Here is a 72,089-nt window from a genome sequence, read left to right as displayed (position 1 = left end):
TTGAGCTTTTGGAAAGAGAATTCATTTGGAATGGTAGTCAGGGGCTATGTGCATTTACAAAGCCCCCCGTGGTGCCAGAACAGTGGAGGGGGGGGGGCCCCCACATGTGACCTCATTTTGGAAACTACACCTCTCACAGAATTTAACCCCTTAAGGACAATGGACGTACTCCTACGCCCCCGTTTCCGAGTCCTTAAGGACCGAGGACGTAGGAATACGTCCTGTCCATTCCCGGCCCCCGCCGCTAGCCGGAGGGGAGCCGGTGCCCGATGCCTGCTGAAATCGTTCAGCAGGCATCGCGGCATATCGCCCAGGGGGGTCATTATGCCCCCCCATGTCGGTGATGGCCGCAGATCGCTGGACAATTCAGTCCAGTGATCTGCGGCGATTCCGGGTCAATCGGGTCTCCAGTGACCCGGTGACCCGGAATTACTGGCTGATTGGGGCCGTCAGAGACGGCCCCGAACAGCCAGAGCCTGCAGGGGTGAGGTGGCACTGGTGCCACCTCACTATCGCCCTGATTCGTCGGCCGGATTCCCGGCCGACCAATCAGGGCGCCTGCTGCGGGTGTCACTCCCGCACCCGCTCCGCCCCTCTTCCGGAGGATGTGAGCGGGTGCGGGACGTGCACCCCTGGTGCTGGGGACCCCGATCCCCGGCGTTAATGTTGGGATCGGGGCCCCAGGAGCGACGACGGTGGCGGCGGCGGGACTGACCTGCAGCGTCGATCAAGCAGCAGCAGGAGGTGAGTGACAGCCTCCTGCTGTTGCTTAGCAACAGCTCCCAGCATGCAAAAAGGGCATGCTGGGAGCTGTAGTTATGCAACAGGAGGTGGCAGACCACCACAACTCCCAGCATTCCCTTATGGGCATGCTGGGACTTATGGTTTTGCAACAGCTGGAGGCACATTCTTTCTATGGAAAAGTGTACCTTCAGCTGTTGTGTAACTACAACTCCCAGCTTGCACAAACAGCTAAAGTGCATGCTGGGAGTTGTAGTGGTGCATCTGCTGGTTGCATAACTACAACTCCCAGCATGCCCGTTGGCTGTCGGTGACTGCTGAGAGTTGTAGTTTTGCAACAGCTGAAGGCACACTGAGTTAAGTAGCAAACCAGTGTGTCTCCAGCTGTTGCATAACTACAATCCCCAGCATCCCCAGCCAAAGTAGTATGCCTCCCGCTGTTGCATAACTACAACACCCAGCATGCCCTTCCGCTGTCAGTACATGCTGGGGGTTGTAGCTTTTGCAACAGCTGAAGTTTTTTGCCAAACTCGGTGTTTCACAACCAGTGTGCCTCCAGCTGTTGCAAAACTACAACTCCCAGCATGCACTGATAGACCGTACATTCTGGGAGTTGTAGTTTTCCAACAGCTGGATGTCCCCCCCCCCCCCCCCAATGTGAACGTACAGGGTACACTCACATGGGCGGAGGATTACAGTAAGTATCCGGCTGCAAGTTTGAGCTGCGGAAAATTTTCTGCTGCAGCTCAAACTGCCAGCGAGAAACTACTGTGAACCCCCCGCCCATGCGACTGTACCCTAAAAACACTACACCAACACAAAATAAAATAAAAAGTAAAAAACACTATATACACATACCCCTACACAGCCCCCCTCCCCAATAAAAATGAAAAATGTCTGGTACGCCACCGTTTCCAAAACGGAGCCTCCAGCTGTTACAAAACTACAACTCCCAGCATGCACTTATAGACCCTACATGCTGGGAGTTGTAGTTTTGCAACAGCTGGATGTCCCGTCCCCCCCCCCCCCCCCAATGTGAACGTACAGGGTACACTCACATGGGCGGAGGATTACAGTAAGTATCCGGCTGCAAGTTTGAGCTGCGGCAAATTTTCTGCCGCTGCTCAAACTGCCAGCGAGAAACTACTGTGAACCCCCGCCCGTGCGACTGTACCCTAAAAACACTACACTACACTACACTACCACAAAATAAAATAAAAAGTAAAAAACACTACATATACACATACCCCTACACAGCCCCCCTCCCCAATAAAAATGAAAATGTCTGGTACGCCACTGTTTCCAAAACGGAGCCTCCAGCTGTTGCAAAACAACTACTCCCAGTATTACCAGACCGCCACTGACTGTCCAGGCATGCTGGGACTTTTACAACAGCTGGAGGCACCCTGTTTGGAAATCACTGGCGTAGAATACCCCTATGTCCACCCCTATGCAAGTCCCTAATTTAGGCCTCAAATGCGCATGGCGCTCTCACTTTGGAGCCCTGTCGTATTTCAAGGCAACAGTTTAGGGTCACATATGGGGTATCGCCGTACTCGGGAGAAATTGTGTTACAAATTATGGGGGTATTTTCTGCTATTACCCTTTTTAAAAATGTAAAATTTTTGGGAAACCAAGCATTTTAGCAAAAGTTGTGAATCACCTGTGGGGTATTAAGGTTCACATTACCCCTTGTTACGTTCCCCGAGGGGTCTAGTTTCCAAAATAGTATGCCATGTGTTTTTTTTTTTTTTTTGCTGTCCTGGCACCATAGGGGCTTCCTAAATGCGGCATGCCCCCAGAGCAAAATTTGCTTACAAAAAGCCAAATGTGACTCCTTCTCTTCTGAGACCTGTAGTGCGCCAGCAGAGCACTTTTCACCCCCATATGGGGTGTTTTCTGAATCGGGAGAAATTGGGCTTCAAATTTTGGGGGGTATTTTCTGCTATTACCCTTTTTAAAAATGTAAAAATTTTGGGAAACCAAGCATTTTAGGTAAAATTTTTTTTTATTTTTTTACATATGCAAAAGTCGTGAAACACCTGTAGGGTATTAAGGTTCACTTTACCCCTTTTTACGTTCCCCAAGGGGTCTAGTTTCCAAAATGGTATGCCATGTGGTTTTTTTTTGCGGTTCTGGCACCATAGGGGCTTCCTAAATGCGGCATGCCCCCAGAGCAAAATTTGCTTACAAAAAGCCAAATGTGACTCCTTCTCTTCTGAGACCTGTAGTGCGCCAGCAGAGCACTTTTAACCCCCATATGGGGTGTTTTCTGAATCGGGAGAAATTGGGCTTCAAATTTTGGGGGGTATTTTCTGCTATTACCCTTTTTAAAAATGTAAAAAATTTTGGAAACCAAGCATTTTAGGTAAAAAAAACAAATTTTTTTACATATGCAAAAGTCGTGAAACACCTGTGGGGTATTAAGGTTCACTTTACCCCTTTTTACGTTCCCCGAGGGGTCTAGTTTCCAAAATGGTATGCCATGTGTTTTTTTTTTGCGGTTCTGGCACCATAGGGGCTTCCTAAATGCGGCATGCCCCCAGAGCAAAATTTGCTTTTAAAAAGCTAAATGTGACTCCTTCTCTTCTGAGACCTGTAGTGCGCCAGCAGAGCACTTTTCACACCCATATGGGGTGTTTTCTGAATCAGGAGAAATTGGGCTTCAAATTTTGGGGGGTATTTTCTGCTATTATCCTTTTTAAAAATGTAACATTTTTGGGAAACCAAGCATTTTAGGTAAAACATTTTTTTTTTTACATATGCAAAAGTCGTGAATCACCTGTGGGGTATTAAGGTTCACTTTACCCCTTGTTACGTTCCCCGAGGGGTCTAGTTTCCAAAATGGTATGCCATGTGTTTTTTTTTTTGCTGTCCTGGCACCATAGGGGCTTCCTAAAGGTGACATGCCCCCCAAAAACCATTTGTCGCTCCTTCCCTTCTGAGCCCTCTACTGCGCCCGCCGAACAATTAACATAGACATATGAGGTATGTACTTACTCAAGAGAAATTGGGTTTAAAATACAAGCAAAAATTTTCTCCTTTCTACCAATTGCAAAAATTCAAAAATTGGGTCTACAAGAACATGAGAGTGTAAAAAATGAAGATTGTGAATTTTCTCCTTCACTTTTCCTTTTAAACACCTAAAGGGTTAATACACTTATTGAATGTCATTTTGAATACTTTGGGGGGTGTAGTTTTTATAATGGGGTCATTTATGGGGTATTTCTAATATGAAGACCCTTCAAATCCACTTCAAACCTGAACTGGTCCATGAAAAATAGCGAGTTTGAAAATTCTGTGAAAAATTTCCAAATTGCTGCTGAACTTTGAAGCCCTCTGGTGTCTTCCAAAAGTAAAAACTCATAAATTTTATGATGCAAACATAAAGTAGACATATTGTATATGTGAACCCAAAAATGTTTTATTTTGAATATCCATTTTCCTTACAAGCAGAGAGCTTCAAAGTTGGAAAAATGCAAAATTTTCATTTTTTTCATCAAAATTTTGGGATTTTTCACCAAGAAAGGATGCAAGTTACAATAAAATTTTACCACTAACTTAAAGTAGAATATGTCACGAAAACACAATCTCAGAATCAGAATGATAACTAAAAGCATTCCAGAGTTATTAATGTTTAAAGTGACAGTGGTCAGAATTGCAAAAAACGCTCTGGTCCTTAAGGTGTAAAATGGCCTGGTCCTTAAGGGATTAATAAGGGATACAGTGAGTATTTACACCCCACAGATCTTTGGAACAGTGGGCTGTGCAAATGAAAAATTTTATTTTTCATTTTTACGGACCACTGTTCCAAAAATCTGTCAGACACCTGTGGGGCATAAATTCTCAATGTACCCCTTATTACATTACGTGAGGGGTGTAGTTTCCAAAATGGGGCCACATGTGTCGGGGGTCTATTGTTCTGGCACTATGGGGGCTTTGTAAACACATGTGGCCTTCAATTCCGGACAAATTTTCTCTACAAAATCCCAATGGCGCTCCTTCTCTTCTGAGCATTGAAGTTTGCCCGCAGAGCACTTTAAATTCACATATGGGGTACGTTCTTACTCAGAAGAGATGGGGTTACAAATATGGGGGGGCTTTTTGCCTTGTGAAAATGAAAAATTTAGGGTAACACCAGCATTTTAGTGAAAAAATATAATTTTTGTTCATTTTCCCATCCAACTTTAATGAAAATTCGTCAAACACCTGTGGGGTGTTCAGGCTCACTATACCCCTTGTCACGTTCCGTGAGGGGTGTAGTTTACAAAATGGGGTCACATGTGGGTATTTAATTTTTTTTTGCATTTGTCAGAACCGCTGTAAAATCAGCCACCCCTGTGCAAATCACCAATTTAGGCCTCAAATGTACATGGTGCGCTCTCATTCCTGAGCCTTGTTGTGCGTCCGCAGAGCATTTTACGCCCACATCTGGGGTATTACTGTACTCAGGAGAAATTGCGTTACAAATTTTGGGGGTCTTTTTTTCCTTTTACCGCTTGTAAAAATAAAAAGTATGGGGCAACACCAGCATGTTAGTGTAAATTTTTTTTTTTTTACACTAACAGGCTGGTGTAGCCCCCAACTTTTCCTTTTCACAAGCGGTAAAAGGAAAAAAAGACCCCCAAAATTTGTAGTGCAATTTCTCACGAGTACGACGATACCCCATATATGGCCCTAAACTGTTTCCTTGAAATATGACAGGGCTCCGAAGTGAGAGAGCGCCATGCGCATTTGAGGACTAAATTAGGGATTGCATAGGGGTGGACATGGGGGTATTCTACACCAGTGATTCCCAAACAGGGTGCCTCCAGCTGTTGCTAAACTCCCAGCATGCCTGGACAGTCAGTGGCTGTCCAGAAATACTGGGAGTTGTTGTTTTGCAACAGCTGGAGGCTCCGTTTTGGAAACCCTGCTGTACAAAACGTTTTTAATTTTTATTGGGGGGGACAGTGTAAGGGGGTGTATATGTAGTGTTTTACCCTTTATTATTTGTTAGTGTAGTGTAGTGTTTTTAGGGTACATTCGTGTTGCGGTGAGTTTCCCGCTAGGAGTTTGCGCTGCGGCGAAAAATTTGACGCAGCCCAAACTTGAAGCAGGAAATTTACTGTAAACCTGTCTGTGTGAATGTACCCTGTACAGACCGTGCATGCTGGGAGTTGTACTTTTGCAACAGCTGGAGGCACACTGGTTGGTAAACCTTCAGTTAGGTTCTGCTACCTAACTCCGTATTTTCCAACCAGTGTGCCTCCAGCTGTTGCAAAACTACAACTCCCAGCATGTACTAATCACCGAAGGGCATGCTGGGAGATGTAGTTATGCAACAGCTGGAGGTACCCAACTACAACTCCCAGCATGCCGAGACAGCTGTTTGCCTTCTGGGCATGCTGGGATTTGCAGTTTTGCAGCATCTGGAGAGCTACAGTTTTTAGACCAGTACACAGTGATCTCCAAACTGTGGACCTCCAGATGTTGCAAAACTACAACTCCCAGCATGCCCAGACAACAAACAGCTATGTGGGCATGCTAGGAGTTGTAATTTTGCAAGATCTGGAGGGATATAGTTTAGAGACCACTGTATAGTGGTCTCAAACTGCAGCCCTCCAGCTGTTGCAAAACTACATATTCCAGCATGCCCAAACAGCTGTCTGGGCATGCTGGGAGTTGTAGTTTTGCAACATCTGGAGGGCTACAGTTTAGAGACCACAGTCTCAGACTGTAGCCCTCCAGATCAACTTACCGGCTTCCTTAGGATCCAGGGAGCCGTCCTCTTCTGACTCACGTCGCGCCGCCCGCCGATCACCGTCGCCGCAGCCTCCGAATCGGTAAGTGGACGTCGGCGCCCGGTCCCCTTCGGTTCCCTGTTCTGCCCCGCCTATTGTGGGTGGGCAGGACGGGGAAAACGAAAGTTAACCCCCCCGCCCCCGTTCTGCTATTGGTCGTCGCCTCTGACAATCAATAGGAGACCAATAGCAGGGATAGGAGGGGTGGCACCCCTGCCACCTCACTCCTATGCCTACAGGGGGATCGTGGGTGTCTTAGACAACCGCAATCCCCCTTATATTCCTGGGTCACCATAGACCCGTATGACCCGGAATCGGCGCAAATCGCAAGTGTGAATTCACTTGCGATTTACTCCGATCGCCGATTGGGGGGGGGGGGTCTGATGACCCCCCCTGGGTATTTGCGCGGGGTGCCTGCTGATTGATTTCAGCAGTCACGCCGGCCCGGTCCCCGCCCGGTGTGCGGCGGGGACCGAAATTCCCACGGGCGTATGGATACGCCCTGGGTCCTTAAGTACCAGGACGTCAAGGCGTATCCATACGCCCTAGGTCCTTAAGTGGTAAATTAACATTTTAAATGAATTAGAAGCCTAACAATTTAACTTGAAATCTTGAAAATTATGAAAATGTGAAAAGTACATATTTTTATAATGTGCTATGCAAGGTTTGCAGATATTTGAAGGTGGTAGAACATAGTTACCCCCCAAAATGACCCCATTTTAGAAAATAGACCCCCATCAAGGTATTCGCTAGGGGGTACAGTGAGTATTTTAACATCATGGTTTTTTTGGCAGGAATTATTACATAGTCAGTGTTAAAAATTCGAAATTTGCATTTTTTCCACACATGCATCATTTGTGGGGCATATTTTTGTACATCACTTCTGATATTGCAAGAAATGCACCCTATATTTTATTAAGCTACTCGGCCTGTGTTTGGAAATACCTCCGGTTAGGCCATATTTGGTTCCTTGGCCGCGTGGTAGGACCCAGAAGGAGAGGAACGCCATTTGGCTTTCAGGGCATCATTTTAGGCCGAATGAATTATAGGCCGCACTTTTAGATGCCAGAATCCCACAGGACCCCCACAAGTGACCCCATTTTGGAAACTACACCCCCTAAATTATTCACCTAGATCAAAAGTGAGTACTTTGAGTCCTTTTTGTGTGGCTGGAATGGATACAAAGTCAATGGAAACATTTAAATTTTCTTGTGGGACATATTTTTTGTATATTGCGTCTGAAAAGTAGAAAATGTGCCCCACATTTTATTACGCTGTTCGTCCCATGTTTGATAAAACCCCCACTTAGACCATATTTGGTTGTGTGGCTACTTGGTGGGACCCAAAAGGAGAGGAGCACCATTTGGCTTTCAGGATATCATTATACAAATTATAGGCCGCACTTCACCTTGCTAAACATTCTAGCTGTCAGAACAATACTGCACCCCCAGAAGTGACCCCATTTTTTAAAATACGTCCCCAAAAGTATTCACCTAGGGCAAAAGTGAGTACATTGAGCCCTTATTGTGTGGCTAGAATTATTTCAAAACTTATTTTAGCTTTTTTTCCCACAAATTCTTTATTTGTGGGACATCATTTTGGTAAGTCGCTTTTGAAATGGAGGAAATGCACCCCATATTTTATAACCCTATTCGTCCTGGGCTGGGCAGTACCCCTAGTTAGGCCATATCTGGTTGCCTGACCACATGGTAGGACCAAGAAGGAGAGGAGCCCTTTTTGGCTTTCAGGGCATCATTATATGAATAGTCCCCATTCATACTGCATTTCTGCAGTATAGGTGTCCGTTGTCATGTCAAAAAAGGGATGCCAATGTATACTGTAGCAGTCTCATTCAGAAACGAATCGAGCTGCTACAGTATACGTCAGCATCACTCTTTTTGACGTGATGCTGACGTAAACGCAGCATGAACTAGACGCAGTGTAGCAGTCACACAGGCGAGATCACTGCTGCGGCTGGGTAGCTCAGTGTGTCTGCTCATGACTGCCGGCGGGAAATCCGCCGTTATGAGTGGACACACAAAGCTACCAAGCCGCAGCAAGGAGCTCATTATTGTGACTGCTGGCAGGCATCCACAGCATGTAATATGCTGCAGATGTGTGCCGTGTGATCCTACATATTATGCATTTTTATTTATCATTATATTTTTTTAATAAATGTATTTTATAAAAAATGTTTACACTTATTTTTACACTTTTATTTATTTAATATTTTTTTCAAAATTTTTTTTTTAACCTTTGGAATACTTAGTATTCCATAGCATTGCAGATATATGCTGCCTGCTAGTTTTACACTAGCAGGCAGCACATCAGGCTGTGTCTCTGGCAATAACCGGGGCAGACCTGGGGTTCCTTGTAAAGACCCCCGGCTGCCCAGGTAACCAGCAGCACCCCGCGATCGTTGTGGGGTGCTACAGGATAGAGACAGAGGGAGCCCCCTCCCTCTGTCAAAACTTCCTACAGCTCGTGGTCGCTTCCGACTGTGGCTGTAAGGGTTAAACTGCTGGGACCGTAGTTTTCTTCGTTGCCGGCAGTGAGGCAGGGCCCGCCGGGGATCACACACAGCACCCCGCAATTGCGCTGCGGGGTGCTGCAGGGATGACAGAGGGAGCTCCCTCCCTCTGTCATAACACTTACAGCCAGCGGTCACTTCCAACCGCGGCTGTAAGGGTTAAACTGCTGGGACCGAAGTTTACTTTGGTCCCTGCTGCGATCTGCGAGCCATGGATGTGTATACTCGTCCTGGTACGGGAACATGCATCCCCCCCCCCGGACATGTATACAAGTCCATGGTCGTTAAGGGGCTAAAACCCCTTGTCCTACCTCTAATAGTGCCTTCTTCATTGCTCACTTTCATACAGTCTCCTAGAGAGAAAGGGGGAGTGGCCCAGCTGCAGATGTCAGCTCATGACTGAAACAATCACATTTCAGAAGACAGGAACTCCGGTGGATGTGGATTCGCTGAACCTGTGTGGCAGATGACTCAAACCGTACCAGGGAGCGGAGTCTAATGTGCCGTCTGAGGTGCCGCTGGTTTTCACCAGAACCCGCCGCAAAGCGGGATGGACTTGCTGCGGCAGGCGGCACCCAGGTCGCTACCCCTAGCACGGCTCGACCACACAGATGGCTAAGGAGATGCGAGGCACAGGAGGGATAAGGCAGCTCATAATCAGGATAGCAGAAGGTCAAGGCAGGCGGCACAGTAGCGTAGTCAGGACTTAGCAGGAGGTCAATAGGCGGGTGGCAGAGGAGCAAGGTCAAGTCACAGAGCAAAGGATCAGATACACGGCAAGGCAACTCTCAGGAATGCTTTCTCTCAGGCACAAGGCAACAAAGATTGAGCCACAGGTGAATTACACTAATGAGCACACTGGCCCTTTAAATCTTAAAGCTCAAACACGCGCGCCGGAGCAGAGAGGCAGAGGCAGGGGCAGGAGAAGCACCAGGTGAGTGAAGGACTGGGGCTCGCATGTGGGCATGTCCCGCGATATGAGTCCCAGCCCCGCCAACAGCAGCAGGTAATGGGACCATGTGCTCACGGCCAGCGTGTGCAGCCGGAGCGCATAACGTAACAATGCCATTCCCAGGTGGCTCCGGGGCTCTCCGCGGATCGTCGCCAGGCTCCCAGGAATGAGAGCGGTGTTTATAATCAAGGGGGAGCAGGGGGGGTGCTGTGTCCGTCAATGTCAGGCTCAGCAGCCTGCTTGTAAACATGGTGGGAGCAAGGGGTGCGCTGCGGCCGGCGATGTCAGGCTCTGCAACCTGCTGGTAATCACGGGGGAGTGGGGGTGCGCTGCGGCCGGCCATCCTGCTTGTAATCCGGGGGAGGTTGGTGTGTGCAGACGTTGCTGTGGTACAGGCACAGTGCTCGCTCCTGCCTGGACAGGCAGGGAGCTGCGCTGAGCTCGTAAGTGTCCTGGCTACAGTCAGATTTCAGACTCGTGCCATGAGTCCGAAATAATTGCAAAGTCTTGCGGCCAGGACTGCTGGAGAGACCCCGAGTGGTGAGTTTTTTTTACAATCAAAATAAACATAAAAATAATGACATTTTTTAATTACATCCTATTAGAAAGCTATTCATTAGGCGTTTATCTTCAACACAAAATGTTTTTTGGTGATAGGAACCCTTTAATATCTCAATTGTGCAAACATACCTGAGAGCGTTAATTATCTCTCTTATAGTGGGTAAATCAGTAGTTTAAAAATTTTTTTTACTATGCTTGGACGAATAACTGAAAGTGTGTGAAATGTCATTATCATTTTATTTTTAAACGTCATGTGATTTTAACCATGAAAAGGCTTATTTCTGGCTACTCTGCCATAAATCCAAGATTGGAGGAGTGCTGCAGAAAGACTTCTTCCTCCTGGGATGGCCTACTACATAGTAACCTGAAAAATAAGTTAGCAACCCACACATGACTAGCCACAGTAAAAATAAAAAATAAATGAAATAATGCTGAGACTTATAGTCCTATAGTTGGTGCTCAGCTTTCAAAGGTTTGACTCTCAACTTTATGATAATCTAATACCACAAATGGTAGAAAAGCGACACGTAATCTAAATTTTTTTTTTAAATCTTAAAGATTTTCTATGTACCGTATTTATTGGGGTATACCACGCACCGGCCTATAACACGCACCCTCATTTTACCAAGGATATTTGGGTAAAAAAAGTTTTTTACCCAAATATCCTTGGTAAAATGAGGGTGCGTGTGTGCGCATGCGTATACCCCGATACACCCCCATGAAAGGCAGGGGGATAGGGGCCGACGCTGCCCGCTTCCCTCCCCCTGCCTTTCCTGGGGTCTAGAGCCCTGCTGCCACCGCTTCTCTCCCGCCGGCTATCTGCGCCGCTGCCCGTTCTCTCCCCCTGACTATCGGTGCCTCTGCCAAACAGGCCCCCTCTCTGCCTGGGGCACCGCGGGCTACTCAAAAGCACCCCGCGTGCCGTGGGTTGCCGACCCCTGTGCTAGGGCATCGTTGTCAAAATAATAAAATACAAAAATGGTAGGAGTCGGGAAACAGCTGTAGGCACACAAACTAACAGAGATACACTAAGACACAAACACAGTCAAATCAATGTCAGTCTAGCCGTGGTCGGTACCAGGAAATACAGAGTACAGGAACGCAGAGCAAGAGAAGAATCAAGGGAAAAGCCAAAGATCAATAAACAAAGATCAGCGAAGGTATACCCTTTCACAGACCATGAACTGCTCCTAGCTTATATATGCAGGTGATTAGGCATACACCCTACTGATAGGTAGCAGAGCTGAGAACCACACCCAGATGACACAGGTGAGCTCCAAGCAGCTCCAGCCCAACTAGAGTCATTAACTCTTCGTGTTCTGCCAGAGCCAGATGTTACACATATCTCTCCGGCATTCACATATACACACATGACTGCTATACCCACATATGCCAGCTGTGCTACACCAAGATACACACATCTCTGCTGCACCCACATGCACACAGCATTGTTATACCTACACACAGCTCTTCTGCACCAATATATATTTAAAGACACAAAGAGAGCACGATCACAGTAGAGATAGGGAGCCTAGATCGTTTCAAAAACTGCAGTTTGTATTCCACCTTCAAGTTCAACAATTTGGCTGCATAGCCATTACCAAGCATTGAGCCTTGATATGTGTTACGCCTAGCGCTCCGGGTCCCCGCTCCTCCCCGGAGCGCTCACGGCGTCTTTCTCCCTGCAGCTTCCCGGTCAGTCCCGCTGACCGGGAGCGCTGCTCTGTCATGGCCGTTGGGGATGCGATTCGCACAGCGGGACGCGCCCGCTCGCGAATCGCATCCCAGGTCACTTACCCGTTCCCGTCTCCTGCGGTCATGTGCTGGCGCGCGCGGCTCCGCTCTCTAGGGCGCGCGCGCGCCAGCTCCCTGAGACTTAAAGGGCCAGTGCACCAATGATTGGTGCCTGGCCCAATTAGCGTAATTGGTTCCCACCTGTTCCCTGGCTATATCTAGTCTCCTCCCTTGCACTCCCTTGCCGGATCTTGTTGCCATCGTGCCTTGTGAAAGCGTTTTGTGTGTTTAAAAGCCAGTGTACCAGAACTCCTGCTATCTCCCCTGACTACGAATCTTGCCGCCTGCCCCCGACCTTCTGCTACGTCCGACTTTGCTTCTGCCTACTCCCTTGTACCTCGCCTTTCTTCAGCAGCCAGAGAGGTGAGCCGTTGCTAGTGGATACGACCTGGTCACTACCGCCGCAGCAAGACCATCCCGCTTTGCGGCGGGCTCTGGTGAAAACCTGTAGTGGCTTAGAACCGGTCCACTAGCGCGGTCCTCGCCATCCCTCTCTGGCACAGAGGATCCACTACCTGCCAGCCGGCATCGTGACAGTAGATCCGGCCATGGATCCCGCTGAGGTTCCCCTGCCAGTTGCCTCAGATATCACCACGGTGGTCGCCCAGCAAGCCCGACAGATCGCCCATCTAACCCACCAGCTGTCGGAAGTGTCCACCATTGTGCACCAGCAACAGTCACAGCTACAGCAAGTTCAGTCTCAGCTACAGCAGCAACAACCATCTCCTCCGCCAGCTCCTGCACCCCTTCCGCAGCGAGTGGCCACTCCTAGCCTCCGCCTGTCTTTGCCGGACAAATTTAATGGGGACTCTAAGTTTTGCCGTGGCTTCCTTTCGCAATGTTCTCTGCACTTGGAGATGATGTCGGACCAGTTTCCTACTGAAAGGTCTAAGGTGGCTTTCGTAGTCAGCCTTCTGTCTGGAAAAGCCCTGTCATGGGCCACACCGCTCTGGGACCGCAATGACCCCGTCACTGCCTCTGTACACTCCTTCTTCTCGGAAATTCGAAGTGTCTTTGAGGAACCTGCCCGAGCCTCTTCTGCTGAGACTGCCCTGCTGAACCTGGTCCAGGGTAATTCCTCCGTTGGCGAGTACGCCATACAATTCCGTACTCTTGCTTCTGAACTATCCTGGAATAATGAGGCTCTCTGCGCGACCTTTAAAAAAGGCCTATCCAGCAACATTAAAGATGTTCTGGCCGCACGAGAGACTCCTGCTAGCCTGCATGAACTCATTCATCTAGCCACTCGCATTGACATGCGTTTTTCTGAGAGGCATCAAGAGCTCCGCCAGGAAAAAGACTTAGATCTCTGGACACCTCTCCCACAGTCTCCACTGCAATCTGCGCCTAGGCCTCCCGCCGAGGAGGCCATGCAAGTGGATCGGTCTCGCCTGACCTTGGAAGAGAGGAATCGCCGTAAGGAGGAGAATCTTTGTCTGTACTGTGCCAGTACTGAACATTTTTTGGTGGATTGCCCAATCCGTCCTCCACGCCTGGGAAACGCACGCTCGCACTCAGCTCTCGTGGGTGTGGCGTCTCTTGATGCTAAGTCGGCTTCTCCACGTCTCACGGTGCCTGTTCGGATTTCTACTTCAGCCAGCTCTCCCCTCTCAGCCGTGGCCTGCCTGGACTCTGGAGCTTCTGGGAATTTTATTCGGGAGTCCTTAGTGAATAAATTCCGCATTCCGGTGACCCGTCTTGTCAAGCCACTCCACATTTCCGCGGTCAACGGAGCCAGGTTGGATTGCACCGTGCGTTACCGCACGGAGCCCCTCCTAATGTGCATCGGACCTCATCACGAGGAAATTAAATTTTTTGTCCTTCCTAATTGCACTTCCGAAATTCTCCTTGGACTACCCTGGCTTCAACACCATTCCCCAACCCTGGATTGGTCCACTGGGGAGATCAAGAGTTGGGGTCCCTCTTGTTCCAAGGACTGCCTTCAACCGGTTCCCAGTAATCCCTGCCGTGATCCTGTGGTTCCTCCTGTATCCGCTCCCCCTAAGGTCATTAAGGACTCTGCCTGCCACAGGAAATGCCTCTCCCCCCCTCCCAGTCCCATCAGGCAAACCTCTGTGTCCCCTCATGGCCCTCGTCCTGGTGTCACACTGCCCCGTGCCAGGTCTCGCCCTCTGCCCTCCCTCCCCATTCCTACTCCTGCTGTACTGCCTGCCATTGAGGAAACCATCCATTCCTTCCCGGTGTCCTCATCCCAGGGGAGGCAGTCACCGGACAAAAAAAAGGGGAGACCTAAGGGGGGGGGGTACTGTTACGCCTAGCGCTCCGGGTCCCCGCTCCTCCCCGGAGCGCTCACGGCGTCTTTCTCCCTGCAGCTTCCCGGTCAGTCCCGCTGACCGGGAGCGCTGCTCTGTCATGGCCGTTGGGGATGCGATTCGCACAGCGGGACGCGCCCGCTCGCGAATCGCATCCCAGGTCACTTACCCGTTCCCGTCTCCTGCGGTCATGTGCTGGCGCGCGCGGCTCCGCTCTCTAGGGCGCGCGCGCGCCAGCTCCCTGAGACTTAAAGGGCCAGTGCACCAATGATTGGTGCCTGGCCCAATTAGCGTAATTGGTTCCCACCTGTTCCCTGGCTATATCTAGTCTCCTCCCTTGCACTCCCTTGCCGGATCTTGTTGCCATCGTGCCTTGTGAAAGCGTTTTGTGTGTTTAAAAGCCAGTGTACCAGAACTCCTGCTATCTCCCCTGACTACGAATCTTGCCGCCTGCCCCCGACCTTCTGCTACGTCCGACTTTGCTTCTGCCTACTCCCTTGTACCTCGCCTTTCTTCAGCAGCCAGAGAGGTGAGCCGTTGCTAGTGGATACGACCTGGTCACTACCGCCGCAGCAAGACCATCCCGCTTTGCGGCGGGCTCTGGTGAAAACCTGTAGTGGCTTAGAACCGGTCCACTAGCGCGGTCCTCGCCATCCCTCTCTGGCACAGAGGATCCACTACCTGCCAGCCGGCATCGTGACAATATGGATCTCCTATATCTGCTGTGATTGGGCTCTCTCTGTTTCTGGAAGTTTGGTCTAAGCTGACACAACACTGATGTTCGCATATGGGAGTAGTATATAATCAAAATATTCCTCCTAGCTGCCTTGCTCCTATGCCCGATCATCTGAGGATGGCGGTCCGTGGATACAGTATGCGTGCAGAGGGGCTCCGAGCTTGCCTCTCCGTGGGAAATAAAATGGAGGTCTTCTTGGCGCCTTGGAGGGTTGGATGTTTGAATCCCATGTCTTCCCAGCTGGAGACAGCCAGAAAGAATGGCCGCACAGCTGTCTCAGCATCAGTCACAGAGCTTTATGAGTGATTTGCCAGATCACTAAAGACAGAGGCAGCTCTACCAATAGGCAGATTAGTTGGCCGACTAAGGCCTAGCGGCCACCTTACCTGCTGCCCCTAAGATAGTTAAATAAGTGGCCATTGCCACTCATTATTGTCGCTTGTTGACACCAGCGCTTATGGTGCAAGCCACGCAATGATTTTAGTTCATCGTGCACTGCGTGCATGAGAAGTCCTGTGTCGCTCCTAATAGACAGACACAGGCTCGAGAGGAGGAGAAGAGGAGTGGTTGCACTTCCAGAGCTGCACCAGAAAAAGAGGAGCGTGGGGGTGGTAAGGTAAGAGGGCAACACAGAGCCAAGGGGCAGGAAGAAGTGGAAGCAGGAGACAGAGGGCATATTAAAGGAAACAAGGATAGCAGAAAAGGAGGAGTCAGATGAATGGGATAGGAGAAGAGGAGATGTTTAAAGGGGGAAAGGAGGGGTATTTAAGTTAGGGCAGGGAGGGTTCATAAGGGAGGAGAGGAGGACAAGTATTTAAGGGGAAACAGAAGGAGAAGAAAGCTTAATATAAAGGGGTACAGGAGGAAAAGAGGGGTACAGGAGGAAAAGAGTAGAACAAGGCACAAATGTCCACTAGTATTTCAATTTCGTGCAAAAAGAATGACCCACTCTGTGACTTGCCACCAGTCATACCTGCATACAGGCAGCTGCCCACATTGTACACGTCTAGGTTGATAAGCGACTGCAGCAAACCCAGGAGTACAGAGAAAGTATTTGCTAATGTCCCTTTTATGCTGTGGCTGGCACAATGCTGTGGGTATGCTGGTATGCAATAGTGTGTTTTTTTTTTATAACATTTTTATAGTATTATTTAGTCACAGTGCTAGTTATATGTTGTCCTGGTGTGGATGTATTATGTTATGTTTATTATATACACTAACTGTGTGTGCCCCTGGTGATTGTCAATGTATACACTATATGCATCACCATTCATAGAGGGGAGGGGGGCACAACACTTTACCTTGTCATGGATGCTGCCAACCCACACTACACCATGATACCTATTAGTCATTGAGGGCTTCATGTTTAAGTTTTGCATAAGGCCTCACAAAGTCTAGAGCTGCCTCAGAGTAGAGAAATGTCAGCCCAACACAAACCACAATTACTGCAAACTATAAAGTGCAGACACATTTTAGTATGATGTTTTCATGCTTAGAAGTGCTTCTGTGCAGTCTGAAATGACATGTCAAACTGTTTCTCCAATGTTCTTCTTCTTTTTTTATGTTTCTACCACCTCTATATTTTTATTTAACACCCCGCAATTTCACCTGAAGCTACTACCAGCACCATTGATTGTTTCAGCCCCCCAGGGGCAATATTGCTTACTTTGAGAAATACAAATCCATCAGCATACAGCACTAAGGGTAAATATGATAAATGACGACGAATGTTATAAAGCAACATCATAAATTCTGTAATGATTTTGTCATGATAGGATGCTCTTAGCTAAAAGTGTGACAGAAACATATAAGCCACATAGAAACTCTGCAGCAAAAATTGATGGTCACATTGCCCCGTATCAGACATTTGTGGTAGATTGTATATTAATGTTTCTTGACACTTTTGGTGTGTGCAGTAACAGACAGATGGGTAAACGTCCCGCACAGTGTTCCAAATATAAGATTTATAGAATAGATCATTACCGCCTGAACCAATTATCACTTGCTTCATCCTTCACACACATGACATTGTCCAGTATTGTCAGAAAGCTTCCATACTTCACATGATGGAGCCGCTGCCTAAATGTACAATCCCTTATACCTAAAATATAAGTGTCTCTCTGATCCTGGGGGATCAGCTTCTGAACATTTAAATTTTGGCTCCTCATCCATCAGATTGGCTTCATGGGCTATGATTGGAGATTTTCCTAGTCCTAATGACGGAAAATATGGATTTTATTAAAGACAGGAGACGAACATTATTGCATTGCACTCTTTCTTTTTACTGAATAGCAGCAAGCAAATAGTTAAAATACATAACAAAGAAAAAACTTGAAAGGTACGATCTCACATGCTACATGTCATAACTGCCAATCAGAGTAGGAGACAGGTGGTATATAAGGTGATGTTGCCATAATTACTTCCTCTTTCTTTTCTGCTAAACCGAGGATAAGTACATGATTTTTTTCTCTCCTCATATTTCATTATATTCATTATTTAATTATTTAACTGTCTTATTATTTCATTATTTCCATTATTTTCTCCTATTCCCTATTATTATTAATTTGAATACATTATTCTTTATTTTATTTCAGTTCATATTTTAATTTATTTTATTCTGTTAATTGATTATTCCATATACAGTTTCCTGTTTCCCCCCCCCATATATCTCCTTCATTATCACGTCATTACTATACTACTGATATATACTTTTCATCTTAACTTCTATTTATTTCATTGTTGCTGCGCATCTATTTTTCAGCCGAGCGGCAGGTCACGTGACTCCTCCACTCACGCTACTTGCGTTACATACTTCTCATTATCATCTATTCGTTTCATTGTTGCTGCGCATCTGTATTTCAGCCGAGCGGCAGTCATGTGACTCCCTCTGCTCGCGCTTCTTGTTACGCAGCAGTTATTTATATTTACCCGCGCTCAGTCCTGTCACCTCACATCGGCATTCCTGTCAGCCGGCGTTCAGTGTATAACAGCACTCCGTCCGTCGCCTCTCCTTCTCAGTGTGGGACTCCTGTCATAAAGACCATCTATTGTGTATTCCCCTTAGCACTTTCCTAGGTAACTTGTGATATTCTAATAAAATTTTCCTTATTATCAATGAAATGGGCACTGTCATATACAAAAACTTTTGAAATGTTGTAAAGCATGCAAAACCAATAGGTTTTGCAATTGCTCTCATTAGAAAATGTTCAGTATTTCATACTGAAAAAGCCAGTCAAACAACTGTTGTCGTCCCCTCCCCCCCTGCCTGCTTGGACACATACTAGTCCTGCTGTGTCCATGCATCATCACCTACGTCATGGACACACTTCCTTGACTGACAGCTGTGAGCGCAGGGCTCTCAGCTGAGGAAAAATCCTCCCACTGTCAGCTTGTGTCTCGCTACTGGAAAACTTGAAAGGTACGATCTAACATGCTACATGTCATAACTGCCAATCAGAGTAGGAGACAGGTGGTACATAAGGTGATGTTGCCATAGTTACTTCCTCTTTCTTCGTGATAAAGTCCCGCAAATATGATGAGGAAGATTTTTAAAATTAAAGTTCTTCTAGAGACGTTGAGTCATGAAGATGAAAAACTGTATGAACTGAAGAAATCATTTAAAGGAGTCATGGAGTGTCCACAAAAGATTTATTCAAACCAGGTGAATGAACAGGAACTCAGGAACGATGAAGAATGTCATGTAGACATCAATAAGGAATTTTATTTTTTTTAAAGGAATTAAAAAATATATATATATATATAAAATAGGATCATAATAATTAAAATCAATAGGGATATATGGGAGGGATAATGTTCGTCTCCTGTCTTTAATAAAATCCATATTTTCCGTCATTAGGACTAGGAAAATCTCCAATTTTATTGAAAGAGGGAGACTCACATTATTGCAAATTCAAAACTTATTACCAATTAATAAAATAATGACATAATATAGAAATAAAATATTTAGAGTATTAACATAGAAACATGAGGATCAGGTCTAAAATAAAAAGTTTTGAAAGTGTATTCAGAGGACCAGTCTGCAGCTTTAAGAATATCAGATAAAGAGCAACCAGCTTGAAGCTATTTATTGGACATAGCTCCTCTATTAGAATGAGCATTGAAGATAGAAACATCGATGCCTGCTAAAGCCATGGCTTGTTTGATCCATCTAGCCAGAGTGGGAGATGAAACGGGTAAATGAGGTTTACAATATGAAATTAGTAGTTTAGATGAAGATTGACTAAGAGAGAAGGTTCGTTGTTCATAAGATTGAGGGCAACGGGCTACACACAATTTTTCATTGTGTGGGAAAGAAGGATAGAAAACGGAAGATAAATTAGTTTTAGTACGTCAAAAAATAGGGAATTTTACTCCATTGGGAAGATGTCAAGAGCTTTAACATCAGAGACTCTCTTAATGGAGATTAAACATAAAAGAGAAACAAGTTTAAATGATAGTAATTTAAGAGATAAAGAATCATTATCCTCCCATGAGGAGAAAAGATTCAGAAGGATATTAACATCCCATATAGAATGGTATTTGGAAAGTGGAGGACGTTTAAGTCGAATACCTCTTAAGATTTTGGAGATGAGGGGATTTTTTTTCCAATAGGAATATTATCAATGGGAGAATGATAGAATGAAATGGCTGAACGGTAAAGGTTTATAGTTCTGTACGCTTTACCTTAATCAAAGGATGAAGAAAGGAAATTAAAAATATGAATTATAGATGCATTAAAGGGATCCAGATCCCGTTGAGAGTACCAATGAACCCATAATCTCCAGGCCGATCTATAAGCTGTTTTGGTACCTGGAGCTCAAGCATTTGACAAGATGTCTCTAGTTGACTGAGAAAATTCTGCGCTAAAGTCTGCTGACCCGAAATCTTCCAAGCCACTAAAGACAGGAGGTTCGATTGGATCAGAGGACGAGGGTTCCAGGAGAATTCGGGAGTGAGAAGGAAGGAGTCTCGGCTAATTGTTTTGATTGTGTGCCACCTAGACGGTTAATGTATTGAACTGCCGATATGTTGTCCATCCGAAGAAGGACGCAGCAGGGAGAATGATGTTGCATGAAACTCTTTAGGGCTAGGAATCCCGCTAGGAGTTCCACATAATTTATGTGGAGATTGGATTCCAAAGGAGACCATTTTCCTCCTCGCATCCGATTCTATGAAAAAATCTGCTTTGGAATGGAAAATAGTTTTTCCGTTTCAAGATTGAATATGATGAAGCTACCAAAGTAGTTCTTCTTTGGCTTCTGGGGATAGTTGGATCTCGTCGGAGTAGGTTAATCCTTCTCTTCGGTGTTTGATTTTTAATCTCTGTAGAGCTCTGTAATGTATTGGGGCAGGAAAGATGGCCTGAATTGAGGCTGAAAGAAGGCCAATAATTCTGGCAATGGTTCTCAGAGAAATGTATTCTTTCCTGAGGACAGAGCGAATTTCTTTTCGTATAAGCTTTAGTTTTTTGGAAGGAAGACACAGAATGGCTGATTCAGTGTTCACCATGAACCCCAAGAATTTCATTTCTCTGGAGGAAGATAGGATAGTTTTTTCATGTTTATGAGAAATCCTAAATCTTGTAGAAGAGAAATTATTCAATGAGTATGGAGATGAATAAGGGAATGAAGGGAAGAAGCCATGATGAGGATGTGGTCTAGATAAATTATCAGACATACACCCCTGGCACGTAATGCAGCTATGACTGGTTTCATTAGCTTCGTGAAGCACCACGGTGCTGAAGAAAGGCCAAACGGAAGGCATGTGAATTGCCAAAGTTGATGTCGCCAAAGGAATTGGAGAAAGGGTTTGGAAGAATGGTGAATGGGAACGATTACATATGCGTCCTTCAAATCTATTTTCACTAACTGTTGTGGTTCTAAAGGTGATAATCCTGTCTGCAGCTCCACTTATTGTGGACAATCCTGCATGCTACACCAATTGTGATTTTAGAATTAGAGTAAAACAAACATGCCCCTCCCCCGACCATGTGCTCTCTTTGTTGGAGTCAAAATGGCACCAACTATATGAAAACGGAAGCAGGAAGTTCAGGCTAAATGTATAGGTCCTAAATATGTTTGTAAAACACCCAGAAACACTGATTAAGTTTTGTACAACTATGAAATAATTGTACAAGGTATTTTGGCAGAAATGTCTTGTACCGGCAGTGTATACCACCAAATTAACTATCACTCGGTAACCAGCAAAGTTAATAACATTTAATAAAAACATTAATTAGCTAAACCAAATAAGACATACATACAAGCATTAATACAATAGTACATACTCTATGTTTAGCAAACTAGCAGGAATCTACGCAAGTGATACGTGAATATTTAGTGTAGAAATGATACAACCAATATACTTATCCATCCCAGGCTAAGGAGCAGGATGCTCCTCTCTCAACAAAAGTCCCAAGCAAAAGAGGACCGAAGGCCATGTGGTTTCCTGTGATATCCCCTAATGCCCCACCCCTTTGGCCTACTCTCCTCACATAACCTGGAAAAACAGGTTCTTTAGCCCCGCCCACTGTGGCTGTGGCTAAACCAAGCTAAAACCGTGGGGGCAGGGAAATGTATACTGCATGGAAACAATGGATGTAAAAACACATAATTTCAGTGTCCATAACATTCCACCTCTTGCTTTTACATCATAATTGACGAATGTTAGGTGATTCCCTAAATTCCATGTCTGCTAGTTTACCAAACATACAACATGTATATCTCCATAAAACAAAGAAATACAAAGTAATTATATTCCCCCAGTTTCCCCATCCACCCAAATAATCCGGTGTTTGGTGTTCCATGGAGTTTTGATCGCTGTCAGTCTACATTGATGATGGTTAATGTCGCCCTCATTGTTCACTATGTAGCTGCAGCAAGGATCTAGAGCTAGGAGATTGTAAGAGCTACAGCCCTTATTTGTAGCTTCTCTTCAGACAGTTTCTTTAAAGCGTCCTCTGTGGTGTCCAAAAGCCTTTTCCAAAATGCTGGAGGGAATTCTTTGGTTCTGGGTTCTCCTGTCTCGCGATGTTATCCAAACCCAGTCTTGACGACTTGATCCTTGTCATCTTCCAACCACGGGATGCTGGGGAATAGGTAGCCTTCTTCACTCCATTAGAAGCGCTGGTCATCTGGCCATCTGTTTGTGGTGAGCTTCGATTCTTCTGATAGGAGGTCGATGGGTTGAGCGGGGTTACACTGCCACTAATCTGCTGAATGGAAAACAAACATGTTTAGAGTCACTTTCCAACAATACAATTTTAGTATTTCCAGGCCCATCAGAGATTATCTTCTGCCTGTGCTGATCAGTGAACCTTGGAACAACCCAACACTAGACACAGTTGAACTCCACTCTGCATATCCACACTCACTTTCCCAGCATTATTCCGACCATTGCTAACTAATATTTGAGTGTGAGTGTTACCTCAGTCCCTCTAGGCATATTGCCTTCTAGTGGAAGGACTAGCTATTGCTAAACCTCCCCCACCTCTTGAAAAAAATAAATCAAAGTGGTTAGTTAGTTTCTTCCCAATTAGTTTTCCCCACAAATTTGGGGAGGCTCCTGTAAATGTCAACCCTAAACTAACAAATGAATTGTCATTTTTACAAGTAAGCCTATGGTATGGCCCTAGTGGGCAGAAAGAAAGTTTAGTCAGTATCTTATGTACCTCCATTTTTCCCCAAAAGACAAAACAAGTGAACACTATTTACATGCAAAAGGAAGGTGGCCCTTGTTCACTCTTTAGTCTCCCTTCCCCCGTTTGACCAACAGGGGGCATGGGATCCTCCACCTGTATATACGGTTTCTGTAAGAATATTGCTACCTGTGCACACAACTCCTTGAACACGTATTTTGTAATGTCATCTTTCATAGGATTAAACAGATGAGGTTTATATGGGAAGCTGAGAGATTTCTCTGGAAACTGTTGTTTAGAGGAAGAATGTAGATTTCCCTTCCCAGTCAGTCTGGATTTACCTGGTTCCCTCTGCTTCATGTTTCCAGTGGAATAACAACTTGTGGAGATATGGCCACTATGACCACATGTAGTACATTTAGCTGAAGAGTGTTTCGTTTTGTTACCACGTGCCTTACAATATCTAGCGATATGGCCTGAAACACCACATGCAAAACAAGACTTTACCCTTTTAGCCGTATTTACTATCTGGGTCTCATTTTTCATAGCTGATCTATACCGCTTCACTGCCAGAGACACACTTCTAACAACACTTAAACTTCTCCAATTTGCTTTGTATTTGCCCTTATTGTTATTCAATTTCTGTTTATTACACAATTGAGAACCAACACTGGGAACTTCTACAATCTCACTCTCTAGCGCCCCCTTATTTGCACTTGAAACACAGACCTTTTCAGAGGGCAAATCTGCTGTGAAATGTGGCTGTGAATTGTGGGAAGAGGCCACACCAGACACCATTTTGGGGAACTCGCTTTTACCAATCTCATTCCTCAACTCCTGGATTTCAGCATAAGACTGAGACAATTTTTCATCAGTATCTATACATTGGCTCTCCCATTCCAGTAACTCTGTTTCCAACATGCAAATCTGCTTATCTTTATCACAAATCACCTGTGTTTTTGTCTGCAACTCTTTCTCAAGTTCCTCATTTCTCTGCACCTCACATTTTAGGGCATGTAACAGAGTCCAGCCCACTTCAGCCGCAGCTCGGCTCTCATTTTTGGGATAAACCCCTAAATCAAGCTTCAGAGCCATACCTCCTATCTCATCCCCCATCTCTGGGTAAACCGGTGCACCATAGCGTACAAGCTCTTCTGCTACAACACTCCATTTTCCCATAGTGGTAGCCCAATGTGGTACAGCCCCAAATTTGGGCCTTCTATCCTCAATCAATGAGCAAAACTTCCTTCTAATGAAGCTCATTCTCTCAGTCAGATATACTTGGAATGTGATCAGACAAAGGAACCTCAAGTACAATATCAGAGGGCAGGACAATCACCAACACATACACAAACAGGCTACACTGGGGTATCTCATACAAACACTTGTGAATACACCCTCCCACACTAGATAATACAGTGGAGAGTTACAGCTCGCACAACTAAAGGTACAGTCACAATATAAAAACACATGTACAACAGGAGACTTTCAATATGCTTTACAGTCTGTGTCTAATAACTATCATGTATGCAATACAAACAACCATTACCTAGAAAAGCAATGCTATTAATTACCAGTGACAAATCACTAAATAACTATCATGTATGCAATAAAAGTTACCCTTAAATAAGGAACACAAAGCAACAGTCTATGAGAATCCTGTATAACTAGTACAGTGCTACACGTGATAACCACATCTAAACAGATTAACCTATTGTATCATACAACAAAATCTGTAAGGGCTTCCTCCTGTCTAAAGGCAATAATCCTTAGGTCACAGTTTAAGAATAAGTCTCTTGTAGACTCACTCAATTACACTGGGAACATATACTAATGTAATCAAAAAGATACACCAAATTAGAAAAGTAATTAAACTATTATTGTCAACTTGGTTATTAACTGCCAATACTCAATTTCCGGCAAAATCCTGCCGACTACGCCATTTGTTGTGGTTCTAAAGGTGATAATCCTGTCTGCAGCTCCACTTATTGTGGACAATCCTGCATGCTACACCAATTGTGATTTTAGAATTAGAGTAAAACAAACATGCCCCTCCCCCGACCATGTGCTCTCTTTGTTGGAGTCAAAATGGCACCAACTATATGAAAACGGAAGCAGGAAGTTCAGGCTAAATTTATAGGTCCTAAATATGTTTGTAAAACACCCAGAAACACTGATTAAGTTTTGTACAACTATGAAATAATTGTACAAGGTATTTTGGCAGAAATGTCTTGTACCGGCAGTGTATACCACCAAATTAACTATCACTCGGTAACCAGCAAAGTTAATACCATTTAATAAAAACATTAATTAGCTAAACCAAATAAGACATACATACAAGCATTAATACAATAGTACATACTCTATGTTTAGCAAACTAGCAGGAATCTACGCAAGTGATACGTGAATATTTAGTGTAGAAATGATACAACCAATATACTTATCCATCCCAGGCTAAGGAGCAGGATGCTCCTCTCTCAACAAAAGTCCCAAGCAAAAGAGGACCGAAGGCCATGTGGTTTCCTGTGATATCCCCTAATGCCCCACCCCTTTGGCCTACTCTCCTCACATAACCTGGAAAAACAGGTTCTTTAGCCCCGCCCACTGTGGCTGTGGCTAAACCAAGCTAAAACCGTGGGGGCAGGGAAATGTATACTGCATGGAAACAATGGATGTAAAAACACATAATTTCAGTGTCCATAACAACTAACCAATCCTTTTTTAAGAGTAAGTCTTTTTGAAGATGAATACCTTCCATCTTGAAGTGACGAAAAAGGACAAAGTCGTTCAAAAGTCTCAGGTTGATGACTGGTCCGTAACCGCCATCTTTTTTCTTCACTATGAACATGTTGCTTAGGAAACATTGATTTTGTGATGGAATGGGAATTATAGCATTTTTGTTCAGAAGTTCTTGTGTTTCTGTATCCACTAACTTTTGGCCTATTAGGGAGAATTGTATTGGATGTGGAAGATGATGTTGTGAAGGAAGTGAGATAAAGTCTATCTTGAATCAAATTATGGTATTCAGAATTAACATGTCTGAAGTCAATAGTTTCCAATTTTGGATAAAATATTGAAGTCTCCCGCCTAATGGTATGGGAGAATAAGATGGGGGAAAAAGGACTTACCTGAAGAGGGACGTGTTCTACCAAATCCGCTACGTCCTCTTGTTCTCCAAGGCCTACCTCTGTAAGGGAAGAAAGGGGTAGGTTGGGTGGAAGGGATGGGGAAGGTGGTTGGTCTAGTATAGGATTGAAGGTGGCCTCTCTGGTGTACAGTAAATCAAGATCCACGCGACCCCTTCCTCTCCCGGCCTTCCCAAAAACCTTTTGGGAAAAAACTTTCTTAATCGAAGTTTGAGCTTTATTAAGGGACAAGAAGAGTCCCGCATACTTCAATATGTCCTTAATAATATCCTCACCAAAAAGGAGGCCATCAGTTGGGGATGTGGACTCATTGGTGGCTAGGCGGGGGAGTTGTGCATCTAGTCACATAAGTATAGTGCCACATCTCTCAGTGCATAATGCAGCATTAGCGTTACCGAAAAGGCACATTGTACGTTGCGCCCATCCTTTCAGGACCTCTACATCAACAGGGTTGCCTGTAGAAGAGGATTCTTCTGCTAAGTCAAGAATTTTTGTAATAGGACCCAATAGATCTAAAAATGCATCCTGACATGTTTTAAAAGATCGGTCCAGACCCTTTTTTGGGTTCTTACCCATCTTATTCAAATACCTGGTAAGGATAGGGTCAATATCTGGGGTCACAGCAGCGTTTAAAGGTAATGATGGGCGTGGGCATTCTGCCCTTAATTTATTTCTTGTGGTTCTGTCAATGGATTTTCTGATCCAATATGATACAAATTTAAGGACCTGTAGTTGGTTTAGCCATTCCCCTGATCTGGGGTGTTTGATAAAAGATGGATTGAAAAAAGGGGTACCACTTCCATCTAATATAACTTCGTCAGAAGTAACTGTATTGGGTTAATTATTATCATCTTCATCAGATGTATTTAGACAAATTTCCTGAATTCCTGAATTTCTCTGAATCCTCAGAGTCAAAAGATGAAGACTCACTAGAGGAGGTTTCCTGGAAGGAGTCAGGTTTGACCATCTTAGAGGCTTTTTTGACCTGTTTCTTAATTTCCTCACGGGTGGAGGGTCCGTGGTGTACCATATTGACACCAGTCATATTACCACTATCATGGGAGTGATTATCAGAAAAACTGACCTGCTCTTTTTTCGTGTTTTTTATATTTTTTTAGAGCCGTGGTCGGTAGGACTTAAGTGCCTCTTTTTTGTCGTATACTTACGACCTTCAGAAGATTGGACATTGTCGTCTATAGACCAGAAAGTATCAGATTGTAATCTTTTGTGTTTGAGGGTTAGAATTGGACATGGCAGTAGCCATTTTTTGGGTAATGGAATCTTGTATGTTAATAGTAGCGGATTGAACCTCAGATTGTACTGACCGTGAGACAGATTTATTGACCATCAGTTGTAATTGGTCATTAGTAATAAATTCTAAGTCTTTGTCAGATGATTTTAAAAATGGATGTAGAATGAGTAAAATAAATTAGGAATTATTGGTAAATATTTCATTTCACTGTGTATGTATGGAATTGAGGGAGTGAAATGGGAGATAAATGTAAATTAGATCATATAAGTATAAATGTAACATTCAAATTAAATATTTTATTAAATGAATAGATAAGGAATTTATCCAGATATGGAAGCTGAAGGATATATAGAAGAGTTGATGACTATCAATAAAGTAGGTCTGCAACACTGAGGAGAGATTGAAATAAAACAGTAATGTAAGGTGAATGGTAAGTTTAAAGTGTACCCGTCAGATCCAACAAAAAAAAAAACATTTTTTTAAATAAATCACTCAGTACCTTATCCTGACCATGTAGGTTCTATAGGAAAAACAAAAAGAGCAGAGCTCCTCATAGGGCAATATCGTCTTGTACAGGTGGTATAGTAAGGGTGAGCGTCAGTGTCCAATAATGAAACCTTGCTCACCTTGTTCTGTTGTGTATGATGACACAACAGCAATATGTGCATGAATCAAGAGTTCCAATGTGCATGAATCAAAAGTCTCCCGATTGGTGGATCGCGCTATACCTACCTGGTATTTTCTTCCATTACTTCTGCTTATCCTGACCATTTACATCTAATTTTTATGTGTCTAGCACCTTTATTTTTTTTTATTACACTTTTTAGCTCACTAGTCTGAATTCCTCTCAAAGGGAGGGGGCGTGACCTCACTGTGCAGGTTTCTGCCCCCTCCCTCAGTATGCTGTCTGCTCACATCTCCCCTGGCATTAGCAAAATTACAACTTCCAGCTTGTCCTCACTGAAAGTAGTGGGACACAAGCTGACAATAAAGGGAACACTAAGATAACACATCCTAGATCTGAATGAATGAACTAATCGTATGAAATACTTTCGTCTTTACATAGTTGAATGTGCTGACAACAAAATCACACAAAAATTATCAATGGAAATCAAATTTATCAACCCATGGAGGTCGGGATATGGAGTCAAACTCAAAATTAAAGTGGAAAACCACACTACAGGCTGATCCAACTTTGATGTAATGGCCTTAAAACAAGTAAAAATGAGGCTCAGTGGTGTGTGTGGCCTCCACGTGCCCGTATTACCTCCCTACAACACCTGGGCATGCTCCTGATGAGTTGGCAGACATCCTAGACCTGGACTAAAGCATCTGCCAACTCCTGAACAGTCTGTGGTGCAATGTGGCATTGGTGGATGGAACTAGGCATGATGTCCCAGATGTGCTCAATTGGATTCAGGTCTGGGGAACAGACGGGCAAGTCCATAGCATTAATGCCTTCCTCTTGCAGGAACTGCTGACACACTCCAGCCACATGAGGTCTAGCATTGTCTTGCATTAGGAGGAACCCAGGGCCAATCGCACCAGCATATGGTCTCACAAGGGGTCTTAGTATCTCATCTTGGTACTTAATGTACCTCTGGCAAGCACATGGAGGGCTGTGCAGCCCCCCAAAGAAATGCCACCGCACCATTACTGACCCACCGCCAAACCGGTCATGCTGGAGGATGTTGCAGGTAGTAGAACGTTCTCCACGGCATCTCCAGACTCTGTCACATCTGTAACATGTGCTCAGTGTGAACCTGCTTTCATCTGTGAAGAGCACAGGCCGCCAGTGGCGAATTTGCCAATCTTGGTGTTTTCTGGCAAATGCCAAATATCCAGCACGGTGTTGGGCTGTAAGCACAACCCCCACCTTTGGACGTCAGGACCTCATACCACTCTCATGGAGTCTGTTTCTGACCGTTTGAGTAGACATATGCACATTTGTGGCCTGCTGGAGGTCATTTTGATAGACTCTGGCAGTGCTCCTCCTGCACAAAGATGGAGGTAGCGATCCTGCTGCTGGATTGTTGCCCTCCTATGGCCTCCTCCACGTCTCCTGATGTACTGTTCTGTCTCCTGGTAGTGCCTCCATGCTCTGGACACTACGCTGACAGACACAGCAAACCTTCTTGCCACAGCTCGCATTGATGTGCCATCCTGGATGAGCGGCACTACCTGAGCCACCTGTGTGAGTTGTAGACACTGTCTCATGCTACCACTAGAGTGAAAACACCGCCAGCATTCAAAAGTTACCAAAACATCAGCCAGGAAGCATAGTAATTGAGAAGTGAAATAAGATAAATAATAAACATAAAAACATAACGTTAATGATCCCCTACGGCGCACGGCGTAAGTGTAAAAAAAAATTAAAAAGTCATAAATTTCTGCTTTTTGTCACATCAAACTGATAAATTCTTTTATAAAAAGTGATTAAAAATTCACATATATATGCAAATCTGGTACCAAAACAAACTACACATCATGGCGCAAAAAATGAGCCCTCACAAATCCCTGAATACAGGAAAATAAGAAAGTTAGAGGTGGTCAAAATAGGGCAATTTTAAACATACTGATTTTGTTAAAAAAGGTTTGATATTTTTTAAAAGCAGTACCATAATAGAAAATTTGCAAAGTTTTTGTTTTCGTTTAAAGATTTTCGTTTAAATTTCCTTACACAAAAAATTATTTTTTGGGTTTATCATACATTTTTGGGTAAAATTAGTGATGTCATTACAAAGTACAAATGGTCACACAAAAAACAAGCCCTCATATGGGTCTGGGAATGGAAATATAAAAGAGTTATGAATTTTAGAAGGCGAGGAGGAAAAAACAAAAACACAAAAATAAAATTGGCTGCATCCTTAAAGGGGTACTCCATCCCCAGACATCTTATCCCCTATCCAAAGGATAGGGGATAAGATGTCAGATTGCCGCGTTCCCGCCACGAGCAGTGTATATTACTTGTATTAAAAGGCATTAAGCAAATCATATACCGAGCTGGTATGAAATATACAGCAGCAGGTAGAGCTGACATAAAAGAAGATGTAATCTTATCAGCTATTTATCTGTCAATTTCATAGAGAAATGGCTGCAAGGAGCTTTTTCATTAAGATCTGCTGCAGCCTTTCTTCTATGTGCCCTGAATGAAAAAAACCTCTTTGACTTCTCATCATAAGCTGTGGTTTAGTGTGAGGTAAGGACTGCATATCTCAGCATCTCAACATGCCACAGCGATAAATAGACAGATAGATAGATAGATAGATAATGGATAGATATGAGATAAATAGATAGATAGATAGATAGATAGATAGATATGAGATAGATAGATAGATATGAGATATATATATATATATATATATATATATGAGATAGATAGATATGAGATAGAGAGATATGAGATAGATGATAGATAGATAGATGATAGATAGAAATGAGATAGATAGATATGAGATAGATAGATAGATATGAGATAGATAGATATGAGATAGATATGAGATAGATATGAGATAGATAGATAGATATGAGATAGATAGATATGAGAGATAGATAGATAGATATGAGATAGATAGATAGATAGATAGATATGAGATAGATAGATAGATATGAGATAGATAGATAGAGATAGAAATTAGATAGATAGATATGAGATAGATAGACAGATAGATAGATATGAGATAGATAGATAGAGATATAAATTAGATAGATAGATGTGAGATAGATAGACAGACATATAGACAGACAGACAGAGAGACAGACAGACATAAAGATAGATAGATATGTGGTGTCCCAGTACCGCATTTCATTCGGTACTTATTTATCTATGGGTCCCCGTAGCCAGAGTCCCTAGGACTTAGTAATATCTGTTAGTCAGTCCTCCCCTAGTCGCCTCTATTATTGTGTATAGATTTCTAATTTATCCATACAATAACGTAAATAGTATTATTTCTGTATATAAATGGTTAATTACTTGTTTCCATGGTGTCGCAGGGCCTTCGGGTCATGTCATGCGTTCCAAACCTCATTCTGGATGCGTTCCAGGCCTCACTTTGGTATCTCTAGCCTCATTTTGGGTTTTGCAATGTATATAGATCCTGTGATGTAAGCAATCCCGTAATACCATGTAAAGTGAGTGGCAGACGTTTGGACCAATCAAAATCGCCACGCTCCCTGCCCATATAAGGGAGAGGGGGCCATCTTATCGCTCTCTTTCTCCTGGCTCTTGATGAGAGAAGACCTGTATAGCAGTAATCGCAGTGAGTTAGGCCTGAGCCTTGCGTCAACGGCTGAATGATCTGAATTATAGAGTGTGTCATCCCCTAAGCACTCTGCAGTATCACCGGACCCAATATTTCCCCTAAATCTGGACGGATCTGCACATCACTCCCTAAATTCAGAGACTATAAGTTTCATGCAAGGTCCGCAACTTCTGCCAGTCGCTAAGCAACCTAAGAACTGTTATATGAGACTGTTACTACGCATTGGATATTGCAAGCACTGCAGTAAAGTTATTCAAGTTCAAGTTAAATTTACTTGTGGACCTTCAGTCATATCATTGCACCTATCGCTTCTGGGAAGGGCGGCGATAGGCCGGAACATAAATTCAGCATACCAGTCCTCACCCTGGCGTCACGAGTGACTGGGTTAATATTAACCCCTCATATACCAACATCATACAATCCCTACCATACACCCCCCAAGGGCTACCACAGATAGATAGATAGATAGATAGATAGATATTTAAATAACAGTGGAGATGGTTAGATGGTTTATACCAGGCAACAGATTTTAAATTCGCTTTGCAAATGCTGATGTATAGTTCAGTTCCATGCACACTGAAGTAAGAATATACAAATCCACAAACTGACAACCAAATTCTTTATGCCAGACATAGCTGAATTGTATTTTGGATTGTTTAAAGGGGTAATTCAGGAGTAGAAAACCGATAGAGAGCTGATGTCTCCCAGAAACAGCACCACACCTGCCCCCAGGTATTGCAATTCAGTTCCATTAAAGTGAATAGAGCCGAGTTGTAATTCCACAGAAACCCTGAGGACAGGTGTGATGTTGTTTTTACAAGAAATTAGCTCTTTTTCTATTTCTGGATAGCCTCTTTAATCCTATATGTTCATGCAAGGATAGTTAAATGGGGTAACTAGTAGATTTCCACAATACCCTGATCTTTTGGTATTTTTTTGGTATACACTTACATGATTCACTGTGCAGGACCATAAACAATATATTTTAATAGTTTGGACTATCTAGCATGCAGTGATTGAAAATATGTATTTTTTTATTTTAAAATGGGAAAAGGAGTGTGGTTATTGTTAGCTATGTTCACAAGAACATGCTGGTGCTATGACAGCTCGAAAATCAAAAATCTCATAGAAGGCAATGCATTTCTGTGCAGAGTCGACTAAAAGAATAGAACATCCGCACCAGATGTTTTTGGCCTGAAAAATATGCTATGAACAGCTCCTCAAAATTCCATTGAACTTAATGGGACTCTGCTGCTGCAGAGTTTTCTATTTTGTTATGGACATTGCAAAAATTAAGTATGAAAAGAGGATAACTGAGAACATAACTAGGTATATACAGCTGTAACCTTTATGAAACTAGAAGTTACAATGAAAAACAATGTAAAACTGTTAAGTAATTAAAATACAAACTAGTTAAAAATAATGTTATTATTTAATCATTAGGCTCTTTTTAGGCTCCAGGAAAAAAAACATATTTAAATATGTATATTCTTATTAGAGATGAGCAAACTTTTCAAACATTTGATTCGGCCGATTTTCCAAATTTTTTCCAAAAGTTTGTTTCGGGTCGAGTAAATTTGTGCCGAAACTGTATTAAAAACGGCTGTTTCTGGCCTACAGAAAGCCCCAATATGTGTGTAGAACACTTTGCCTTGCTGTAACACGCATAGGGAGTGTGCTGGGTTAGAGAAATCACACTGATATTCATTATGACATGCAGGTTACAGGCATTGCCATTAGAATCACTGCTGCAGTGCGTCTATGTGGCAGCAGGGAGACCATAAGGTGTGAAAATTGAAGAGGATAAAGAGATCTTTTATGTCATATTTAATATAATTTGATGTGAAAATTACATTTTTTCATTACCCTTTCTGGTGAGCATTGAGCTAACTGTCCTCCGCCAGGCGAGGTACCACCTGTTCCAACCCATGCCTCTCAGTGCCCTCCTGATTATGAAAGTACGAGTGTTTCATTTAATATGGTTCATTGCTATTGCTCCAACATGTTTCATTGGATTGTAGTGATAATTCCACAGGTAATATGATGTTGATGGCCAAAGGGCCTCAGTCTTGAAAAAATGACAACCCCTAAGATTGAAAGATCATTGTTGAAATCTCAATTGAACATGTATGTAAGCTAGTGCTAAACATCCAAAAATGTAAGGTCCAAGCCCGGAAGCATCATTAAGCCAAGTAGTTCCTGAAGCACACAGTCAGGAGCAGGCATCAGCAGTACACCAGAGGGTTTCAAAACCCCTAAGATTTAAAGATCAATGGGAAATTTCTATTAAGCATGCATTTAGCTTGTGCTAAACATCCAAAAATTTAAGGCCCGAGCCCAGAAGCATCATTAAGCCAAGTAGTTCCTAAAACACACAGTCAGGAGCAGGCATCAACAGTGCACCAAAGGGTTTCATAACCCCTTACATTGAAAGATCAATGTTGAAATTTCTATTAAGCATGTATTTAGCTAGTGCTAAACATCCAAAATGTAAGGCCCAAGCCCAGAAGCATGAATAGGCCAAGTAGTTCCTGAAACACACAGTCAAGAGAAGGCATCAGCAGTACACCAGAGGGTTTCAAAACCCCTAAGATTGAAAGATCAGTGTGGAAATTTCTATTAAGCACGCATTTATCTCATGCTAAACATCCAAAAATGTACGGCCCAAGACCAGAAGTATCAGTAAGCCAAGTAGTTCCTGAAAGACACAGAAAGGTGCAGGCATCAGCGGTACACCAGAGGGTTTCATAACCCCTTACAATGTTGACATTTATATTAAGCATGTATTTAGCAAGTGCTAAACATCCAAAAACATAAGTCCCAAGCCCAGAAGCATCAGTAAGCCAATCAGTTCCTGAAAGACACAGGAGCAGGAAGGAGCAGGCATCAGCAGTACACCCGAGGGTTTCATAACCCCTTACATTGAAAGATCAATGTTGAAATTTCTAGTAAGCATGCATTTAGCTAATGCAAAATTTAAGGCCCAAGCCCAAAAGCATCATTAAGCCAAGTAGTTCCTGAAACACATTGTCAAGAGCAGGCATCAACAGTACACCAGAGGGTTTCATTACCCCTAAGATTGACAGATCAATGTAGAAATCTCTATTAAGCATGAATGTAAGCTAGTGCTAACATCCAAAAATGTAAGGCCCAAGCTCAGAAGCATCAGTAAGCCAAGTAATTCCTGAAATACACAGGAGCAGTCAGGAGCAGTAACCAAGAGGGTTTCATAACCCCTTACATTGAAAGATCAAGCTTGAAATCTCAACTAAGCATTTATGTTAGCAAGTGCTACCATAACATATTTGGAGTTAATATCCCAGTCCCAGCATAGTAACATAGTTCATGAGGTAGAAAAAAGACCAGAGTCCATTAAGTTCAACCTATATCCCTACTGAGTCCCTACTGAGTTGATCCAGAGGAAGGCAAAAAACCCTCAGAGGTAAAAATTACTTCCCAACTCCAATATGGCAGTCAGAATAAATCCCTGGATTCTGTCCCTATAAATATAGTATACATAACCAGCTATGTTATTACTCTGCAAAAAAGCATCCAGACCCATTTTGAACTCTTTTACAGAGTTCACCATGACCACCTCCTCCAGGAGAGAATTCCACAGTCTCACTGCTCTTACAGTAAAGAACCCCCGTCTGTGCTGGTGTAGAAACCTTCTTTCCTCTAAACATAGAGGATGCCCCCTTGTTATAGATACAGGTTGGGTATAAATAGATCATGGGAGAGATCTCTGTATGGCCCCCTGATATATTTATACATAGTTATTAGGTCGCCCCTAAGCCTTCTTTTTTCTAAACTAAATAACCCTAATTCTGATAAGCTTTCTATGTACTGTAGTCCTCCCATTCCCCGTATTACCCTGGTTGCCGTCTTTGAACCCTCTCCAGCTCCACTATATCTTTCTTGTACACTGGTGCGCAGTACTTTACACAGTATTCCATGTGTGGGCTGACTAGTGATTTGTACAGCGGTAGAATTATTTCCTTGTCGTCGGCATCTATGCCCCTATTTATGCACCCCATGATTTTATTAGCCTTGGCAGCAGCTGCCCGACACTGGTCACTACAGCTAAATTTACTGTTAACTAAGACTCCTAAGTCCTTTTCTTTGTCAGCAGCATCAGAAAATGATATATTGGCTGAATGACACAGTCTGGAGGTAGGGAAAGCATAAGGAGCCCATATAGTTGTCACGATGCCGGCTGGCAGGTAGTGGATCCTCTGTGCCAGAGAGGGATTGGCGTGGACCGTGCTAGTGGACCGGTTCTAAGCCACTACTGGTTTTCACCAGAGCCCGCCGCAAAGCGGGATGGTCTTGCTGCGGCGGTAGTGACCAGGTCGTATCCACTAGCAACGGCTCACCTCTCTGGCTGCTGAAGATACGCGCGGTACAAGGGAGTAGGCAAAAGCAAGGTCGGACGTAGCAGAAGGTCGGGGCAGGCAGCAAGGATCGTAGTCAGGGGCAACGGCAGAAGGTCTGGAAACACAGGCAAGGAACACACAAGGAACGCTTTCACTGGCACTAAGGCAACAAGATCCGGCAAGGGAGTGCAGGGGAAGTGAGGTGATATAGGGAAGTGCACAGGTGAACACACTGATTGGAACCACTGCGCCAATCAGCGGCGCAGTGGCCCTTTAAATCGCAGAGACCCGGCGCGCGCGCGCCCTAGGGAGCGGGGCCGCGCGCGCCGGGACAGAACAGACGGAGAGCGAGTCAGGTAGGGGAGCCGGGGTGCGCATCGCGAGCGGGCGCTACCCGCATCGCGAATCGCATCCCGGCTGGCAGCGGAATCGCAGCGCCCCGGGTCAGAGGACGTGACCGGAGCGCTGCCGCGGGGAGAGTGAAGCGAGCGCTCCGGGGAGGAGCGGGGACCCGGAGCGCTCGGCGTAACAGTACCCCCCCCCTTGGGTCTCCCCCTCTTCTTAGAGCCTGAGAACCTGAGGAGCAGACTTTTGTCTAGGATGTTGTCCTCAGGTTCCCAGGATCTCTCCTCAGGACCACAACCCTCCCAGTCCACTAAAAAAAAATTTTTCCCTCTGACCTTTTTGGCAGCTAAAATTTCTTTGACCGAGAAGATGTCCGAGGAGCCGGAAACAGGAGTGGGAGGAACAGATTTGGGAGAAAAACGGTTGAGGATGAGTGGTTTGAGAAGAGAGACGTGAAAGGCATTAGGGATACGAAGAGAGGGAGGAAGAAGAAGTTTATAAGAGACAGGATTAATTTGACACAAAATTTTGAAAGGACCAAGATAGCGTGGTCCCAACTTGTAGCTAGGGACACGGAAGCGGACATATTTAGCGGAGAGCCATACCTTGTCTCCAGGGGAAAAAACGGGGGGAGCTCTTCTTTTCTTATCCGCGAACTTCTTCATGCGTGATGAAGCCTGTAAGAGAGAATTTTGGGTCTCTCTCCATATGATGGAAAGGTCACGAGAAATTTCATCCACAGCGGGCAGACCAGAGGGCAAGGGAGTAGGGAGGGGGGGAAGAGGGTGACGGCCGTACACCACGAAAAATGGGGATTTGGAGGAAGACTCAGAGACCCTGAAGTTATACGAGAATTCGGCCCATGGGAGGAGATCTGCCCAGTCATCCTGGCGGGAGGAAACAAAATGTCGCAAATAATCACCCAAGATCTGGTTAATCCTTTCTACTTGTCCATTGGACTGGGGATGATATGCAGAAGAAAAATTTAATTTAATCTTGAGTTGTTTACAGAGAGCCCTCCAGAATTTAGACACGAATTGGACGCCTCTATCCGAGACAATCTGCGTAGGCAACCCGTGAAGACGAAAAATGTGTACAAAAAATTGTTTAGCCAACTGAGGTGCAGAAGGAAGACCAGGAAGAGGGATGAAATGTGCCATTTTGGAGAATCGATCAACGACCACCCAAATAACAGTGTTGCCATGGGATGGGGGTAAGTCAGTAATAAAATCCATACCAATCAGAGACCAAGGCTGTTCGGGGACAGGCAGAGGATGAAGAAAACCAGCGGGCTTCTGGCGAGGAGTCTTATCCCGGGCACAGATAGTGCAGGCTCGCACAAAGTCCACAACATCCGTCTCCAGAGTCGGCCACCAATAGAAGCGGGAGATGAGTTGCACAGATTTCTTGATACCCGCATGACCTGCGAGATGGGAGGAGTGACCCCATTTGAGGATTCCGAGGCGTTGGCGAGGAGAAACAAAGGTCTTTCCTGGAGGAGTCTGCCTGATGGAGGCAGGAGAAGTGGAGATCAGGCAGTCAGGTGGAATGATGTGTTGCGGAGAGAGTTCAACTTCTGAGGCATCCGAGGAACGAGAGAGAGCATCGGCCCTAATGTTCTTATCGGCAGGACGAAAGTGAATCTCAAAATTAAATCGGGCAAAGAACAGAGACCACCGGGCCTGGCGAGGATTCAGCCGTTGGGCAGACTGGAGGTAGGAGAGGTTCTTGTGGTCGGTGTAGATAATAACAGGAGAACTTGATCCCTCCAGCAGATGCCTCCATTCCTCAAGTGCTAATTTAATGGCTAGAAGCTCTCGATCCCCGATGGAGTAGTTCCTCTCCGCTGGAGAGAAGGTCCTAGAGAAAAAACCACAAGTGACAGCATGCCCGGAAGAATTTTTTTGTAGAAGAACAGCTCCAGCTCCCACTGAGGAGGCATCAACCTCCAATAGGAAGGGTTTGGAAGGGTCAGGTCTGGAGAGGACGGGAGCCGAAGAAAAGGCAGACTTGAGTCGTTTAAAGGCGTCTTCTGCTTGAGGGGGCCAGGACTTGGGATCAGCATTTTTTTTGGTTAAAGCCACGATAGGAGCCACAATGGTAGAAAAATGTGGAATAAATTGCCTGTAATAATTGGCGAACCCCAAAAAGCGTTGGATAGCACGGAGTCCGGAGGGGCGTGGCCAATCTAAGACGGCAGAGAGTTTGTCTGGATCCATCTGTAGTCCCTGGCCAGAGACCAAATATCCTAGAAAAGGAAGAGATTGGCATTCAAACAGACATTTCTCAATTTTGGCATAGAGTTGGTTGTCACGAAGTCTCTGAAGAACCATACGGACATGCTGGCGGTGTTCTTCTAGATTGGCAGAAAAAATTAGGATATCGTCCAGATATACAACAACACAGGAGTATAACAGATCACGAAAAATTTCATTGACAAAGTCTTGGAAGACGGCAGGGGCGTTGCACAGTCCAAAGGGCATGACCAGATACTCAAAGTGTCCATCTCTGGTGTTAAATGCCGTTTTCCACTCGTCCCCCTCTCTGATGCGGATGAGGTTATAGGCGCCTCTTAAGTCCAATTTAGTGAAGATGTGGGCACCTTGGAGGCGATCAAAGAGTTCAGAGATGAGGGGTAAGGGGTAGCGGTTCTTAACCGTGATTTTATTAAGACCGCGGTAGTCAATGCATGGACGTAGGGAGCCATCTTTTTTGGACACAAAGAAAAATCCGGCTCCGGCAGGAGAGGAGGATTTACGGATAAAGCCCTTTTTTAGATTCTCCTGGACATATTCGGACATGGCAAGAGTCTCTGGGGCAGAGAGAGGATAAATTCTGCCCCGGGGTGGAGTAGTGCCCGGGAGGAGGTCGATAGGGCAATCATAAGGCCTGTGAGGAGGTAGAGTCTCAGCTTGTTTTTTGCAGAAAACATCCGCGAAGTCCATATAGGCCTTAGGGAGACCGGTTACTGGAGGAACCACAGAGTTACGGCAAGGGTTACTGGGAACCGGTTTTAGACAGTTCTTGGAACAAGAGGACCCCCAACTCTTGATCTCCCCAGTGGACCAATCCAGGGTAGGGGAATGAAGTTGAAGCCAGGGAAGTCCAAGGAGAATTTCCGAGGTGCAATTGGGGAGGACCAAAAGTTCAATCCTCTCATGATGAGATCCGATGCTCATAAGAAGGGGCTCCGTGCGGAAACGTATGGTACAGTCCAATCTTTCATTATTTACACAATTGATGTAGAGGGGTCTGGCGAGACTGGTCACCGGGATGTTGAACCTGTTGACGAGAGAGGCCAAAATAAAATTTCCTGCAGATCCAGAGTCCAAGAAGGCCACTGTAGAGAAGGAGAAGGCAGAGGCAGACATCCGCACAGGTACAGTAAGACGTGGAGAAGCAGAGTAGACATCAAGGACTGTCTCATCTTTGTGCGGAGTCAGCGTACGTCTTTCCAGGCGGGGAGGACGGATAGGACAATCTCTCAGGAAGTGTTCGGTACTAGCACAGTACAGGCAGAGGTTCTCCATACGGCGTCGTGTCCTCTCTAGAGGTGTCAGGCGAGACCGGTCGACCTGCATAGCCTCCACGGCGGGAGGCACAGGAACAGATTGCAGGGGACCAGAGGAGAGAGGAGCCGAGGAGAAGAAACGCCTCGTGCGAACAGAGTCCATATCTTGGCGGAGTTCCTGACGCCTTTCGGAAAAACGCATGTCAATGCGAGTGGCTAGGTGAATAAGTTCATGTAGATTAGCAGGAATTTCTCGTGCGGCCAGAACATCTTTAATGTTGCTGGATAGGCCTTTTTTGAAGGTCGCGCAGAGGGCCTCATTATTCCAGGACAATTCTGAAGCAAGAGTACGGAATTGTACGGCATACTCGCCAACGGAAGAATTACCCTGGACCAGGTTCAACAGGGCAGTCTCAGCAGAAGAGGCTCGGGCAGGTTCCTCAAAGACACTTCGGATTTCCGAGAAGAAGGAGTGTACAGAGGCAGTGACGGGGTCATTGCGGTCCCAGAGCGGTGTGGCCCATGACAGGGCTTTTCCGGACAGAAGGCTGACTACGAAAGCCACCTTAGACCTTTCAGTGGGAAACAGGTCCGACATCATCTCCAGATGCAGGGAACATTGGGAAAGAAAGCCACGGCAAAACTTAGAGTCCCCATCAAATTTATCCGGCAAGGATAAGCGTATCCCAGGAGCGGCCACTCGCTGCGGAGGAGGTGCAGGAGCTGGCGGAGGAGATGACTGCTGAAGCTGTGGTAGTAACTGTTGTAGCATAACGGTCAGTTGAGACAGCTGTTGGCCTTGTTGCGCTATCTGTTGTGACTGCTGGGCGACCACCGTGGTGAGGTCAGCGACAACTGGCAGAGGAACTTCAGCGGGATCCATGGCCGGATCTACTGTCACGATGCCGGCTGGCAGGTAGTGGATCCTCTGTGCCAGAGAGGGATTGGCGTGGACCGTGCTAGTGGACCGGTTCTAAGCCACTACTGGTTTTCACCAGAGCCCGCCGCAAAGCGGGATGGTCTTGCTGCGGCGGTAGTGACCAGGTCGTATCCACTAGCAACGGCTCACCTCTCTGGCTGCTGAAGATAGGCGCGGTACAAGGGAGTAGGCAAAAGCAAGGTCGGACGTAGCAGAAGGTCGGGGCAGGCAGCAAGGATTGTAGTCAGGGGCAACGGCAGAAGGTCTGGAAACACAGGCAAGGAACACACAAGGAACGCTTTCACTGGCACTAAGGCAACAAGATCCGGCAAGGGAGTGCAGGGGAAGTGAGGTGATATAGGGAAGTGCACAGGTGAACACACTGATTGGAACCACTGCGCCAATCAGCGGCGCAGTGGCCCTTTAAATCGCAGAGACCCGGCGCACGCGCGCCCTAGGGAGCGGGGCCGCGCGCGCCGGGACAGAACAGACGGAGAGCGAGTCAGGTAGGGGAGCCGGGGTGCGCATCGCGAGCGGGCGCTACCCGCATCGCGAATCGCATCCCGGCTGGCAGCGGAATCGCAGCGCCCCGGGTCAGAGGACGTGACCGGAGCGCTGCCGCGGGGAGAGTGAAGCGAGCGCTCCGGGGAGGAGCGGGGACCCGGAGCGCTCGGCGTAACAATAGTGTCTGAATGGTACAGCCTGGAGGTGGCTGAAGCATGAGGAGACCATATAGTGACTGAATGACACAGCGTGGAGGTATTGGCAGCATGAGGAGACCATATAGTGGCTGAATGGCACAGTCAGGAGTTGGCAGCAGCATCAGTAGACACTAGGCAATAACAATCCCTGAATTCTGAAATTTAAACCGAAGATTTTGGGTAGCTAGTGCTACCATAACAAAAATGTTATTCCCAGACCCAGGCCCAGCAGCAGTATCAGTAAACCATATATTGCCTGAATGACACAGCCTGGAGTTGGCAGAAGCATGAGGAGACCATTGAAATGTATGATTTAGAAATTTAAATTTAAGATTTAGAAATTTAAATTAAGAATTTTGAAATTGAACTTTTAACTCCCAAGTTTTAGTGTCCCAGGCCCTGGCTTGTGGGTACAAAGGACCAAATCTAACAAGGAGTCACATGGCAGCACAATGACAGAGCCTGGAGGTTGCATCAGTAGGAGGAGACAATATAGTGGATGAATAGCACATCCTGTAGTTGGCTGAAGCATGAGGAGACCATATAGTGTCTGAATGGCACAGCCTGGAGTTGGCGGCAGATGAGGAGACATTAGGGGCCTCACAATCTCTAAGAATAAAAGATTAATTTTGAAAGTTCCATTGAAGATGTATGGTACCTAGTGCTACCATAGACATATATAGGTAATGTCCTAGGCCCAGCAGCATCACTAAACCATGAAGTTGCTGAATGGCACAGACAGGAGCAGGTAGCAGCATGAGTAAACAAGAGGGTTGATTGAAAGATTGAAAGATCAATGTTGAAATCTCAATTAAGCATGTATGTAAGCTAGTGCTAACATCCAAAAATTTAAGGCCCAAGCCCAGCAGCATCACTAAGCCAAGTAGCTCCTGAAACACACAGCCTGGAGCAGGCATCAGCATGAGTTTACAAGAGGGCTTCACAACCCCTAACATTAAAATGTTAATGTTGAAATCTGTATAGAAGATGTATGCTAGCTAGGGCTAACATAAAAAAAAAAATTAGGCACAGGCCCAGCAGCATCAGTAAGCCAAGTAGTTCCTGTAACACACAGCCTGGATCAGGCAGCAGGATGGGTACATAAGAGGGCTTCACAACCCCTAACATTAAAAGATCAATGTTGAAATAGTTATTGAGCATGTATGTTTGCTAGTGCTACCTTAAAAAAATTGTAGGTAATATCCAAGACAGTCAGAGCAGCATCAGAAAACAATATATTGGCTGAATGACACAGCCTGGAGATGGGGAAAGGATAAGGAGCCCATATAGTGTCTGAATGGTACAGCCTGGAGGTGGCTGAAGCATGAGGAGACCATATAGTGACTGAATGGCACAGTCTGGAGTTGGCAGAAGCATAAGGAGACAGAATAGTGGCTGAATGAAACAGCCTGGAGGTGGCAGCAGCAGCATCAGGAGTCCTGAAAGTGACCCAGTGACAGAGTGGTGCGGTGGGTGGCAATACCAGTACCAGGTGATGAAGGTGGCTGGAATGTTTGTAACTGGGGAGCAGTGCCTTAAATCTGTTTGACACTATCCATATTTGTGAAGTGTTGGTGTAGCACCATGGTCAATCTACTCTGATGCATCTGGCATTGGTGGATGGAAATCCTGGCTGATCCATGCCTGATTCATCTTCACAAAGGTCAGTCTCTCCACATTTTTCGCCGCACTAAACACCCGATCTGATGGCACACTACTGGCCGGGCAGGACAGCTTTTCAGATGAGTTGCTTCATTATGCGGATGAAGAAAGGTACTCACCAGCGACTGTGGACTTAGGCTGCTGCTGATGGAGCTGGTACTGCTCCTGCCACCCCTCCCCTCCCCAGCAGCCATGGCAGTGGAAGGTGAGTGCAGAGGGCCTCCCAAGTCAGACCTGGGAGTGGATGGCCGATGGTGCCGATAGGCATCGGCCAACTGACTACGTAGGATCTCTCTGTAGTAGGTCAGTTTGTCCTCCCTCTCAGTGGGTGTAAAAAAGGCCCCCATTTTGTGCCGGTAGCGAGGGTCCAAAAAGGTGGAGACCCAGAAGTCATCCCGCTGCCGAATGTTGAAAATTTGGCGGTCACTACGCAAGCATCTGAGCATGCATTGTGCCATTTGTGCAATTGACTCGGACTCCCTGCCTACATCGTCACTGCATACTGCCACGGTGTGTCTGGGTCCTCTGTCTCGCCTTCCTCAAAACCCTCTAGCTCCTATAATTGATCATGCTCCTCTTCTCCTGTCAGATGACTAGAAACATCGCCCTCATGAAACCTAAACTGTGCTCCACTGTGCCCCTCATCCTCCTCCTCCTCCTCCAGTTCAGCCCCCAGAGGGCTCATGTGGCCGTGAGATGTAGATGCAACGTCTCCATTGCACTGACCAGCCATCGTTTCCAACACTTGTTGTAGGAAATGAAGCAGTAAAATGACGTCGTTCATCCCGTAATCCTGGCGACTTACGTATAATGTGGCTTCCTCAAAGGGCCTGAGCAAATGGCAGGTGTCATGTCTGAGCTGCCACTGGTTCACATTGAAGTTACACAGGGGAGTACCCGTATCCACTTGGATCATCAAGGAATCGGTGATGGCTTTTCTCTGTTCGTACAGTCAGTCCAACATATGGAGGGTGGAATTCCAATGTGGCGCAACCTCACAAATCAGACTATGTTGGGGGATACCATTCTAACGCTGCAGCTGAAGGAGGGTGTGCTTTGCGGTGTACGAGTGGCTGAAGTGCATGCAAAGTTTCCTTCCTATTTTAGGATGTCTTGCAAATGGGGGGAACACTTCAGGAACTGTTGACAACCAGATTTAACACGTTTGCCATGAAGGGCGCATATCTCACTCTTCCTTGTCGCAGCGCGGCTAAGATGTTCTTCCCGTTGTTGGTCACCATGGTTCCCATTTCCAGTTTTCGTGGAGTAAGCCACGCTCCGATTTCTTTACGTATGACTTTTAGCAGTTCCTCCCCTGTGTGACTCTTTTCATGTGTGAAGAACAGCTTGAAACCGCCATGCCCTGCACACATGGTATGCTGAAGGGCCACTGAGACTTGTCCAGGCAGTAAAGGCTGAGTACACAGTGGATGATGAGGAGGCGGAGTCGCACACTGTCACAGGGCCATGCACTTTGGTACACACTGACAGGCTCAAGGACTAGCCCATCTTCTCTTGCGCAAAGAAATGACGGCTGGGCACTCTCCACCTCGGCTCAGCACAAGCCATCAGTTCTCTGAAAGGTGCAGAGTCCACCACCAGCAACTTAAACAGGAGCACATTCAGCTTCTGCGCCGTTGGATGAGTGGGTGCATATTGTTGTCTCTTGGACATGGCTTCGTGGATTGATTGTTGGCAGAATGGCTGACTAAAAGTGGAAGAAGCAGGAGCATCTGGAGTGACAGAAGGAGGGTATGACACACAGCTTCATTCAGCTGAGGTGGTGGAGCCTTGGCTGAATGAAAGAGGGAACGGCGTTCCACTGGGTGATGCAGCAGGCTGGACCAGTACATTGAAGCCATGGTTCTCCCAGGCCGCATTATGGTGGCGAAGCATATGTTGACGCAGGGCCGTGGTACCAACAGTAAGACCGTGGCCACGTTTCACCTTCTGCCGACATATCTTGTATGTGGCTATGTGAACCTTCTCCGGATGCTTGATGAAAAACTGCCACACCGCTGAGTAGCTGATTTTTCCACCAACAGTCAGCACTAATTGACTGCTACTGCCGCTGTCTCCAGGAACCCCTGTTCCACTACCTCCTGGGAAGGTAGGCTCCAGAATTTCCACTTCTGCCACCACGCTGACTGCCAACCATGCCACCGATTTGCTGGCTCAGCTGCTGCCTCACGGGCAACCTGCAACTCTCTTCTCCTGATGATGAAGCCCCTTCTGCACCCAGCACCCAATTGCGATCGGCTTCATCATCATCAACAAGTGTCTGCATGTCACTGATGTCCTCCTCAGGTTCCTCAACAGTGTCTGCTTCAAACCCTGAACTTTGGCAACACCGCCTCCCACGTCACTCTCCTCATCACTACTTGCCCACTTAGCGGAGGAAGCGGCGGATGTCTCTCCACTTCGTGGATGGGCAGTAGCTGCTGGCTGTCCTCTATTAGATAGTCCTCAGTGAATAGTGGAACTGCACCCACAGTATAAGATACTTATCGGAGAGGGAACAGCATAGGACAGAGGCAATAGGAGGACACGGACTGCTCCCGGGCCATGCCAACTGAGGGTTGTGTCTGAGGAACCCACGACTGTTGACTGGGGGTGTCAGATGTCACTTGTGATGAAGTGGATGACCGTGTTAACCAATCGACGACGGCAGATGGGTTGCTGGATTGAGACACGACCGTTAGCTGATAACAGGAGATAAGGCCTCTCGCTGCGACTCCTGCTGCCACTCGCCCCTAGTCTGCTGCGACCTCTGCCTGAAGGATTTAGGCCTCTGCCACTCCTCTGTGCAATACGCTTCACTATGCTTAAAAAAGTATTTGTCTAGAACAGCAGCAGGTGTGCACTTTGGCTGTCCTTTCACAGTATCTAGGCCCTTGACAGATAAACAGGAACAAAATAATACACTACTTAGATGTAAATATGCGGTAGGCACTGATGAGGGCAGAAAAATTCTCTACAGTACACTTAAAAAAGAATTTGAGTACAACACCAGCCGATGAGTATTTTTGGCTGGACTTTCACAGTATGTAGGACCTTGACAGATTAACAGGTACAAAATAGTACACAACTTAGATGTACGTATGCAGTATGCACTTATGAGGGAAGAAAAATGCGCTACAATGAGCCTAAAAATTCTGTAAATTTTTTTAAACACCAGCCAGTGATTACTTTTGGCTGTCCTTTCACAGTATGTAGGCCCTTGACAGATTAATAGGCACAAAATAGTACACTACTTAGATGTACGTATGCGGGATGCACAAGCAGAAAACATGCCTGAAGAAGCTGCGCATGCGCAGCGAAACGCATTGCACTCTGGTCAAATAAATCCCTTTTATCCTTACACCTGTTGTGGTCGATCAGTGCAGTTGAGCCGGGTCCTGTTGAAGCCTTGTCCTCTAATGCCATATATTTACCGGAGGGCAGCAGACGACCTACTATCTTAATGACGCCCTACTATCTTATTGATGCCTACATCATTGTTGAGTATTAGTGTTGCTCGCGAATATTCGCAATTCGAATATTATTCGCGAATATCGCATATTCGCGAATTCGTGAATTTCGCGAATATAGCGCTATATATTCGTAATTACGAATATTCGTTTTTTTTTTTTTGTTTTTTTTTCACAGTACACATCACAGTGATCATCCCTCTCTGCTTCCAGCTTGTGTGGTGTAAAGAAGGCTGTAATACTACTGTGTGAGACTGGCATATGCGAATTTTCGCGCGCACTAATTTTGTATATGCTAATTTTCACATATGTAAATTTTCGCATACGCGAATGTTCGCATATGCGAAAATAAAACGAGGATATAACGAATATACGAATATTCGCGAATATTCGCGAATATATGACGAATATTCGTCCATATATTCGCGAATATTCGCGAATTCGAATATGGCCTATGCCGCTCAACACTATTGAGTATGAAGTTGCACAACTACCCAAGGTGAGCAATTAAATTATATACGGTTCTCACCATGGGATCTGAACATTACTACTCTATGGAGCGCTTGTTCTTTTATTTCTTTAACAGTATCTAGACTTGTTACAGATTTACAGCTACAAAATAGTACACTGCTTTGATGTAGGTATGCGGCATGCACATATGAGGGCAGAAAAATTCACTACAATACACTTAAAAAAGTATCTGAGTACAACACCAGCCGATGAGTACTTTTGGCTGTCCTTTCACAGTATGTAGGCCCGTGACAGATTAAGAGGTACAAAATAGTATACTACTTAGATGTATGTATGCGGTATGCACTGATGAGGGCAGAAAAATGCTCTAAGGACCAAGTCCATTTTCACCTTAAGGACGAGGCCAATTTTATTTTAGCATTTTCGTTTTTTCCTCCTCGCCTTCTAAAATCCATAACTCTTTAATATTTCCATCTACAGACCCATATAAGGGCTTGATGTTTTTCGTGACCAATTGTACTTTGTAATGAAACCTCTCATTTTACCATAAAATGTACAGCGAACCCAAAAAAAAAATTTTTATGGAGGAAATTTAAATGAAAACCAAAATTTTGCACATTTTGGAGAGTTTCATTTTCACACTGTACAATTTATGGTAAGAATGACATGTGTTCTTTATTCTGTGGGTTATTACAATTAAAATGATACCCATGGCTAGATACTTTTATATTTTTGTACCGCTTAAGAAAAATCTAAAACTTTTTGTACAAAATCAGTAATCTAAAATCACCCTATTTTAACCACCTGTATCTTTTTCATTTTTCCGTATATAGGGCGGTATGAGGGCTCATTTTGGATAATTTGGACATTTACGCACACGGCGATACCAAATATGTTTATTTTAAAAAATTACGCTTTTTGGGGGTAAAATGGGAAAAACTGACAATTTTCATTTTTATTGGGGAGGGGATTTTTCACAGTTTTTTTACTTTTTATTTTTACGTTTTTCAACTTTTTTTTTTTACACTTTTTATGTCCCCATAGGGGACTATCAATAGCAATCATTTGTTTGCTAATACTGTTCAGTGCTATGCATAGGACATAACACTGATCAGAATTATCAGCTATATTCTGCTCTGGTCTGCTCGATCTCAGAGCAGAGCAGGAGACGCCGGGAGATGGACGGAGGCAGGTGAGGGGACCTCCATCCACCATTACAGACGATCGGATCGCTGTGGCAGCGCTGCGGGCGATCCAATAATCTATTCTATCATGCGCATTGCCACAGATGCCGTGATCTGTGCAGATCACGGCATCTGAGGGGTTAATGGCGGACATCCGTGCGATCGCAGATGTCGGCCATTACCAGCGGGTCCCCGGCTGCTGATAGGTCATACACAGGACGTAAATGTACGTCCTGGTGCGCGAAGTGCCGCCAAACCAGGACGTACATTTACGTCCGTGGTCGTTAAGGGGTTAAAAAAGTATCTGAGCACAACACCAGCTGATGAGTACTTGCGCTACAAATGCGCTACAATGAGCCTAAAAACTCTGTAATTTTTTTAAAACACCAGCCGGTTGTTACGCCGAGCGCTCCGGGTCCCTGCTCCTCCCCGGAGCACTCGCGGCGTTCCTCTCTCTGCAGCGCCCCGGTCAGACCCGCTGACCGGGAGCGCTGCAGTGACACTGCCGGTGGGGATGTGATTCGCATAGCGGGACGCGCACGCTCGCGAATCGCATCCCAAGTCACTCACCTGTCCCGGTCCCCGGCTGTCTCGTCCTGGCACGCGCGGCTCCGCTCCTTAGGGCGCGCGCACGCCAGCTCTCTAAGATTTAAAGGGCCAGTGCACCAATGATTGGTGCCTGGCCCAATCAGTCTAATTAGCGTCCACCTGCTCCCTGTCTATTTAACCTCACTTCCCCTTCACTTCCTTGCCGGATCTTGTTGCCTTTGTGCCAGAGAAAGCGTTACAGTGTTTGCCTTACCAGTGTACCTGACCTCTTGCTATTGCTATTGACTACGAACCTTGCCGCCTGCCCCGACCTTCTGCTACGTCTGACCTTGCCTCTGCCTAGTCCTTCTGTCCCACGCCTTTTCAGCAGTCAGCGAGGTTGAGCCGTTGCCGGTGGATACGACCTGGTTGCTACCACCGCAGCAAGACCATCCCGCTTTGCGGCGGGCTCTGGTGAATACCAGTAGCAACCTAGAACCGGTCCACCGACACGGTCCACGCCAATCCCTCGCTGACACAGAGGATCCACATCCAGCCTGCCAAATCATAACACCGGTGATTACTTTTGGCTGTCCTTTCACAGAATTTAGGCCCTTGACAGATAAACAGGTAAAAAATAGTACACTACTTACATGTACATATGCGGTATGCACTTATGAGGGCAGAAAAATGCGCTACAATGAGCCTAAAAACTCTGTATTTTTTTTTTTTTAAACACCAGCCGGTGATTACTTTTGTCTGTCCTTTCACAGTATGTAGGCCCTTGACAGATTAACAGGTACAAAAAAGTTCACTACTTAAATGTAGGTATATGGTATGCCCATATGAGGGCAAAAAAAATGCGCTACAGTACACTTGGAAAACTTATTTTCATAAAACAACAGCCAGTGATCACTTTTCCCTGGCCTTTCACTGTATATAGCCTTGTTACAGATTAACAGGTACAAAAAAGTGCACTACTTAGATGTAGGTATGTGGTAGGCACGTATGAGGGCAAAAAAAATGCGCCACAGTACACTTGGAAAACGAATTTACATAAAACAACTGCCAGTGATTAGTTTTCCCTGGCCTTTCACTGTATGTAGGCTTGTTACAGATTAACAGGTACAAAAAAGTGCACTACTTAGATGTAGGTATGTGCTATGCACGTATGAAGGCAAAAAAAATGTGCTACAGTACACTTGGAAAACGTATTTTCATAAAACAACAGCCGGTGATTACTTTTGCTTGGACTTTCCCAGTATTTAGACTTGTTACAGATTTACAGATACTAAATAGTACACTGCTTTGATGTAGGCATGTGGTATGCACGTATGAGGGCAGAAAAATGCACTACAGTCCACTGAAAAAATTAATTTTTGCACAGCAGCAGGACACAACAGTGCAGCACCACAAAAAAAAAATAATGTGTATTAAAATCAAAATTGCACTCTGTCACAGAGTATTAAGAATGGTGTGAACTAGTTTTTATACCGTCTACAGACTAGTATAAGCAGCAGATGACTTCTTGGGGAAAAAATACACAGAATTGCGCTGAAAAATCTTTCCTGCCTCCTGTGATAAGGATCATGAAGTTAAGACAGCTTGTTGAAATGTATGAGGCAACAAAAAGCTATCTGCCCCTCTCTGATAAAATGCTGAATAAAGTGACTGGGGGGTTTATGGCTAGCGTAAAAATCCTTCTCAGTGAGAACAAGCACTGCTCTCTGTCCACAACGCTGATGTGACTAGCAGTTGGCAGTGGAATGCTGCGGTATGATCAATTCAGCGTGTCTGTGTAACACACAGAGACACGCAGCCGTCCTCTCTCTCTGCAGTGAATGGCATGAATTGAGCAGCCGCAAAATGGCTGCCGATTATGTAGGGCTGTGACATCACAGAGGTCAATGAATGCTGAAGGCTGCATCCTGCATGTGATTCAGGGTCATCCCGCCTGCCTCCCTTCCCGCCTTGCCTTCCCGCCTTCCCAGCATCCCCTGCCCCATGTACTGACATGTGGATCCGCCATTTTAGGTGTCCTGGAGCCTGGAACGCTGTTAAATGGAGTTTAATTAAGCGATTTGCGCGATAGAATTGCGGCGATATTCGCATTTGTTGCAAATCGAATATTTCCTGAATTTCGTAACGAATTTGGGTTCGACTGCTTCGATTCACTCATCTCTAATTCTTATCTCAAAAAGTGATGGTATATTTCTAGGTTATGCCAGAACTTTAAGATCAGTGGGCATCCAACCTTTGAGATCCACATTGGTCCTGTGCATGTTGCTACTTTAACATCCCCTTCCAGGTTTGTCCACCTTGCTGTTCAATGAACAATTTACTTGTATGGAGCCATGATGCAGGGAAAAACAGTAAAAGGAATGAAACACTGGTTTGGGATCTGAGGACTGACAGGGTCGCAGAGGTCAGACAAAACTTTACAAGATGGAAATAACCCTTTAAGCATAAGAATGTGTAAAATAACGTGTAGCAATACAGTATACAGCATGTCATGCCCAATAGTATAATGAATATTACTGCTTTCCTAAATGTTTACAATCTTCCAGCAGGTGGCAGCATAGCTATGTTAAATCGAAGCACAGTAACCAAACACCATTGAAGTAGAGGACTGACACTGACACTGGCCACCATTACGCTGACTACATGTAATGGCAATAAAGTTATAAATCTTATCTATTTAAATTAACTATGCTTCCTAGTTGTTTGCATCAGTTTGTCTTAAGTTCTAATAGCCAAAAACATATAGAGAACATGAAACTGAATGCTACAAAAATGTTTAACCTAAAATGCAATAGAACGTGTACAGTAATACCTTCCTGTATTATATAGACATATTAGAACATAACATAGTAAAAGTACTGTAAAAATCACTAGTCAGACCACACATAGAATACTGTGTACAGTACTGGGCACCAGTGTACAATATAGTGGAGCTGGAGAGGGTTCAAGGACGGGCAACCAGAGTAATACGGGGAATGGGAGGACTACAGTACACAGAAAGATTCTCAGAATTGGGGTTATTTAGTTTAGAAAAAAAAAAGGCTTAGGGGCGACCTAATAACTATGTATAAATATATCAGGGGGCCGTACAGAGATCTCTCCCATGATCTATTTATACCCAGGACTGTATCTAAAGGGGGCATTCTCTACGTCTAGAGGAAAGAAGGTTTCTACATCAGAACAGACGAGGTTCTTTACTGTAAGAGCAGTGAGACTGTGGAATTCTCTGCCAGAGGAGGTGGTCATGGGAATACTGTAAAAGAGTTCAAAAGGGCTGGATGCATTTTTGGAGAATAATAACATTGCTGGTTATGTATACTAGATTTATAGGGGCAAACCGTTGATCCAGGGATTTATTCTGACTGCCATATTTGGAGTCGGAAAGGAATTTTTTTTGCCTTCCTCTGGATCAACTAAGTAGGGACTCAATAGGGATATAGGTTGAACTTGATGGACACTGGTCTTCAACTTTATGAACTATGTTGCTATGTTACTTACCTTGGTTATGAATTACATGTTGCCAGTCCCAGCAAAAAAAAATTACAGTTGGCACAAGGTGACATAAAAATAAAAACAATAAGTAATACTCACCTGCCCCAGATTTAATCTGAGGAAGGGGGTGCTGCCCCCAGACACATTGGGGGTGGTTTATCAAAACCTGTGCAGAGGAAAAGGTGGCCAGTTACTTATATCAATCAATCAATCAGATTGCTTCTTTCATTTTAAAAGAGGCCTTTGAAAAATAACAGAGGCAATCTGGTTGCTGGGGTCTGGTCTGGTATCTGAATCCATGTTAGGGTCTCGAAATACAGTGACCCCCCGACCTACGATGGCCCCGACATACGATAATTTCAACATGTGATGGCCTCTCAGAGGCCAATCGCATGGTGAAGGCAGCATCAACATACAATGCTTTTGTATGCCTGGGCCATCGCATAAACGGCTATCCGGCAGCGCTGACTGCTTCAGCTGCCGCCAGATAGCCGTTTATGGTGCCCCGTGTGCTCCGGTGATGGTCTCCTACCTGTCCTCGGGGCTCCGGAGCGTCATCTTCACGATCCCCTCCATCGCCGGCGCTGTCCTTCATCGTCATCACATTGCGCGCACGCCGTCCCATCATCCAATAGGAGCGGCGTGCGTGCGTAGTGACGTGATGACGGCGACGGAGAGCAGAGAGCGAGGATCCCGGGGAAGCAGAGACGTCCGGAGCGTCGGGGACACCACGGGGACGCGGCGACAGCGATGGAGGGCAACATCCAGGGCAGCGGTGACGGGTCCAGAGCGGCGGGGACAGGTGAGTACAGCTTCCTATACTTTACATTGCACGGATCCTTCAACATACGATGGTTTCAACAAACGATGGTTCATTTGGAACGGATTACCATCGTATGTTGAGGAACCACTGTAATGTAAGTCTAGAACACAAGGGGTCATATATCTCTGGGGCTAAACATGGCACCACAGTACTGTATATCTTTCCCGGCACACACAGAATTTGTAGGACACAGTAGTGGTGGAACTATAGGTCTCTAGGACACAGTATTGATATCAGGGCTAGCACTATAACTTCCTGGGGCAGAGTATATATTCTTGGGGCACTGTATTTGCCCGAGTAAAGTATTAATTGCACTATAGCAATATATTATACATTATAAATTTCTGCATCAATGTTGACACTATCATTGTAAATTTGGAAGTATCTCTCTAAGGCACAGTACTAGTGGTGTGGTGGCCACTGGGTGTTAGTAGATGTACATTGTTCACTTCGTGATGTCAGGGCACCATTTCTCTGATCCACGGTCATAAGGAGGGAGGCAGTCTTCCTGGGCCAGACACTATGAGCCAATAAACACACTGATGTCAGGTTACAGATAACTGCCTTTACTGAGTTTGTGAAGTTGGAATAACATAAACAGCTGGCCTTAGTGTGAGAGTGCAGCCTGCGTACCCCTTGCGAGCCTTGTTGCCATTCTGAGACTTGTGGTGCTTTTCACCTGACGGGATTGTAGAATTTGTGGTTCTGGTAGCTAGGGTCCTTCCAAGGCTCTGTAGACTATTCTGCAGGGGCATGTATCTCTCCTGGGAGTGACAGTAGAAGGATCAAAGCTTGAGTAGGCCTCTACTTAGGACACAAGACACACAGCACACCTGAGCTTAGCTGTTGCTCAGGAGCACACACTAGCGTGAACTAGAGACTAGATTGAACTGACTAACTCCTCCCCTGTACCTCACTATACAGGAAAGACTTTTGGGGTCTCGTTGGCTCACCTCGTCACATGGGGTTCACTGCTCACATTTTTAAAGGCACAGTAACATGTTAAACACACATACACGAAACCATAACAAAATTAATTGAAGAAAAATATATTATTTTTATATTACACTATTCACATAATTGATATAACAATAGGACCCTAGTGGGCCCAACACCTAGTACTACAAAGCTGCCTGTGACAGTCCACAACCACAGAACAGCCACTTGTGCAGGGACACCACAGTGGCACTGAGAAAATGCATCTCCTGAGAGTTAGTGAGTATGACTGTTCATTCTGCCTTTGCTGCATCTGACAGCGTGTTCACCCGCACTAAACTCAATACACAAGCCTATAGTGCAGGTGAACTGGATTGCAATGAGATATCGCTTATCCAGATTTACAGTCCAGTTCCGGAAATATCTTTTGTATTATCCGTTATTGCCAATATTGAAGTGGTCGAATTTGCGCAATGGAGGCAGGACGTGGCATACCTAGCTTCCCTGCCTTCATTCCCTCTGCACCAATATGCCTGCAGAGGGGAAGGAGACAGGGAAACTGGCCCTGCCTTGATGACACAGATCCGGTTAATACAACAGATATCTTCAAAACTGGATCTGAGATACCTTATTGTAATCCTGAACACCCTCATTATAACTGTTATATCCAGTGCTCCGGCCAGACACGCTGGCCGTGAGTGCATCCTCCCTCTCACTTCCCCAGCCGGCGGGGCCCGGCTCCACTATATCTTTCTTGTACACTGGTGCCTCTCTTGGGCTGAATTCTTCTATAATCATAAGGATTAAGAGTCCACGAGTACTTCTAAATTTTTTGTTGTTTATGGACATCCTCCTCATTCTCATCTTCCAGTTTCCTCCAGTGTGCCAGCTGTAGATGAACTCATCCGAGACTTCTCTTCCATTTGGCAACAATCTCTGCATTCTTTGTCTATTGCCTCCTCACACATTGAAGCCCAGGCAGATGAGAAAAAAAGACCTCCTCCGTCTTTCTCTCCTGGTGATAAAGTTTGGTCATCCTCCAGGTACATTTGTTTCAAGATACCCAGCTACAAGCTGGGTCCTCGTTTCCTGGGTCCGTTCGAGGTCTTGCAAAGAATCAATCCAGTCTCATATAAACTCTGATTGCCTTCTTCTCTACGTATTCCCAATTCTTTTCATGTGTCTCTCCTCAAACCTCTGGTAGTCAACCGTTACTCACAAAAGAACTCTGCTCCCACACCCGTCTCAGGTTCCTCGGATGTTACCACTAGCCACTAAAACCATGTGAGGAAGACAATTCTTCTTGGTTGACGGGAGGGGATCTGGTCCTGAGGAGAGATCCTGGGAGCCGGAGGAAAACATCCTGGACCGTAATCTCCTCATGCATTTTTTTAGCCTCAAAAAGAGGAAGAGACCAAAGGGGAGGGGTACTGTTATATCCAGAGCTCCGGCCAGACACGTTGGCCGTGAACGCATACTCCCTCTCACTTCCCCAGCCGGCAGGGCTGGGATTCGCATCGCGGGACGCACCCGTATGCAAGTCCCAGCCTGTCTCTCACCTCCGAGCTCTTCTCCTTCCTCCGTCCTCCCTCAGCGCCGGCGCGCAAGCCCCCGCCTCCTAGGGCGCGTGTGCACCGGAGCTCTCTGATTTAATCCCTTAAGGACTCAGCCCATTTGGGCCTTAAGGACTCAGACAATTTTATTTTTACGTTTTCGTTTTTTCCTCCTCACCTACAAAAAATCATAACTCTTTTATATTTTCATCCACAGACTAGTATGAGGGCTTGTTTTTTTCATGACTAGTTGTCTGTTGTAATTCTATCACTCACTTTACCATAAAATGTATGGCGCAACCAAACAAATACTATTTGTGTGGGGAAATTAAAAAGAAAACCGCAATTTAGCAAATTTTGGAAGGTTTCGTTTTCACGCCGTACAATTTACGGTAAAAATGACAAGTGTTCTTTATTCTTTGGGTCAATACGATTACAATGATGCCCATGATTACATACTTTTCTATTGCTGTTGCGCTTAAAAAAATCACAAACTTTTTAACCAAATTAGTACGTTTAAAATCCCCCTACTTTGAAGACCTATAACTTTTTCATTTTTCCGTATAAGCGGCGGTATGATGACTCATTTTTTGCGCTGTGATCTTTACTTTTTATTGATACCATATCTGCTTATATAAAATTTTTAGCTCCTTTTTTTTATAAAATGTTTTGGGAAAAAAATGTTATAAAAAAGCAGCAATTTTGGACTCATTTTTTTACGTTTACACCGTTCCCCGTGCAGTATCATTAACATTTAATTTTAATAGTTCGGATATTTACGCACGCAGCGATACCAAATACGTATATAAAATATTTTTTTTTACACTTTTTGGGGGTGAAATAGGGAAAATGGGACAATTTAAGTTTTTATTGGGGATGGGGTTTTTCTAATTTTTTTTACATTTTTTTTTAAACTTTTTTTACTTTTATTTTTACACTTTAATAGTCCCCATAGGGGACTATTTATAGCAATCATTCAATTGCTAATACTTTTCAGTGCTATGTATAGGACATAGCACTGATCAGTATTATCGGTCATCTTCTGCTCTGGTCTGCTCTGGTCTGCTCGATCGCAGACCAGAGCAGAAGACCCATGGAAGGCAGCGAAGGCAGGCGAGGGGACCTCCGTGTACCGTTCTGGACGATCAGATTGCCACGGCAGCGCTGCGGGCGATCCGATCATCCGTTTTAGTCACCTCAATGCTGCAGATGCTATGATCTGTATTGATCATGGCATCTGAGGGGTTAGTGGCAGACATCCACTCGATCGTGGATGTCCGCCATTACCAGCGGGTCCCTGGCTTCTATCAGCAGCCGGGACCTGCCGCGCATGACCCGAGCATCGCTCCGATGCTTGCGGTTATGCATAGGACGTAAATGTACGTCCGGGTGCGTTAAGTACCAGCTCACCAGGACGTACATTTACGTCCGGCGTCGTTAAGGGGTTAAAGGGCCAGTGCGCCCGTAATTATGTTTTGCACCTGCAGCGTTTTTTATAAATATCTGGACCTCTCATCACTCCCTGCCGTGAGTCTTTACAATAACCCTGTGTAGTGGGTTTAGGGCAGGGTAACCCACTGTCAATTTCAGTCACTAGCAAGGTATCAAGGTCTAAGCACCGCAAAACCTTTTTATCCAAACACAATATGTATAAATGCAGCTTGACTGATATAATGTAGTCCTGATAATCAACCAGTTCTTACTGCTACTACGTAAATTCAGCACAGTATAAGAAACATCCGAATGTGAGTATAAAGAAACGGAGCACTGACCAGTTTTCTGTACGAACGGAACACCTTTATTCCATATGTGGGTACATCTTGTGGGGAAGCAGACTCACACAGGAGCTACTTCGGGCGACGGACCACATTGTGCAACTCCACTTCGTCAGGCCCTATGTGGTCAGTTTCCCTTTAACACACAGTAAAAAAGGCATATACAGCTAAAGTATCATTTTAATATGTAATTTTACCCTAAATAACCTTATACCAACAACCTACTTTGGCTTCTCTGTTGGTTCAGGTAGATTAAAACTTGCATACTGCTTATTCACCACAATCTAATGCTTCTTTCACACTACCAAATTCTCAGTTTTTAAACATCCGTATGAAGTTCCGGTTGAAAATCAGCTGAAAACTGCAGTAACAAAATCCTATACGCCCATTAGAAAATCCCATTATAGTCTATGGGATTTTCTAATAGCTGTTTGAACCCGTTATAGTCCTTTATTGATAACGGACATTATTTTGTGATGGAAGATAGTTCGGAAGAAAATAGTTCATGAACTATTTCTCCTGTACTATCTTCCATCACAAAATAATGTCCGTTATCAATAACAGACTATAACGGGTTCAAACGGCTATTAGAAAATCCCATAGACTGTAATGGGATTTTCTAACGGACGTATAGGATTTTGTTACTGACTTTTTCAGTTGGTTTTCGGACGGAACTTCATACGGATGTTTAAAAACTGAGAATTTCTGCAGTGTGAAAGAAGCCTAATTGGTAAAATGTTATTGCAATTCATATATTGTGTCTAGTCATTTTCAGCAGAATTTCTATTAAGTTATTAAGTTTTATGTAAACATTCAGCTGGTCATATATATGGTTGATGTCCTTGCTGATCTGATTATACTTCTCTTCAGAATTCCATGTTGTGACATGGTTTCTGTTGGGCCTAAGCAATGGGAGCCTATCATACATAGCAAGAGACTGAATATAGCTCCCTTAAACAGTTCAATTGTAAGTGCAGAAGTGTGATGCAGAATGTAACATTATGGAATATATAATACTGCGCAAATGTTTTTGGCAGGTGTGCAGGAAATGCTTGTAGAAGAGAAAGGTGTAGAGCCCAGCATGAGTCATAAAACGGAAGCTTTATTCGGCATTTAGTAAAATCACAGCAAAGCATTTGCAGCAGGGGCTTATCTGGCTGGGATCCTTCTTTTTCTGCAATTTGTTCCTGGGTCATGACTGGGCCCTGTCCAAGCAGAAAAGACAGGGTCTTAGTAGAAGAAATGCTGCAAGAAATGCTACAAGGTAAAAAAAAAAAAAAATTGCTTTGTATGAATTAGCAAAATGCAAAGGAAATGAACGTAAGAGAAATCCAAATATAATCAATATTTAGTGTGACGGGAATTGAGCAGAGAAAAAAATTATGTCCTCTGCTCAACTACTGTAAAACAGCGGACACCAGACGGACTCATTGATGTAGAGATGTAGGGGCCATATCATAACTTCCATGGCTCCTTTTTCAGCTTATCGCTGAAGAGAGTTCCTAACGGCATCAGGGATGGGCTGACAGCTCATGGGGCCCCTGGGCAAAAGATGATCATTGGACCCCTGTGCGCCCACCCATGTGTAAGCCACACCCATAAAGATGCCCGTCTATATACAATAAATAAAGAAAATATAGAAAAATAAACACATTTAACAACTGGTATTATTGGTAATATTGGTCTCAGAATACAGCATTTGGTCAGTAACAGTATAATTGTGATATGTATGGGGATAATATTCCTCCTTGTATACTGCTGTTATTGGTCTATTGGCCCTTATTATACAGGATTTGGTCAGTAATACTATGATGGTAATATGTATGGTGACCATACATATTACTTATCAATATACTGTTACTGATAAAATCCTGTATACTGACACCTATATTACAAATAATACCAGTATACAAGAAGGAATATTATCACCATACATATTACTATCATACTGTTACTGACCAAAATTTACACCCCCAAGGGACAATATAGTGGTAAATATTACAGGCTACACAGGCTCTGCAGACCATATAATGTCAGTACATACAATTACATCAGGCGACATCTTCTCCAATCTGGAGTCCTTCACTTTCCTTTTCCTTCTCCATCCGGCACAGACAGTCATGAAAATTTCTTCCAGCCACAACTCATCTCCACAGAACCTGCCTGACAAACAGTTTAGGCTACGCACTTTTCCAGCATCTATCATCTATCTTTCAAACAGTAATACTTACCCCCTTAGTGTCCTACACAGTAGGGTGGATAGATAAGTGGTTTGGGAAAGAGTAGGTAGGTCCACCACATTAGGTAGTTGGGCCGAATCAGTATGTATCCCTTTATGTAATATAAGCAGCCCCATCACATAGTATTAGTAGCTCCCCCACCTGTACATAGTATTTGCAGCCCTCCTTGTAAGTAGTGTAAGCAGCCCGCTGTATGTAGTATTTGCAGCCCATCTTGTACTTAGTGTAAGAATCCCCCCTGTACGTAGTATCAGCAGCCCCCATGTAGGTAGTATTAGCAGTCCCCTCTGTACATAGTATAAGCAGCCCCCCACCCCCCGTATGTAGTATTAGCAGCCCCCCCTGTACCTAGTGTTAGCAGCCCCCCTGTTGGTAGTATTAGCAGCCCGCCTATCAGTAGTCCCCCCCCCCCCTTTTGCAGGTAGCAGGTGGCCCCCTGTATAAAGCAGATCCCTGCTAGTGAGTAGCAGATCGGTTGGTCTGTAACCTCACCCACTCTGTGTATAATTTATTTTTTGACAGTGAGAAGACATAAGAAGGACAATTGATAGTAATATAGATGCTGAGATGCATTCATATTACAGCAATGTCAAAGCAACCTAAGTATTTTCCTGGACAATATTACTATCCATTTTAAAAAGACACATAAGTATAAATAGCTACAGTTCTTAGACTGACAACAAAAGCATTAAAAGCATCACCATAAGGTGATTTTAGTACTTACCTGTCGGACAGTAATGGACATGCTTAGGAAGGAACTGCGCTTGTCTTGGGGCTAAAAAGCTATGTTGTGAGATTACCATAATGCCATGGCTAGCTGTTTGTGAACTGTTTGACTTTTCTTTTTTTTTACTACAAATCCCACAATTCCATCTTCCTCCCTCCCACTCATCAGCCACCCACACCCATTGAAACATAAATGAGCTGCATCCATTCTGGTTTTCAATCAGGGTGCCTACAGCTGTTGCATTAGTGGCAGATTGATCTCTCTCCCACTAAGCGATCACTCCACCCATTGAAGCAGACAGGCTCCCTGTCATCAGCTGACTAGTGAGTCAGGTCTCGGCCACATTGCAACGTGGGAACAATCTGAGACAACAGTCATTTTGTATGCTGGTAAAAAATAAATAGTGGTGTGAAAATCACAGCAGAATTGTGAGAAAACCATCACACACAGGTACAGACACTTTATTATCAACTACACTAACTTTACAGCCTCGGTAGCATAGTCAAATAAAAAAAAATCCTGGAATACCCCTTTAAAGCAATAAATGGTTTGGCTGGACTAAAGTACCCAAAAAGAATGCTAAATAAATTCAGACCTCTGCTCCGAAATAGATTTAAATGAAAAACATTGTCAGAAAATGTATTTATATCAAGTTTTTATGTTAAAAAAAGTTTTTTGTTTTTTTTTTATTTCTCATTTTACTATCTATATTTTAAAATAATTCTGAAATCTTCTGCCACTAAGCCTAAAACTAAGCTGAGAGAGTTCCTGTTCTGTCTGTTTTGATAAGGAGGGGGCTGCTGATTGTGATCTGTACAGAGTTATAGAGAAACTCCTCTGGCGGCAACTTATGTCTCTGACAACAATAGGGACGGCAGTTGATTCCAACATGCGTAAACTTTCCCTTTCCATACATTATCTGTTATAGGAAAGTCAGGAGCCCCTTATGCAATAAACAGTTGGCGAGCCTTTAGGAGAAGAAACCTGAAAATGAGAATACAATACATTCAGAAAGTCTTCAGATCCTTTGACTTGTTTTATATTTCGTTATGTTGCAGCTTGTGCTAAAATAAAATAAAAATCATGGCCTTATTGTGCAGTCAAATTGTAAACAGAATGTTAGAAATCTTTGCCAATTTATAAAAAAAATAATTGCATTTACAAGTATTCAGACCCTTTACTCACTACTTAGTTGAAGCACTTTTGGCAGCCTCCTGTCTTCTTGGGAAAGTTGCCACAAGGTTTACTCACTGAAAATGTGGAATTTTTAGGTTGGATGGGGCTTGTCAGTGGACAGCCATTATTAGATGACTGCAGAGATATTACATTGGGGTCAGGGCTCTGGCTTGGCCACTCAAAGACATTCACAAAGTCATCCCTAAACCACTCCTGTGTTGTCTTGGCTGTGTGCTTAGGATGTTGAAATCAGGGCCGATTCTGCCTATAGGCAAAATAGGCAGCCTCCTAGAGTGCCCTCTTGATTGGGGGGCGCCACTCTGCTTTTCTGCAAGAAAGTTAGACAACAAGCATCTGAACCACTCGCTCAGCCAGCAGCTGACATAGCAGCTGATTAAATGAGGAGGAGGTTAGTTACAGTGTGTCACCCCAGCAGTAAGGAAATTACATGAGGAGGAAGTTTGTTACAGTGTGTCACCTCAGTAGTAAGGAGATTACATGAGGAGGAAGTTTGTTACAGTGTGTCACCCCAGCAGTAAGCTAATTACATGAGAAGTGGGCTTCATACAGTGTGTCACCTCAGTAGTAAGGAGATTACATGAGGAGGAGGTTTGTTACACTGTGTCACCCCAGTAGTAAGGAAATTACATGAGGATGAAGTTTGTTACAGTGTGTCACCCCAGCAGTAAGCTAATTACATGAGGAGGGGGCTTCATACAGTGTATCACCTCAGTAGTAAGGAGATTACATGAGGAGGAGGTTTGTTACAGTGTGTCACCCCAGTAGTAAGGAAATTACATGAGGAGGAGGTTTGTTACAGTGTGTCACCCCAGTAGTAAGTAGATTACATGAGGAGGGGGCTTCATACAGTGTGTCCTCTCAGTAGTAAGGAGATTACATGAGGAGGAGGTTTGTTACAGTGTGTCACCTCAGTATTAACCCCTTAAGGACTCAGCCCATTTTTGCCTTAAGGACTCAGACAATTTAATTTTTACGTTTTCATTTTTTCCTCCTCGCCTTCTAAAAATCATAACTCTTTTATATTTTCATCCACAGACTAGTATGGGGCTTGTTTTTTGCGCGACCAGTTGTCCTTTGTAATGACATAACTCATTATATCATAAAATGTACGGCGCAACCAAAAAACACTATTTTTGTGGGGAAATTAAAAAGAAGAACGCAATTTTGCAAATTTTGGAAGGTTTCGTTTTCACGCCGTACAATTTATGGTAAAAATTACGTGTGTTCTTTATTCTGAGGGTCAATACGATTAATATGATACCCATTATTACATACTTTTCTATTATTGTTGTGCTTAAAAAAAATCACAAACTTTTTAACCAAATTAGTACGTTTATAATCCCTTTATTTTGATGACCTCTAACTTTTTTATTTTTCCGGCGGCGGTGTGAGGGCTCATTTTTTGCGCCATGATCTGTACTTTTTTTTATACCACATTTGCATATAAAAAACTTTTAAGACATTTTTTCTAATTTTTTTTAAATAAAATGTATTTAAAAAGTAGCAATTTTGGACTTTTTTTTTCCGTTCACGCCGTTCACCGTACGGGATCATTAACATTTTATTTTAATAGCTTGGACATTTACGCACGCGGCGATACCAAATATGTCTATAAAATAAAAATTTTTACGCTTAAAATAGGAAAAAACAGACGTTTTACTTTTTTATTGGGGGAGGGACTATTCATAGCAATACCATGATTGCTAATACTGATCTGTTCTATGTATAGGACATAGAACAGATCAGTGTTATCGGTCATCTTCTGCTCTGGTCTGCTCAATCTCAGACCAGAGCAGGAGACGCCGGGAGCCGGACAGAGGCAGGTGAGGGGACCTCCGTGCGGCTTTCTTAATGATCGGATCCCCGCAGCAGCGCTGCGGGCGATCTGATCATTCATTGAAATCACGCACTGCCGCAGATGCTGGGATCTGTATTGATCCCGGCACCTGAGGGGTTAATGGCTGACGCCCGCGAGATCGCGGGCGTCGGCCATTGCCGGCGGGTCCCTGGCTGCGATCAGCAGCCGGGATCAGCTGCACATGACACGGGCATCGCTCCGATGCCCGCGGTTATGCACAGGACGTAAATGTACGTCCTGGTGCGTTAAGTACCACCGCACCAGGACGTACATTTACGTCCTACGTCCTTAAGGGGTTAAGGAGATTACACTAGGATGGGGATTTTTACAGTGTGTCACCCCAGTAGTAAGGTGGCACGTGTCAAAGAGTGGGACAATGGGCCAAGTGAAGGGGGTGGCAAGTAAAGGGGGTGGCAAAATTAGCTTTTGCCTAGGGTGGCAAAAACCCTTGCACCAGCCCTGGTTGAAATCCCTCCATTCCAAACCAGGAAGGCCTTCAAGCCCTGTCCCACCATTTAGATGTATACATTATATACTCCCCTGACCTGAAAGAATTTATTTTGATGGCTATTTCATTATTATCAAATACATTTTTCAAATACATTTTTCAGGAGCTTCTATGAGAGCGAACTACTCCCCGTCATATGCTAACATCGATATGATATACTGGGAGGAATTATTCATCTTCACTCCCAGTATTCAGTTTTTCAACTGTATAAAATGGATAGGTAGATACATCAGTGATCTGGTTCTGATAGGGAGGGATACAGTGAACACCTTTAATGAGTTTATGATCTATATTAATAATAACATGCTTAACCTAAAATTTTGGATTATGTCCATAAATGTTTGCGAATACACTAATTCACAAACGTTTATGGACATAGTCCTATCGGGGTCCTGCTATCGCAAGCATGTGGTTAAAAACATTCCATGCGGTGAATGGGTGAGACTATGATGAAATTATTCCGATATGGATGTTTTCAAAATGGAATCAGAAATATTATTCAAGAGATTAAAAAGCTGGGGCTATGATGAGAAAATTCTCATTGAATCTAGAGACAAGGCTATGGCCCTGGATCGTAAGATGCTGATTTCCTAAGGTACAAAGACACGAAGGAGACAATCTCACATGGACACTAGTAAATGCACAGTACCCCGTTTTGTCACAGCATACAGACAACAGTTTTATGCTATAAAACAAATTATTAAAAATATTTACCGGTCCTTGAACAGGATGCAGTATTAAGGGAATTCCCAAGGGAATTTCTTAAGAGAAATGCATGCTCCATTTTGTCACCTAGTTTGTGTTTGGATAAAACAAAAAATAAAACTAAAGCCACCTGGTTAAATCCCCCTCGTAATTGAAAATGTTGGCATAGACAATGCCTCACCTGCAGCCACATGCTGGTAATAGACAGTATTTTATCATACAGCACAGGTAGATCCTTTGAAGTTATAAGTTACTTCAATTGCAACACCACTTAAAGGGGTAGTCCAGTGGTGAAAAACGTATCCCCTATCCTAAGTATAGGGGATAAGTTTGAGATCGTGGGGGGTCCGACCGCTGGGGCCCCCTGCGATCTCTCTGTACAGGGGCCAGGCTCTCCGGCCAGATAGCGGGTGTCAACCTCCATACATCTCAATGGCAGAGCCGGAGATTGCCGGAGATTGCCGAAGGCAGCGCTTCGGCTCTGAAATAGAGTTGTATTGAGGGGGAGTGTGGGCCGCCGCTTCGTGCGGAGGTTGACACGCCCCCTTCCCGCGGGCTGTCGGGGCTCCGTACAGGAGATCGCAGAGGGCCCCAGCGGTCGGACCCCCCGCGATCTCAAACTTATCCCCTATCCTTAGGATAGGGGATAAGTTGTTTATCATTGGGTCACCACTGGACTACTCCTTTAGAGGAGAAGTTTTGTCACTGAGGGTAATGGGAATTGAAAGGGTTAATAGACATGTCAGAGGAGGAGATCTGAGATGGCGACTCCTGAATAGGGAGTTGTTTTGGATCTTCATCCTCAACACAAGAAACTTGCAAGGTATGAATCTAAGGCAGGATTTTGTCCTATTGAATATCCCCTTCCCTTATGGTTTTCCTATAGATGTAGGGTATGTAAATATATAGGAAAATATGGGATGCCCCCTTGTCATGGTTTCTGGCCTAGGTAATAAAAGATCACTAGAAAATCTCATATTCATATATTTGTACATTGTGTTAAAAATCGCCCCTAAGACGTCTTCTTTCCAAACTAAATAAAACTAAAAGCATTTCCGGACATAGCATAGCATTGAACAGTGAATGCAATCTAATGACAGTTGCGCCATACATTTTATGGTAAAATAAAAGGTGGCCTTGCAAATACAATTGGTGGCACAAAATAAGCCCTAATATAGATCTGTAAATGGAAAAATAATATGGCTCTAGGCAGTTAAGGAAAGAAGGGAAAAAAACACGAAAATGAAAAATGAATGTGTCTTCAAGGCCAAATGGGCTAAAGAAAAACACCTTTACTCTCAGCCAGCAATATTCAGGTGAAACTCGAAAAATTTGAATATCGTGCAAAAGTCCATTGTATTTCATTAATAGTGTTGCTCGCGAATATTTGCAATGCAAATTTTATTTGCGAATATCGCATATTTGCGAATATTCGCAAATAAAGCACTATACAGTGGTCCCTCAACATACGATGGTAATTCATTCCAAACGACCCATCGTTTGTCGAATCCATCGTATGTTGAGGGATCCGTGCAATGTAAAGTATAGGAAGCTGTACTCACCTGTCCCCGCCGCTCCGGACCAGGTCCTCACCGCTCCCGATGCTGTTCCAGGGGCTCCTGATGCTGTCTCACTGCTCCGGTGTCTTCTTCGCGATCCTCCGGCTTCTTCCACATCTTCTGCAGTGTCCGGGCCTCGCTTTCTGGTGACGTTATTACGCTGCTGCGCCGGCGCGGCATGCATAGTGACGTAATAACGACGCCGGAAAGCGAGGCCCGGACCCTGGAGAAGATGCGGAAGACGCCGGAGGATCGCGAAGAAGACACCGGAGCAGCGGGAATAGGTGAGCGAACCTGCCTGGGATGCTTAAACTGCTATCCGACAGCAGCTTAAGCATTTTGCGCTGTCGGATAGCAGTTAATGCGATGGCCCCGACATATAAAAGCATCGTATGTCGATGCTGACATCGACATGCGATGGCCTCTGAGAGACCATCGTATGTTGAATTGATCATATGTCGGGGCCATCGCATGTCGGGGGGTTACTGTATATTCGTAATTACGAATATTCGTTTTTGTTTTTTCTTACAGTACACATCACAGTGATCATCCCTCTCTGCTTCCAGCTTGTGTGGTGTAAAGAAGGCTCTAATACTACTGTGTGAGACTGGCGTGCGCATTTTCGCATATGCGAAAATAAAACGCGAATATTACGAATATGCAAATTTAGTGAATATATGACGAATATTCGTCCATATATTCGCGAAATATTGCAAGTAAGTTCCATTACTGAAATAAATGAACTTTGCATGACATTCTAATTTTTCGAGTTTCACCTGTACCTAAAAAAAACATGTGAGGGAACACAATATGGAAAAAAAACAATATGTTGCTATATATTTTTTAAATAAAGTATATGAAGAATTGCAACAATATATGAAGATTGCAATTGCAATCCTTTAAAAAAATTTTTTAAATTGATCTGTGTTAAAATGGGTTACAATACCACATCACTGTGCCCAAACCTCATCATCTTGATGCTTGTGGCATGGGGGTTTTGTAGCTTATTTTAAGGCATATTATTAAAGGGGTATTCCAGGCCAAAACTTTTTTTATATATCAACTGGCTCCGGAAAGTTAAACAGATTTGTAAATTACTTCTATTAAAAAATCTTAATCCTTCCAATAGTTATTCGCTTCTGAAGTTGAGTTGTTGTTTTCTGTCTAACTGCTCTCTGATGACTCACGTCCCGGGAGCTGTGCAGTTCCTATGGGGATATTCTCCCATCATGCACAGCTCCCGGGATGTGACATCATCATTGAGCAGTTAGACAGAAAACTTCAGAAGCTAATAACTATTGGAAGGATTAAAATTTTTTAATAGAAGTAATTTACAAATCTGTTTAACTTTCCGGAGCCAGTTGATATATAAAAAAAAGTTTTTGCCTGGAATATCCCTTTAAAGAAAACTATTTAAAAGTGGAGAGCTGGATTGCACTTCTTTTTCCTTGGCTAAAGCCTGCCTGGTGTGGATCCGTACTTTCCAAACCATGAAGGTAAACTGAAAGACTTTCTTCCATTGCCACCATGCAAAAATATACCTAACTAGACAAGATATTTTTCAAGTAGGAATAACTGTAATATATATATTTTTTATCAATTGTGTTGGTTATAGAGACCATGACAGGCATTTATCAAGCGATTTAGTTAATTTTTTTTTACTAAAAATGCCGCACAAATGTCGCACCTGCGACTACGCTATTTTTCGTGCGACATTTTGACTGGAAAGCGAGAAAAGCAAGTTTTCCAAAACTTAACTACGTAGTAATAATTTTAAAATGGACTACTGGTAGTCTGGTATTTATTAACTGCGACAGTCGCAACTGTGCAGAAAGGTTAAAAGGTTAAAAATTGACAAAATTTACTCCAGCTCAAACATGGAGCAGAAAAAGCTACTACCAAAGTAAAAAAGGAAAAATTGCTTACGTGAACGAAAATTATCAACAGGCTGAAACCAGTTGATAAATAAGTCACACATAAGCAAAAAAAAAGTAAGGAAAAAATTACTAAAAAAAAGGAAAACATAAGCAAACATTGATAAATTGATATATTTATTAATTTGACTAAAATTATGTTTTTGAGCGATGGTTAACGTATTCAGGTTACAGTAGATGTGTCTTTCCATTTGTTCCTTTTAAAAACTACATTGTAGTAAAATGACAACTAGTAAAATGTAAAATACTTAAATTGACATAACATAGCTTTCTTTAAAGACACTCTCCTATTTTTTAAGGCACAATAGTTCCATGCATGGATATATATATATATGTGTATATATATATATATATATATATATATATATATATATATATATATATTTTTTTTTTTTTTTTTTTTTTTTTTCTTTTCTAAAAAATATAAATGTCCTCAAGCTTCCCCTGGATCTGTACAACAAGTCCACCACAAAGCTCAACTAACTGGGCATTAGGCACTGTCAACACAAATCATTAACACCTTGGAAAATTTCATAATTTATTGTAATCGTAAAGCTGTGCTACATCTTTACAGGGCTATTTCTGCATTTTGATCTTTACAATAATCTTAATGAGAAAGTAATTGCCAGAGATACCTAATTTCTTGGAGAAAAAAAGCTGACCCTCTCATTTAAATAAGAAGACAAAACCCCACAAACAACTTTTGTTCACACATGTCTACGTTTGCATGATTTACAGTATAATTAGTCCTTCAATACAGTGTTACACTCCAGCCCCTTTCCTATCAATCACTTTACAAGGCTTCACATGGGAATTTCTGCTGGGATGAAAATTGAATTGAAGTCATCTATCAAGCTTTTTTTTCATTCCTTTTTCTATTTTCTCACAGGCTACGTAAAGTTGGGTAGGAACGAGAAACCTTTTTCTTTAAGTTGCCCAGTGGCCCATGTTGGTTCACTATGCACTGTACTTTTCTAGTTAATTATGTATTGACCATTAAGATTGTTTTATGTAATGTGTTTACTCTGCTGATGAATAGATTTGGAAATGTTGTACTACAGTCTCCGTCTTCAGTGACTTGTATATAGCTGTTCATTTCGACACAAAATGTGCAGAGAGTATTCAAACAAAAACATTTGAAATAGCTTGTTTAAACTAGCACAACAGAGGAAGAGGAATGACTGCATGCCGAATATACAGTAGATGGTGTGTAGCGTAAAGTCCCTCCATGACACCAGAAATCAGGGCAGGTAGGTTACAATCTCATACACTATTTAAAGGGGTCGTCCAGGAATAGGAAACCAGAGCTAATCTGTCAAATACTGCGCCACCCCTGTCTGTCAGGTTGTGTGTGGTATTACAACTTGCCACCCTTCACTTTAATGGAACAGAGTTGCAACACCACACACAACCTGAGGACAGGGGTGGCACTGTTTTTGGAAGAAATTAACTCTGATTTGATATTCCTGGACAACCTCTTTAATTGGGAAGCATGTTCAAGCTAGGGGACATAAATACATTTGTTTCCAATTACCTCTGTTTATCTGTATAACGCTTTACACCATATGAACGATAAAGTCTTAGGGAAAGAAAGCAAGAAGAAGCAACTGTACAAGGCCAAAAACTTGCAAGCAAATGTAGAAAGCAGCCAATGGTTCAGATCCAGTTTTCAATAAATGGGTAACAGCCACACAAATTTGCATGTAAACAACAGTTTTATAGGCAAAACTTCTCTGTGTGTTTTTAGCAATAACTTTTTTCATATTGATGCTCATACCCCAGGAGAGCAGTTAGTGAATTTTAAACAATATCCTAGGGAGATAAGTGATACTGCACTTAACTCTTTGCCTATAGCAATGGATCCATTACATTACCCCATCATTGTTACACAGGGTATGTCTAACTTCATTCTGTGTCATATGTTCCATTGTTTTCCTTACTACACATTGTATAATAGATCACAAAGGTGACCTGTTTAAACAGACTTTGTGAAAAAATAAAAACAATATTGTATATTAAAAGTAAAGATATAGGGGAAATGCGTGATGTGTATATGCCAGTTTTCAGACATTCAAAGGCAAACATTTTTGGCAAGTTGCACTTTGAGCAAAACAAAACTTTGACACCACCTACAACAATTTGGAAAAATGTAGCTTGAGCTGAGTTGGAGAACACAAAGTATTTCTTATAAAATATGCCAGAAATTAAAGTTATTATAAAACAAATACCAACCCCTCAAAACTAGTAGCAGAAAACTGATACATGTATTAAATCTGGTTAAATACAAATTAAGACCGTGCTTCAATTATATGATACAAAATAATAAAACATTTTATTAAAATACAATAATATATGCAAAATAAACCTCATAGCACAGGACCCTTGTGCCGAGGTGATGTAAAGATTATAAAGGGCCGTTCTGACAAACAAGTGCCCTGAAACGCGTCTAGGTGTTTTCTAAAAAGTTTTATTGCACCACCGATACCTATTGAGCACGCACTCACCTGAGGACTTTCAGACCAGCTCCGAATGCAGCCAAAGATCTCAATCAAGCCAGCCGTGCTATCCTGATCCAGTATCCAGGCAGTCTTGCCGATTGCCTGTGATGTCACACGCCATAGGACATCACGAGGTCCGCATCCAGAAGCCGCCTGTTACCATCTATCAGCAAGCACCTTGGGAGCGGTATAATTCCAATTTCATCTTGGTCTGTGGTAGGCAGACCGCCGCGGTAACGCAGGCCAGCGTTGTATACCACCCAAGCATCGCGGACCTCACCTATTGTCCTAAGGAGATCACGGCTGAGCCATCTACCAGGCTGGTAACTATATTCTTATTCTATCATCTCCCATTTGTTCTACCAGGACTTGATTTTAAATACGGGACATTCCATTATTGTCTGGATTATCAGATACCGGATTATCGAAAAATCTCATCTACTTCATAAAAACAGTGTTAGATATCGGTGCTTATTAACTAATGTTACAATTTATGGTTTTATAATCTTTACATCACCTCTGAACAAGGGCCCTGTGCTATGGGGTTTATTTTGCATATATTATTGTATTTTAATTAAATTTTATATTATTTTGTATCACACAATTGAAGCAGGGTCTTAATTTATATTTAACCAGATTTAATAAATGTATCAGTTTTCTGATACTAGTTTTGAGGGGTTGGTATTTGTTAAATTTTTTCTAAATTACCTACCAGGTGTAGGTGTATAACCTCCTTACCTCAACTAGTTAATTGTGAGCTGCACATCCCCTTTTCTTAGAAATTAAAGTTATGCCTGAACTATGGCGCTCAAACAGTAAGAGAAATATGCCAATTTTTGATAGTGTTACCGTCATTTAAATAAAAGTTAACATTGGTCGGGGTCTCAGTGCCGAAACCTCATTTAAAGGGGTACTCCGGTGCTTAGAAATCTAACAGCTATCACGCCCCTCCCGTAGACTTGCATTGCGGGGCGGAGCGTGACGTCACACGGGGGCGGGGGCGTAACATCACACGCCGCCCGCCCTGTAGTCATCGGTAATCAGTCCCAGAGCGAACACGCTCCGGGGCCTGATTACAAACGGGGTGCCGCGTGCATGATCCCGGGGGTCCCCAGCGGCGGGACTCCCGCAATCAGGCATCTTATCCCCTATCCTTTGGATAGGGGATAAGATGTCTAAGCACTGGAGTACCCTTTTAATCATTATTTATAGCCAGGAGAAGCACAAAGCAGCATGCTTCTCTTTTTGGCTAGGCGCTCAATGCAGGACACAGGCTCCTGCAATGAGTCAGATGCGGGAGTCTGAGGACGACTGATCTTAACTTTTGACATGTCTGTGCAACAACTCAAAAGTTGATTTAAATTACAGCAATGCTTTAAGATGCGTGTACCTCTTAATATATCTGGCATACCCTATTCCATGGTACATTT

This window comes from Hyla sarda, chromosome 2 (genome assembly GCF_029499605.1).
Source record: "Hyla sarda isolate aHylSar1 chromosome 2, aHylSar1.hap1, whole genome shotgun sequence".
In the NCBI taxonomy this organism is placed as follows: Eukaryota; Metazoa; Chordata; class Amphibia; order Anura; family Hylidae; genus Hyla; species Hyla sarda.
The sequence above is the reverse complement of the archived record's forward strand: the minus strand, read 5'-3'. Positions refer to the sequence as shown.